The 72,089-nt window shown below is 45.0% G+C and overlaps 3 protein-coding genes and 2 pseudogenes across 3 annotated transcripts; 1 reads left to right on the top strand and 4 right to left on the bottom strand.

Moving 5' to 3' along the window:
- LOC147967003 (protein FAR1-RELATED SEQUENCE 5-like) overlaps positions 1 to 3,750 on the bottom strand; it is a 3,944-nt pseudogene extending 194 nt beyond the window's left edge.
- Positions 3,751 to 11,660: 7,910 nt separating this feature from the next.
- LOC147967002 (uncharacterized) lies at positions 11,661 to 14,579 on the top strand. The gene has a single exon (XM_087531008.1). It carries the CDS (start codon positions 11,661 to 11,663, stop codon positions 14,577 to 14,579), a length of 2,919 nt encoding a protein of 972 aa, XP_087387134.1.
- A 40,297-nt stretch (positions 14,580 to 54,876) lies between these two features.
- Positions 54,877 to 58,666, bottom strand: LOC147967001 (uncharacterized). The gene is made up of 13 exons (XM_087531007.1): positions 58,625 to 58,666; positions 57,592 to 57,726; positions 57,353 to 57,397; positions 57,097 to 57,273; positions 56,882 to 57,007; positions 56,666 to 56,799; positions 56,358 to 56,433; positions 55,977 to 56,281; positions 55,713 to 55,899; positions 55,510 to 55,641; positions 55,202 to 55,443; positions 55,043 to 55,118; positions 54,877 to 54,966 (listed from the first exon to the last, which is right to left on the bottom strand). Exons 1-13 carry the CDS (start codon positions 58,664 to 58,666, stop codon positions 54,877 to 54,879), a joined length of 1,767 nt encoding a protein of 588 aa, XP_087387133.1.
- Positions 58,667 to 59,932: 1,266 nt separating this feature from the next.
- Positions 59,933 to 60,856, bottom strand: LOC147967000 (uncharacterized; annotated as a pseudogene).
- Positions 60,857 to 60,890: 34 nt separating this feature from the next.
- On the bottom strand, positions 60,891 to 65,462 carry LOC147966999 (uncharacterized). The gene is made up of 7 exons (XM_087531006.1): positions 65,027 to 65,462; positions 64,713 to 64,949; positions 64,382 to 64,444; positions 63,372 to 64,286; positions 61,963 to 63,282; positions 61,031 to 61,833; positions 60,891 to 60,938 (listed from the first exon to the last, which is right to left on the bottom strand). The coding sequence occupies exons 1-7, from the start codon at positions 65,460 to 65,462 to the stop codon at positions 60,891 to 60,893; spliced, it is 3,822 nt and encodes a 1,273-aa protein (XP_087387132.1).
- Positions 65,463 to 72,089: the final 6,627 nt, after the last annotated feature.

The following is a 72,089-nucleotide window of genomic DNA, read 5'->3' as shown; positions in this document are numbered from 1 at the left end:
ACGGGGCAGTAGGACCGTCACGATCACCTGTGTAATAATCATATAAAAAGTTTAGTATTTTTGTTATTGTGCAACCAGCACTGATGTTCTGTGCAACCACACAGTACATTTTGTGCAACTAACTGGTTGCTGTGTGCAAGTTAAGTTGAAAAAAACACCTGCAGTAGCACGGCCTGTCATGGTACTTGGATTGTAGTCGCCTATGGGCAGAACATGAAAAACAAGTTAGATTTTTAGCTTGATCCTCAAACTAACACAGCGCACGCAACTAGGCAGCATGTTTCTGTTTAACTGGGCACTATGATATGTGCAACTAAAGTCACTCACCCTAGTTTTTGTTTTGGAGTCGGTGAAGGTACTAACCTGGGTTATGAGCCCCCGGAGTCCTGCCTGTAGGTCCATTGGGAGTAGCACAAAGGGCACTGCTAGTTGGGCCTGGCGGGGGAGGAGGTCTTTGAGGGTTGGCATCGCCTATAGGCAGAACAGGACAAACAAGTCAGTTGTGTTTATCTTTTTGATGCTCGAACTAACACAGCATGCGCAACTAGGTAGCCTGTTCAGTGCAACTGAGCACCATGATGTGTGCAATTGGAGTTACAGACCTAGTTTGATGGGGAGTTGGGGGAAGGTAATTACCTAGACGAGGAGCCCCCTGAGTGTTGCCTGTAGGGCCATTGGGAGGAGCATGCGGGGGAGGAGGTGGCGGAGGATGCCGTGTACAGCCAGGAGGGGGAGGAGGTCCTTGAGGGTTGACATCACATATATGCATAACTGGAAAAATAAGTTAGATGTGTTATCTTGATGCTTGAACTAACACAGCGTGCGCAACTAGGCAGTATGTTCTGTCCAAGTGGCTACCATGGTGTGTGCAACTGGGCACAATGATGTGTGCAACTGAAGTTACACACCTAGTTAGATCAGGAGTTGGGGCAGGTAATTACCTGGATGATGAGCCCCCTGATTGCTGCCTGGAGGTGGAGGAGGTCCTCGAGGGTTGCCATCATCTGATGGCCCCGTTGCAGCAGTCGGTTTTTTCTTTTTCTTGGACTTGTTCAGGTGGCCGATCTCGGTACGTGCTGCACGCATATGCTTGTATACAATAGCTTGTGCTGGATCAGAACCACTCGCAAACTTTGCTAGTTTCCGAAAATCGTATATCATGTTCCTCTCCCTTATCTGCTTCTTTGATTGAGGAGGAATTTCATCCGGTTGCTCATAACCAGTCCCTGGCGCACTAGGTACAGCAGTAGGTGTCCACCATCTTAGCAGGTACCTTTCCGGTATGACATCAACGCCAACATGGGTGAACACCTTGAGGATGTGACAACAGAGGATGCCGTCCTTGTCCATTTTACAACACTCACACAAATAGGAACCCTCCTCCACCCTTGCCTGCACCAAGTAGTTTCGAGAACCATATTTCGCAACAAATTCCTGGTTCGGTCTGAGCTCAAACGCATCAGCACCAACTTGGAATGCATTATAACGTCCAATCAGCTCAAACTCTTCTCTAAACTTGTGGTAAAGGTCTCTAGTATAGGTTTTGTAAGCTTGCTTCTCTATTGGGAAGTTGGACCACAACTCAATCTCAAGGTGTTGTGTCCTGTAATCATTGCAGCCTTCCTTGGCAAGGATGTGGTTATGTATTTTTTCATATTGCTTGACGAAGTTCAACATTGAGTTGTGTGGGTTCACATATCTTTTGAGGACGGTGTTGAACCCCTCACTACGCTGTGTAGACTGGAGGAAGGGAAAGAACCTGTGTTTGAAGTAGCACGGCACCCAAGTTGACCTGTATTCGTACAACTTCTCAAAGTGCGTGTGTGCCATAGCCTCATACTTCATCATTAACCCAGCCCAATTCTGCTCAAACTCGTCTATAGTGAAGCTGAAGTCAACACACTTGTTGAAATCATCAGAGAGTCCTGGATTCCGGCACAGCAACCAACCAACCTTTTCCTGAGCCTTTTTCATGATGTGCCATCGACAACAACGGTGCACGATGGTTGGAAAGATGCTCTGTATTGACTGCCTCATCGCACCATCCTGATCGGTGATGAAGTTGTCAGGAGGTTTGCCATCCATAGCCTCTAGGAATGCTCCAAAGACCCAATCAAAGCTCGATGCCAACTCCTGCCTCACAAACGCGCAACCCAGCATGAAAGATTGGCCATGTCGGTTTATTCCTATGAAGGGCGCGAACGGCATATTGTACAAGTTGGTCATGTAGGTGGTGTCAAACGATATGCAATCGTGGTACGCCTCCGCATAAGCTTTTCGAGCTAAGCCGTCCACCCAAAATATGTTGACAACTCTGTCCTCTTCATCATATTTCACCTTATAGAAGAAGTCTGGATCGGTTTTTTGTATATCCTTGAAGTGCGCAATTGTCTCAATCAGATCACCCTCCTTTGTGTCATCTCTACGGAAACTTGTACAAAGATTTGTTATTGCCTTTGGTCCGAACGGCACCATCATCTCAGATCCATAGAACTCTGCCATTACATGCATCATTCGTCCCGCATAATACAAAAACAAACAGTATATCCTTTTTTTAGTTGCACAAATGCGCACATCCAGCTGCACAGTAATAGGACACGTGTTGGCACAGAAGATAATCACAGGAAATGGACACCTAGCTGCACCTTTTTAAAAACACTTTGCAGTTTTTGCATACAGGACATTGTGTATTTGCACAGTAAAGACAATCTAGTTGCACAAGAAGCACCCAAAGTGATATATAAAAAGCATGGGAAGTTGGACAGCAGTTGCATAGTTAAGCCATTTCAGTTGCACAGTAGTACCATAACAGTTGCACACTGGACTGCCTAGAGGGAAACTTAATTCTTCAAGGGATATAGAAAAACACCACACCTGTAGTCAAGTTGCAGTTATACAAGATGCGCAGAAACTCCTTTTCATCAGGTGAGATGCCTTGGTGGGATCTCAAGTATTTGGACAATGAAGGTTCGTTCACGAGCGAATGATTGTGGTCACGAACAAAGTGCGTCACCTCCCATCGCCCATCTATCAGCTTCACCAACATTTTCGCCTTGCATTCAGTCTGCTTTATTGTCTCGCGTTTGCGCTTCTTCTTCTTCTTACTAGTACCAGCCTCCTCTTCAGCAAATATTGGAGGTTCTTATTCCATCTCCTCATCACTGTTAACAGATGTTGGATCTGGAATAGGGTCCAGGTAAGGAGGAGCCTCAGCTCCTCCATCATCAGCTTTGGGCTTCTTGAACTTGTTGCAGCAAAACTGTTGTTTTATCAATTCATTGGTGCGGTGTGTCCGTCTAGAGGTGTTCATCTTGATAGAGAAACCCATCCGTAGTGCGTAACTGTTGTAGTGATCCTTAGCAATTTGAAGGCTGTCAAACCTCATGCCAACATAGGGTTCCATAGGTTGAGAACCAGCCTCATCCTCTCCTTCTTCTACTTGCACAGCTCCGTCAACAGCCCGAGCTCCTAGCTCAGTCCTGGTTGGACCAGGAACATTTGCCTCGGTTCCTGTTTCATCAAGAGTATGGCTCTCTGACTGCAAAGACACCACTACAGGGGCACCACGGGCTGATGACTGGCCTGCCACATTGTCATGGCCCGTAGGGTTACCATCACGACTTGCCTGCGTGTAGTAAACAGATCGACCATTTTCTGTCCAGTTTCCTTGTTGTATGCTGGGTTGCTGCTGATCCATATCATGAGGAAGCTCATTGAGATCTGGAGGCAACTCATTGAGATCAAGCATTTTTTCCCTTTATTTTTGGATGCTGCCACACACTCCCTGCACATATAAAAAAAGAAGAAATTGATGTCATCAGTTGGTAACCATAGAAAAACTGTGTTTCAAACAACCTAAAAGCAACATGACCATAGCATAATCTTTTATTATAACAGTTATGAATTTTTTTGTTTGCACAGAGTTGTTATGTTAGTTGCACAGTTTGCAGTAAATAACTGGCAAGAGCATGACTTCTTTTTGCTACAGAGTTTTTCTTACCTTTTCCCTTTTTGTTTTGTTGCAATGATCTGTAGGTTTCCGTTTCGCAAGGAGCTCTTTTCAGATTTTTCTGCACATAATTGGATGCTACATTTGAGAAGGGAAATCCAGGTGAAAGAAGAAAGAAGAATTGGAGGACAGATTATAGTTAATATGGTTCTAGATCTGGTATATTTGAACATATTAATATGGTTTGCAATAGGTGTGGGACCAGAATATATGCGTGGGACAAGATTACGTGTGTGAATATGTTAATATGGTTTGTGGCTTCATTAGCCATGGACAAAAGTTCCTATGTTTTTCCTGTTGCACTACAAATTTCTGGTTTTCGCTAGAATAGACGTCTCAATTTCCAGGATTTCCACTTGGCCAGCATACATATTCAGTTGGACATTCAATGCTTTTAGTTGGCTAGAATAGATGTCTCAGCTGGCCAGGTTGCATTTTTTTCAGTTTGTGGCCAACATGCATGTTCAGTTGGACAGTTAATGCATTCAGTTGGCTAGAATAGATGTCTTAGTTGCCTAGAATATATGTCTTAGTTGGTCATCAGTTTTTGGCCAACATGCATGTTTAGTTGGCCAGAAAACATGTTTTTTATTTCCACATATACTACATTTTTTCCAAAGTGTTCACTCAGAAACATGTATTGCCAAATATATGTTTAGTTGGCAGGATACATGTTTAGTTGGCCAGGATACATGTTCAGTTGGCTGGGATGCATGTTCAGTTGCACATTTATGAATTTTTCGTTGCACATGTTCAACAAAGCATTGGGCAGTCAATTTTTTGTTCATTTTGCAAACAATAACTAGAAGTTGGCTTTAATCATGTTTTAATTGGCCAGAGAACTCGTTTTTAGTTGGCTTGTTTTAACACATCCAGGTGGTAGTTTTTGGCATGTTTAACACATCCAGCATGTTTAACATCTCCTGTCCTTAACATCTGGTGTGATGTGCCAGATTCACCTCTTTTTTGAAGCAGATTCTCTATGGATCCATGGAGAAGGGGGAAGTGAAGTGGAGAGGGGGCTTACCTGCTCGATCTTACTGCCTGGTATGGCTCTGACCACCCTGCCCTTTAGATCTGGAAGCAGCTCCTTCTACTTTGGGGCTCCCATGGCGGCTGTGTAGGAGAAGGAAGAAGGGCTGGAGGCGATTGCGTTTGGATCTGTTTCTGGCGTGCAGAAGAAGAAGAAGGCAGCGTCGGTGGGGCTGAGGCGTGGGGGCGAGTGATGGCGTGGATTCTGCAACCTGGGCAGATCCTCCTTCTTTCGCAAGGAAGAAGAAGATAGCCAGGGCGCAGTTTGGCGAGGAGGGTGCACGTGATCCCGCGGGGCATGGTTTGGCGAGGAGGGTGCACGTGATCCCGCGGCCAGCTGGCGGGCGGGGCAGTTGCCTTTTTCGCTTCGACGGGCGGGGACCAGGTGGACCACGTGGGCGAGCGGGGGACTGTTTCCTCTTTCGCTCGAGGGGGGACCAGGTGGTTTCCTTTTTCGGGTGGCCGCTGGCTAGCGATCCCAGGGCGGCCGGCCGCCCACTAGACGCGTCCCATATAAATTGCCCCTTGGGGCGAGTCGACGATACAATTAGCACTGGGGGCGGTTTTGCGCCCAATCGTCGTCCCCAGGCGACGAAATTGACCCATTTTTCGGCCTACTTTCGGCGAATAAAGGGCCTATATGGGCGAGAATAGGCCCATATTCGGCGTGGTTCGCCGTGGCTCGGCGTTGAATTATGAATATAAATATTTTTTATCACATAGTTCATCACAGAAAAATTAAATAGTTCAACAAAATAGTACAACAACAAATAGTTCAGTACAAATTATATAGTTCAACAAACAAAAACTCATATTTCATCACACGTCGCGCCCGTCATCGCCCTTGAGCCTCCATAGGTGCTACACCAGATCATACTGCAGCTGATGATGCACCTGTGGGTCTCAGATCTCCTGATGCATACTGAGGTAGACAGTCCAGGTTGTCGGTAGTTGATGATCAACTTCGACTAGAGGGCCTTGTCTGTAGTATGGTTCAGTGTCAAACACGAGGTCTTCTTGCTCGCTTTCGATGATCGTGTTGTGCAAGATGACACATTAAGTCATGATCTCCCACATTTGATCTTTCGACCAGGTCTGAGCGGGGTACCGGACAACAGAAAATCGAGATTGGAGCACACCAAATGCCCGCTCGACATCCTTCCTGCAAGCCTCCTGAATCTTCGCAAACCAGGCTTTCTTGCCTCCTGCCACAAGGTTTGAGATGGCCTTCACAAATGTCGACCATCTCGGTTAGATGCCATCAGCTAGATAGTACCCCTTGTTGTAGTGCCGCCCATTGATCTCGAAGTTCACCGGAGGAGAATGACCTTCAACAAGCTTGGCAAAGACAGGAGAGCACTGCAGCACGTTGATGTCATTGTGAGTTCCTGGCATACCAAAAAAGGAGTGTCAAATCCAGAGGTCCTGTGTGGCCACCGCCTCAAGTACCATACTGCAACCCCCTTTGGCGCCTTTGTACATCCCCTGCCAAGCAAATGGGCAATTCTTCCATTTCCAATGCGTAAAGTTGATGCTTCCAAGCATCCCAGGAAATCCTCTTACTGTATTCTGTGCTAGGATCCGAGCAGTGTCTTTCGCATTGGGTGTTCTCAAGTATTGCGGTCCAAACACTGCCACCACTGCCCGACAGAACTTGTAGAAACACTCTATGCTGGTGGACTCGGCCATGCGCCCATAGTCGTCGATTGAATCACCGGGAGCTCCGTATGCAAGCATCCTCATCGCTGTCGTGCACTTCTGGATCGAGGTGAATCCAAGTTTGCCGGTGCAATCCATCTTGCACTTGAAGTAGTTGTCGAACTCCCGGATGGAATTCACAATCCTAAGGAAGAGCTTTCGGCTCATCCGATAATGGCGCCGAAATGTTTTGTCGCTGTGAAGTGGAGCATCGGCGAAGTAGTTGGAGTAGAGCATGCAGTAGCCTTCGAGACGATGTCGGTTCTTTGCTTTCACCCGTCCCGGTGCCGAGCCACCTTGCCGCGGCTTTTCATTGCTCGCCAGCAGCTGGGTGAGGGCGGCGAGCACCATGAGATGCTCTTCTTCCTGGACGTCGGCCTTGGCGTCCTCCTCCAGCAGCGCGGCGAGGGCTTCCTCGTCATCCGAGTCCATCACCGAGGCAGGCAAATCACCGAACACCTTGCACCCGGTGGGCGTGCACCCGCCGCTAAACTGCCCCTCCGCGGCCGGAAATGGCCAGCTGCTGTTGGAGGGGCTGCCGCCGCGAACCTCTGCTATTTTTCCGGTGGGGAATGGCTATCTAGCAGTGAAGGGCGCCGGGCGGCGCCGGGATATAGCTAGTGGCGGCCGAGGGCGCGGGGGGTGGAAGGCGAGTCGGGGAAGAAAATCTTGACTTTTCACCTGACGGTGTGGGCCAGCCGCGCTTTTCCCTTGCGCCGGAGCCCCCGATCGCCCCCTGTCGGTGTTAAAACCGATGGATCTCAGGTAGGGGGTCCCGAGCTGTGCGTCTAGGATGGATGGTAACAGGAGGCAAGGGACACGAAGTTTTACCCAGGTTCGAGCCCTCTTGATGGAGGTAAAACCCTACGTCCTTCTTGATTAATATTGATGATATGGGTAGTACAAGAGTAGATCTACCACGAGATCGGAGAGGCTAAACCCTAGAAGCTAGCCTATGGTATGATTGTTGTTCTGTATCTTGTCCTACAGACTAAAACCCTCCGGTTTATATAGACACTGAAGAGGGTTAGGGTTACACAAAGTCGGTTACAATGGTAGCAGATCTACATATCCGTATTGCCAAGCTTGCCTTCCACGCCAAGGAAAGTCCCTTCCGGACACGGGACGAAGTCTTCAATCTTGTATCTTCATAGTCCAGGAGTCCAGCTGAAGGTATAGTCCGGCCATCCGGACACCCCCTAATCCAGGACTCCCTCAGTAGCCCCTGAACCAGGCTTCAATGACGACGAGTCCGGCGCGTAGATTGTCTTCGGCATTGCAAGGCGGGTTCCTCCTCCAAGTACTTCATAGAAGATTTTGAACACAAAGATAGTGTCCGGCTCTGCAAAATAAGTTTCCACATATTGCCATAGAGAGAATAATATTTACACAAATCTAATCTGCTGACGTATTCCGTAGTGTGACATTGCACGACGGCCAAGCCTTTATTCGAATCGTTTCATTGTCCCACCTCAGCGTGTCATGCGAGGCGGTTTCCTTGGCACGTCTCGTCGAAGCAGAGATCGTGTCCCCTTATTCCGGGATTCTCATCAATACGGACGTGGGTAACCCAACCGTGCCATTGATTACGGCGCTTGGAGATAAGCGAGTTTTACCAGGCTGGTGGGACACGTAGCTACGTCCACCCATATAAGGGGATAAGGATCCACCTTTTCACCTACGCCTTCTTCCTCCTCTGCCTATCCATTATCGCGCACTCGAGCTCCAGCGCCCAAATCCGCACTCCCCACCTCAACCTTCTCCAGCCATGTCCGGAGCAGGAGGCAAGTGGATGGTCTCCTCCGTTACGGAGGGATACATCAAAAAACTGAGGAAGGCCGGATACTTATCTAACGACATCGCATACCGGCTTCCCGAAGAGGGGCAGCTCCTCCCGACCCCAAGGCCCCATGAGAGGGTAGTGTTCCTTCCCCACTTCCTCCGCGGACTGGGCTTTCCTATCCACCCATCCGTCCGGGGACTCATGTTCTACTATGGCCTGGATTTCCATGATCTGGCCCCGAACTTCATCCTCAACATCTCGGCGTTTATCATCGTGTGCGAGGCTTTCCTCTGCATCCGCCCCCATTTCGGCCTATGGCTCAAGACTTTCAATGTCAAGTCGAAGGTGGTGCGCGGCAACCAGGCGGAGTGTGGAGGCGCCATGGTGGGCAAGATGCCCAACGTCTTATGGCTCGAGGGCTCCTTTGTGGAGACCCTGAAGGGGTGGCAATCGGGGTGGTTTTACATCACCGAGCCGCGCGACCCTGAGTGGGTCGCAACCCCCGAGTTCCGGTCCGGACCCCCAACGCGGCTCACGTCCTGGAAAGAGATGGGCCTGTCGTGGGGCAGCAAAGGAGAGGTGATTGGACTGCAAACATGCGTCCAAACCCTGGTAGACAAGCAGCTCAAGCTTGTCAATGTAGTTCAGGTTATGCTCATCCGCCGGATCCTCCCATGTCAACAACGGGCCTTCAATCTGTGGGAGTTCAACCCGGCGCAACACCGAACTCTGAGCAGGCTCTTTGACACGACATACGAAGATGCCTGGAAGGTGCTTTTCAAGGGCGCCGAGGCCCCCGCATCCGCTACCGAGGATCGCGGATCCAGCGCGCAGCGTCACGCTAGCACGGTAAGTTGTTTGTACCTTTTACAGGGTATTAGTTTTTCATAGTTTAACTCTATGCGGGATTTAAGCTCCCTTACCTTTGACAGGTTTGGCAGGCGAAGTCCGGACAGATCGACTGTCCGGCTCCTTTGCCCGAAGACCCAGCCGATGCCCGCTTGGCGAAGCTGCTGGAGTACTGCCTGTAGGGCATCCCAAAGAGCACGGCGAGCACGAGGTCGGCAATAGTAAGGGCCACAAGCGTGACAAATGTCACGACGCACACCCAGTAGTAGATGTCTGACGTGATTTCGGCCATTGATCTGCTATGCTTGAAATTGTTGGAATCAGTTTCACGGCTAATTTTCTGTTTTGGTGGGACGAATGACGTCTTCTTCCGTTGTTGTTCGGCCTCGCGGGCAGCCGTCGCTGATAGCGATGGGTTCTCGGGATCGGTGGACGGCCACACATGCATGGTGTCCAACCCCGGCAGGTATCCCGCCATGATCGCCCACTCGCTGGTGTATCTCCCCACCATGGCATCGCTGCCGCCATCTCTCCTTGACACCTCCCGTCAACGCCAAGGCGGGGCCCGCCGCCTCCACTGCCCTCGACGGCATAGTCCGCCCCCTCCTCTCCGTGCACCGTAGAAGGAATCACGGTACTAATTTAATCAAATGATGATAAACGTGTTTGTGTTTGCCGTTGACTTTTGCAGAATATTTCAGTGTACACGATCATCCATGCAATATCTGATTATAGAGTAGCCCGAATCATGTTAGCAATTTCCACCTTTTATGATTTTGAAATCTGGTAAATGGACGTCAAAACTGCATTCCTTAACGGATTTTTTAAAGAAGGGTTGTATATGACGCAACCTTTTATCGATCCTAAAGTTGCTAACAAAGTGTGCAAGCTCCAGCGATCCATCTATGGACTGTTCTTAGATTAAACACATTAGTAAGCTGAGCAACATGATGAACTGAAAAACAAAATTAGACCAGCAAGGCATCAACACATTTATCATGAGAACTCAAAACTAATTAGCCAAAACAAAAGATTAACTGAAAATGAAATTACACCAGCAACACCGTCTATCACACTACTATCTTCATCATTAGGAGCACATTCCTGCTAGTTTAATCTACTCACTCTTAACTCTTTACGTCGGTGCAAAGGTGGAACGCGTCGCACACAGTTGCTAGGTCATTGGCGGCAGCTCCGACCCGCCTACCCCCGCACGACGCGACTAGCTCGTCGTCATCGTCCACGCCACCGGACTGCCTGATGGTGACTTGGAACACCAGCAACCCTTGTCGCATGTCTTCCGCGAGGCTGTCCAGCACGACGCCTGGCACATGCACCCCAGTTCCCCTCGTGACAATCCGCTGGTCCGCCGTCTCCTTCGGCCCGACGCAGAGCCTCTGCTGCACCGTCGGGCTAGCGGCGAGCTTGACACAGCGGTAGGCCACCTCCAGGTACATGCCAGGCGCAATGCACGCATGGGCAAGAACACTGCCGGAGTAGACGCAGAGGGTAAGGTTGAAAGCCGGATTCAGCTCTGGCAGCCGGAGGTCTGTTACCGGATCGAGGCCGGAGACGGAGTCGATGCTGACGGAGTAGCGCACGTCAGGGTCCTCGAGCCCCGAGACGATGAAGCCGCTGATGATGGCCAGAATCGCGAGGATGCACAGTAAGGAGCAGCAGCAGCGGCAGCAGTGTGGCATGGTTTCGACCATCGATCTGATACAACTGGAATCGGTGCCGTGTCATCGCCCCTACTCTGTCAGGCGAGACAGAGTCGAGTACTCAGCGATCACAGAAGGCGGCAAGCAACGGTGGCTGTGGCTGAGTGGAATTCGAGTTGTGGACTGGGTCATGTATTGGGCCATGGGCCACGTGAGTGTAGTGGTAATGTGTGTGGGTCTGGAGCATTATATAAGCTCACCTCACTGTAGGAGTACATCATCGATTGAGATATATATATATATCAAAACAAGAAATATTCTATTTCCCCTTCCTTTCGTGTCCTGTTCTCCTCCCCCCTGAGCTTCTTCTTCCCCAAGCCGCTACCTGCTCCCCCGTTCCCAAATCCTAGGGTTTACCCCAAGGCAAGGACACGACAGTTGGTATCAGATTGCCTTGTCGATCCGTTGTTCCCCGCTTCCTCGAGATCGGACCGTAACATCGACCGATCGGTTGTGCGGCCGCTCCGGTGGCCGCTTGTAAATCCGAGATCGGCGTTGGTCTGGTTCAGAGAGGGTGACGACGGCTCCGTTCAAGCCAAGCGCGCAGACGAGATACTTGGTGGAGGCCATGTCGACGTTTGAGGAATGCGTGCTTCAGGAGCTGACAGCCCTCAAGGCGATGGGGGAGAAGGTGTCGCGCATCGAGGAGATCAGCGCACGGCTCGACGACCTCGACGTGAAATTCTCCGAGCAGGCACAGCGCCTGGATCAGGTACAAACCAAGGTGGACCTCTCGGTCACTTCAATTGGGGAGATCCATCAGGAGCAGGTTCATGTGGCGCGAGTGATCAAGGAGTCTCACAGCACACAGAACGCGGATCTGGATCGGCTGGCGCAACCTGGGTGTTTGGCCGCGTCTCCGACGGCCGCTCAAGCAGGGTCGTGCGCTCCAATTCCACCGCCAATTCGACGACCATTCGACCCGGGCAGAGCACCTCCTTCTCCACGCCCTCCTGATGAGCAGAGTTCCAAGCGGCCGTGGATGCCCAAAATGGAATTTCCCCGTTTCGATGGAGATGGGGTGCGCATGTGGCTGGACAATTGTGAGGTCTATTTCCAGCTCTATCAGATCCGGGACGGATTCAAGCTTATGTCAGCCTCTCTGCATCTGCAAGGCAATGCGGCCCACTGGTATCAGGCGTGCAAGCATACTGACGCTTGTGCAGATTGGCCACGCTTCAGAAAGGCAATTATGCAGGAATTTGATGTTAACGTCCACCGCAATTGCCTCCGTGAGTTACTGCTACTAAGACAGGAAGATACAGTGCAGCAGTACCGTACGTTGTTTAATCAGTTGGTCTATCAAGTGAAACTGTATGATGCAGCTGTTAGTGAAACTATGCTGGTCACCCAATTCATGCTAGGACTGAAGGAAGAAATCCGGTCTGCCGTGGAGTTGCAGTTACCCTCCACTGTCTTAATGGCAGCAGAATATGCGATGGTACAGGAGGCAGTATTGGAACGCCAAAAACTTCAGACAAGCAAAGTTCAGAAGCAGTTCAGCAACACCAAATACTCTGCACCTCGACAGGACCAAGCTTCTCGACCTCAGTTTGCTGCAGGAGAGTTGTGGCGTGCAAAACAACTGAAGGAATTCAGGAGAGCAAATGGATTGTGTTACAGTTGTGGGGAGAAATACGCCCAAGGCCATGTTTGTGCCAATAAACCACCTCTACAACTCAAGGCACTGCAAGCGCAAGAAATTGAGGGGCAGTTATCCGATGAAATCCTCAATGCCATTTCTGCTGAAGAAGCTGTAGAGGAAGTAGCAGCTTACTTGTCTGTTAATGCTATAGCTGGTTCTGAGAATCCAAAAACCATCAGACTTAGAGCCCTAGTGGAAAACAAAGTAATGTTGCTGTTAGTAGATTCTGGCAGTTCTCATACATTCATTGACAGGCAACTAGCAGACAAGTTGAAACACAAAGCAACTGCTCTCAATAAACCTTTACAAGTTAAAGTGGCCAACGGAGAACAATTGCAATGTGACACTGAGATGTCAGGTCTGCAATGGTGGATCAGTGGGCACACCTTCACTTCAGACATGAAAGTACTGGACCTTGGTGGCTATGATGCAATCTTAGGAATGGACTGGCTGGCTAAGTGGGGAGCCATGACTTGCCACTGGGAAGAAAAATGGCTACAGTTTGAGAAACAAGGGCAACAGATCAAGTTACAAGGGGTGGTGGAGAAACAACAAACTGAAATTAAACCCATCTCCATGGAACAAATGCTCAAATGGCAAAAAGGGAACGACATATGGGCTACTGCAGTGTTGTCACCAGCATTACACACTGAAAAATCAGAGCTACCAGAGTGCATTCATAAAACCCTAGCTGACTTTGCTGATGTATTTGATGACCCTCAACAACTACCACCCCACAGGGCATTTGATCATGCCATCTCTCTGCTTCCTGATAGTGCACCAGTTAATGTCAGACCCTATAGATATAATCCTCAACAAAAGGATGAGATTGAAAGACAAATCAATGAGATGTTAGCTTCTGGTTTAATTAAACCAAGTATGTCACCCTTTGCTTCTCCTGTTCTCCTAGTGAGAAAAAAAGATGGAACATGGCGATTCTGTGTGGACTACGGAAGGCTGAATGCATTAACAGTGAAAAACAAGTTTCCTATGCCCGTGGTTGATGAATTGCTGGATGAGCTGGCTGGGGCAAAATGGTTTTCCAAATTGGACCTAAGATCTGGCTACCATCAGATCAGAATGGTGAAGTCAGATGAGGAGAAGACTACATTTAAAACACATCATGGGCAATATCAGTTCAGAGTGATGCCTTTTGGTCTGACAAATGCTCCTGCCACATTTCAGTGTCTGATGAATCTCATTTTTGGCAAGTATGCAAGGAAATTCGTACTGATTTTCATGGACGATATTTTAATATTTAGTGAAACACTGGAAGATCATGTGGAACATTTGAGACAAGTCTTACAAACTTTAAGAACAAATCAGCTTTATGCAAAGATGAGCAAGTGTTGCTTTGCAACTCAGGAAATCAGCTACTTGGGACATGTGATTTCTGACAAGGGTGTGGCCACAGATCCTGAGAAGACTAAAGCCATGGAACAATGGCCTCAGCCTACTTCCTTTACTGAATTGAGGGGGTTTCTGGGGTTAACTAGCTACTACAGGAAGTTTGTTCCCCAGTATGGCATTCTAGCCAAACCTCTGACATCCCTCTTGCAGTTAAAGAATTTCCTTTGGACACCTACAGCTCAACTGGCCTTTGAAAAGCTCAAAACAGCTATGTCTTCCACACCCGTACTAGCACTACCTGACTTCTCTAAATCATTTGCAGTAGAAACAGATGCCTGTGACACTGGAATTGGTGTTGTCCTCACTCAGGAAGGCCACCCAGTGGCATACTACAGCAAAGCTCTAGAAGTCAACAACCAGAAGCTCCCAACTTATGAGAAAGAATTCATGGCAGTAATGATGGCAGTGGATAATGAAGAAAATATGCCCTAGATGCAATAATAAAGTTATTATTTATTTCCTTATAATCATGATAAATGTTTATTATTCATGCTAGACTTGTATTAACCGGAAACATAATACATGTGTGAATACATAGACAAACAAAGTGTCACTAGTATACCTCTACTTGACTAGCTCGTTAATCAAAGATGGTTATGTTTCCTAACCATGAACAATGAGTTGTTATTTGATTAACGAGGTCACATCATTAGTTGAATGATCTGATTGACATGACCCATTCCATTAGCTTAGCACCCGATCGTTTAGTATGTTGCTATTGCTTTCTTCATGACTTATACATGTTCCTATAACTATGAGATTATGCAACTCCCGTTTACCGGAGGAACACTTTGGGTACTACCAAACGTCACAACGTAACTGGGTGATTATAAAGGAGTACTACAGGTGTCTACAAAGGTACATGTTGGGTTGGCGTATTTCGAGATTAGGTTTTGTCACTCTGATTGTCGGAGAGGTATCTCTGGGCCCTCTCGGTAATGCACATCACATAAGCCTTGCAAGCATTGCAACTAATGAGTTAGTTGCGGGATGATGTATTATAGAACGAGTAAAGAGACTTGCCGGTAACGAGATTGAACTAGGTATTGGATACCGACGATCGAATCTCGGGCAAGTAACATACCGATGACAAAGGGAACAACGTATGTTGTTATGCGGTCTGACCGATAAAGATCTTCGTAGAATATGTAGGAGCCAATATGGGCATCCAGGTCCCGCTATTGGTTATTGACCGGAGACATGTCTCGGTCATGTCTACATTGTTCTCGAACCCGTAGGGTCCGCACGCTTAAGGTTACGATGACAATTATATTATGAGTTTATGCATTTTGATGTACCGAAGTTAGTTTGGAGTCCCGGATGTGATCACAGACATGACGAGGAGTCTCTAAATGGTCGAGACATAAAGATTGATATATTGGAAGCCTATGTTTGGATATCGGAAGTGTTCCGGGTGAAATCGGGATTTTACCGGAGTACCGGGAGGTTACCGGAACCCCCCCGGGAACCATATGGGCCTTAGTGGGCTTTAGTGGAAAGGAGAAAGGGGCAGCCCAAGGTGGGCTGCGCGCCTCCCCCCTCCCCTAGTCCTATTAGGACTAGGAGAGGTGGCCGGCCCCCCTCTCTCTCCCCCCCGAGGAATCCTATTCCAACTAGGATTGGGGGGGGGGGATCCTACTCCCGGAGGGAGTAGGACTCTCCTGGCGCGCCCCTTGTGGCCGGCCAGCCTCCCCCCTTTGGTCCTTTATATACTGAGGTAGAGGCACCCTAGAACACACAAGTTGATCCACGTGATCTATTCCTTAGCCGTGTGCGGTGCCCCCAGCCACCATAGTCCTCGATAATACTGTAGCGGAGTTTAGGCGAAGCCCTGCTGCTGTAGTACATCAAGATCGTCACCACGCCGTCGTGCTGACGGAACTCTACCCCGACACTTTGCTGGATCGGAGTCCGGGGATCGTCATCGAGCTGAACGTGTGCTCGAACTCGGAGGTGCCGTAGTTTCGGTGCTTGATCGGTTGGATCGTGAAGACGTACGACTACTTACTCTACGTTGTGTCATCGCTTCCGCAGTCGGTCTGCGTGGGTACGTAGACAGTACTCTCCCCTCTCGTTGCTATGCATCACATGATCTTGCGTGTGCGAGGGAAATTTTTTGAAATTACTACGAAACCCTTTAGTGGCATCCATGTTGGGGAATGTTGCAGAAAACAAACATTTTCCTACGGCTTCACCATGATCCATCTATGAGTTCATCTAGCAACGAGTGATCGGATGCATCTACATACCTTTGTAGATCGCGAGCGGAAGCGTTCAAAGAACGGGGATGAGGTAGTCGAACACGACGTGATCCAAATCACCGAAGATCCTAGCTCCGAACGGACGGTACCTCCGCGTTCAACACACGTACGGTCAGCGTAACGTCTCCTTCTTCTTGATCTAGCAAGGGGAAAGGAGAAGTTGATGAAGATCCAACAGCACGACGGCGTGGTGGTGGATGCAGGGCGTCACAGTAGCAGGGCTTCGCCTATACTACGAGAGAGAGATGTAACAGGGGAGAGGGAGGCGCCAAAGGTTGAGGTCTGATGTCCTCCATCTCCCCCACTATATATAGGGGTGTCTAGGGGGGGAAGCCGGCCCTAGGAGATCCAATCTCCTAGGGGGGCGGCGGCCAAGGGGTGGGGGGCTTGCCCCCCAAGCAAGGGGGCGCCCCCTTTTAGGGTTTCCCCCAAACCCTAGGCGCATGGGCCCTTTTGGGGCTGGTGCCCTTGGCCCATATAGGCCAAGGCGCACCCCCTACAGCCCATGTGGACCCCGGGGCAGGTGGCCCCACCCGGTGGACCCCCGGGACCCTTCCGGTGGTCCCGGTACAATACCGGTGACCCCGAAACTTGTCCCGATGGCCGAAATAGCACTTCCTATATATAATTCTTTACCTCCGGACCATTCCGGAACTCCTCGTGACATCCGGGATCTCATCCGGGACTCCGAACAACATTCGGGTTACTGCATATACATATCTTCACAACCCTAGCGTCACCGAACCTTAAGTGTGTAGACCCTACGGGTTCGGGAGACAGGCAGACATGACCGAGACGACTCTCCGGTCAATAACCAACAGCGGGATCTGGATACTCATGTTGGCTCCCACATGCTCCACGATGATCTCATCGGATGAACCACGATGTCGAGGATTCAAGCAACCCCGTATGCAATTCCCTTTGTCAATCGATATGTTACTTGCCCGAGATTCGATCGTCGGTATCCCAATACCTCGTTCAATCTCGTTACCGGCAAGTCACTTTACTCGTACCGTAATGCATGATCCCGTGACCAGACACTTGGTTACTTTGAGCTCATTATGATGATGCATTACTGAGTGGGCCCAGTGATACCTCTCCGTCATACGGAGTGACAAATCCCAGTCTTGATCCGTGTCAACCCAACAGATACTTTCGAAGATACCCGTAGTCTACCTTTATAGTCACCCAGTTACGTTGTGATGTTTGGTATACCCAAAGCACTCCTACGGTATCCGGGAGTTACACGATCTCATGGTCTAAGGAAAAGATACTTGACATTGGAAAAACTCTAGCAAACGAACTATACGATCTTTATGCTATGTTTAGGATTGGGTCTTGTCCATCACATCATTCTCCTAATGATGTGATCTCGTTATCAATGACATCCAATGTCCATAGTTAGGAAACCATGACTATCTGTTGATCAACGAGCTAGTCAACTAGAGGCTTACTAGGGACATGTTGGTGTCTGTTATTCACACATGTATTACGATTTCCGGATAACACAATTATAGCATGAATAAAGACAATTATCATGAACAAGGAAATATAATAATAATGCTTTTATTATTGCCTCCAGGGCATATTTCCAACAGTCTCCCACTTGCACTAGAGTCAATAATCTAGTTACCTTGTGATGAATCGAACACCCATGGAATTCTGGTGTTGATCATGTTTTGACCTAGGGAGAGGTTTAGTCAACGGATCTGCTACATTCAGGTCCGTATGTACTTTACAAATCTCTATGTCTCCATCTTGAACATTTTCACGAATGGAGTTGAAGCGACGCTTGATGTGCCTTGTCTTCTTGTGAAACCTGGGCTCCTTGGCAAGTGCAATAGCTCCAGTGTTGTCACAAAATAGTTTGATTGGCCCCGACGCATTGGGTATGACTCCTAGGTCGGTGATGAACTCCTTCACCCATATTGCTTCATGTGCTGCCTCCGAGGCTGCCATGTACTCTGCTTCACATGTAGATCCCGCCACGACGCTCTGCTTGCAACTGAACCAGCTTACTGCCCCACCATTCAAAATATACACGTATCCGGTTTGTGACTTAGAGTCATCCAGATCTGTGTCGAAGCTAGCGTCGACGTAACCCTTTACGACGAGCTCTTCGTCACCTCCATAAACGAGAAACATTTCCTTAGTCCTTTTCAGGTACTTCAGGATATTCTTGACCGCTGTCCAGTGTTCCTTGCCGGGATTACTTTGGTACCTTCCTACCAAACTTATGGCAAGGTTTACATCAGGTCTGGTACACAGCATGGCATACATAATAGAACCTATGGCTGAGGCATAAGGGATGACACTCATCTCTTCTATATCTTCTGCCATGGTCGGACATTGAGCTGAGCTCAATTTCATACCTTGCAGCACAGGCAAGAACCCCTTCTTAGACTGATCCATATTGAACTTCTTCAATATCTTATCAAGGTATGTGCTTTGTGAAAGACCTATGAGGCATCTCGATCTATCTCTATAGATCTTGATTCCTAATATATAAGCAGCTTCTCCAAGGTCCTTCATTGAAAAACTCTTATTCAAGTAGGCCTTGATGCTGTCCAAGAGTTCTATATCATTTCCCATCAAAAGTATGTCATCTACATATAATATGAGAAATGCTACAGAGCTCCCACTCACTTTCTTGTAAACGCAGACTTCTCCATAAGTCTGCGTAAACCCAAACGCTTTGATCATCTCATCAAAGCGAATGTTCCAACTCCGAGATGCTTGCACCAACCCATAAATCGAGCGTTGGAGCTTGCACACTTTGTCAGCATTCTTAGGATCGACAAAACCTTCCGGCTGCATCATATACAATTCTTCCTTAAGGAAACCATTAAGGAATGCCGTTTTGACGTCCATTTGCCATATCTCATAATCGTAAAATGCGGCAATTGCTAACATGATTCGGACGGACTTCATCTTTGCTACCGGTGAGAAAGTCTCATCGTAGTCAACCCCTTGAACTTGTCGATAACCCTTAGCGACAAGCCGAGCTTTATAGATGGTCACATTACCATCCGCGTCTGTCTTCTTCTTAAAGATCCATTTATTTTCTATGGCTCGCCGTTCAACGGGCAAGTCAGTCAAAGTCCATACTTCGTTTTCATACATGGATCCTATCTCGGATTTCATGGCTTCTAGCCATTTGTCGGAATCCGGGCCCGCCATCGCTTCTTCATAGTTCGAAGGTTCACCGTTGTCCAACAACATGATTTCCAAGACAGGGTTGCCGTACCACTCTGGTGCGGAACGTGTCCTTGTGGACCTTCGAATTTCAGTAGGAGCTTGATCAGAAGTATCTTGATCATTATCATTAACTTCCTCTCTAGTCGGTGCAGGCACCTCAGGAACATTTTCTTGAGTTGCGCCATTTTCTGGTTCAAGAGGTAATACTTCATCAAGTTCTACTTTCCTCCCACTTACTTCTTTCGAGAGAAACTCTTTCTCTAGAAAGAATCCATTCTTGGCAACAAAGATCTTGCCTTCGGATCTGAGGTAGAAGGTATACCCAACAGTTTCTTTAGGGTATCCTATGAAGATGCATTTTTCCGACTTGGGTTCGAGCTTTTCAGGTTGAAGTTTCTTGACATAAGCATCGCATCCCCAAACTTTTAGAAACGACAGCTTAGGTTTCTTCCCAAACCATAATTCATACGGTGTCGTCTCAACGGATTTCGACGGAGCCCTATTTAAAGTGAATGCGGCAGTCTCTAAAGCATAGCCCCAAAAAGATAGCGGTAAATCGGTAAGAGACATCATAGATTGCACCATATCTAATAAAGTGCGATTACGACGTTCGGACACACCATTACGCTGAGGTGTTCCAGGCGGCGTGAGTTGTGAAACTATTCCACATTTTCTTAAGTGTGTGCCAAATTCGTGACTCAAGTATTCTCCTCCACGATCTGATCGTAGAAACTTGATCTTCCTGTCACGTTGATTCTCAACCTCACTCTGAAATTCCTTGAACTTTTCAAAGGTTTCAGACTTGTGTTTCATTAAGTAGATATACCCATATCTACTCAAGTCATCAGTGAGGGTGAGAACATAACGATAGCCACCGCGAGCCTCAACGCTCATTGGACCGCACACATCAGTATGTATGATTTCCAATAAGTTGGTTGCTCGCTCCATTGTTCCTGAGAACGGAGTCTTGGTCATTTTACCCATGAGGCATGGTTCGCACGTGTCAAATGATTCATAATCAAGAGACTCTAAAAGTCCATCAGCATGGAGCTTCTTCATGCGTTTGACACCTATGTGACCAAGGCGGCAGTGCCACAAATATGTGGGACTATCATTATCAACCTTACATCTTTTGGTACTCACAATATGAATATGTGTAGCGTTACGCTCGAGATTCATTAAGAATAAACCATTCACCATAGGAGCATGACCATAAAACATATCTCATATAAATAGAACAACCATTATTCTCGGATTTAAATGAGTAGCCATCTCGAATTAAACGAGATCCCGATACAATGTTCATGCTCAAAGCTGGCACTAAATAACAATTATTAAGGTTTAAAACTAACCCCGAAGGCAAATATAGAGGTAGCGTGCCGACGGCGATCACATTGACCTTGGAACCATTCCCGACGCGCATCGTCACCTCGTCCTTTGCCAGTCTCTGCTTATTCCGCAGCCCCTGCTTTGAGTTACAAATGTGAGCAACTGCACCGGTATCAAATACCCAGGAGCTACTACGGGTACTAGTAAGGTACACATCAATTACATGTATATCATATATACCTTTTGTTTTGCCGGCCTTCTTGTCTGCTAAGTATTTGGGGCAGTTCCGCTTCCAGTGACCACTTCCCTTGCCATAAAAGCACTCAGTCTCGGGCTTGGGTCCATTCTTTGGCTTCTTCCCAGCAGCTTGCTTGCCGGGCGCGGAAACTCCCTTGCCGTCCTTCTTGAAATTCTTTTTACCCTTGCCCTTCTTGAACTTAGTGGTTTTATTGACCATCAACACTTGATGTTCCTTCTTGACTTCTACCTCTGCTGATTTCAGCATTGCAAATACCTCAGGAATGGTTTTTTCCATCCCCTGCATATTGAAGTTCATCACAAAGCTCTTGTAGCTTGGTGGAAGCGACTGGAGGATTCTGTCAATGACCGCATCATCCGGGAGATTAACTCCCAGCTGAGTCAAGCGGTTATGTAACCCAGACATAGTGAGTATGTGCTCACTGACAGAACTATTTTCCTCCATCTTACAGCTAAAGAATTTGTCGGAGACTTCATATCTCTCGACCCGGGCATGAGCTTGAAAAACCATTTTCAGCTCTTCGAACATCTCATATGCTCCATGTCTCTCAAAACGCTTTTGGAGCCCCGGCTCTAAACTGTAAAGCATGCCGCACTGAACGAGGGAGTAGTCATCAGCACGTGTCTGCCAAGCGTTCATAACGTCTTGGTTCTGTGGGACAGGCGGGTCACCTAGCAGTGCTTGTAGGACATAATCTTTCTTGGCAGCTATGAGGATGATCCTCAGGTTCCGGACCCATTCCGTATAGTTGCTGCCATCGTCTTTTAGCTTGGTTTTCTCTAGGTACGCGTTGAAGTTGAGGACTACGTTGTCCATTTGATCTACAAGACATATTGTAAATATTTTAGACTAAGTTCATGATAATTAAGTTCATCTAATCAAATTATTCAATGAACTCCCACTTAGATAGACATCCCTCTTCTAGTCATCTAAGTATAACATGATCCGAGTCAACTAGGCCGTGTCCGATCATCACGTGAGACGGACTAGTCAACGTCGGTGAACATCTTCATGTTGATCGTATCTTCTATACGACTCATGCTCGACCTTTCGGTCTTCTGTGTTCCGAGGCCATGTCTGTACATGCTAGGCTCGTCAAGTCAACCTAAGTGTTTGCATGTGTAATTCTGTCTTACACCCGTTGTATGTGAACGTTTGGATCAAACACCCGATCATCACGTGGTGCATTGAAACAACGAACTGTCACAATGGTGCACAGTTAGGGGGAACATTTCTTGAAATTATTATGAGGGATCATCTTATTTACTACCGTCGTTCTAAGTAAACAAGATGCAAAACATGATAAACATCACATGCAATCAAATAATAAACGTGACATGATATGGCCAATATCACATAACTCCTTTGATCTCCATCTTGGGGCTCCATGATCATCTTGTCACCGGCTTGACACCATGATCTCCATCATCGTGTCTCCATGAAGTTGCTCGCCAACTATTACTTCTACTAGTATGGCTAACGCGTTTAGCAATAAAGTAAAGTAATTTACATGGCGTTTCTCAATGACACGCAGGTCATACAAAAATAAAGACAACTCCTATGGCTCCCGCCGGTTGTCATACTCATCGACATGCAAGTCGTGATTCCTATTACAATAGCATGAACAACTCATACATCATATATAGATCATTCATCATTCATCACAACTTTGGCCATATCATATCACAAAGCACTTGTTGCAAAAACAAGTTAGACGTCCTCTAATTGTTGTTGCAAGTTTTACGTGGCTGAAATAGGGTTCTAGCAAGAACGTTTTCTTACCTACGTGAAAGCCACAACGTGATTTGTCAACTTCTATTTACCCTTCATAAGGACCCTTTTCATCGAATCCGCTCCAACTAAAGTAGGAGAGACAGACACCCGCCAGCCACCTTATGCAACTAGTGCATGTTAGTCGATGGAACCGGTCTCACGTAAGCATACGTGTAAGGTTGGTCCGGGCCGCTTCATCCCACAATACCGTTGAAGCAAGATAAGACTAGTAGCGGCAAGAAAGTTGACAACATCTATGCCCACAACAAATTGTGTTCTACTCGCGCAAGAAGAACTACGCATAGACCTAGCTCATGATGCCACTGTTGGGGAACGTTGCAGAAAACAAAAATTTTCCTACGGCTTCACCAAGATCCATCTATGAGTTCATCTAGCAACGAGTGATCGGATGCATCTACATACCTTTGTAGATCGCGAGCGGAAGCGTTCAAAGAACGGGGATGAGGTAGTCGAACACGACGTGATCCAAATCACCGGAGATCCTAGCACCGAACGGACGGTACCTCCGCGTTCAACACACGTACGGTCAGCGTAACGTCTCCTTCTTCTTGATCCAGCAAGGGGAAAGGAGAAGTTGATGAAGATCCAACAGCACGACGGCGTGGTGGTGGATGCAGGGCGTCACAGTAGCAGGGCTTCGCCTATACTACGAGAGAGAGATGTAACAGGGGAGAGGGAGGCGCCAAAGGCTGAGGTCTGATGTCCTCCATCTCCCCCACTATATATAGGGGTGTCTAGGGGGGAAGCCGGCCCTAGGAGATCCAATCTCCTAGGGGGGCGGCGGCCAAGGGGTGGGGGGCTTGCCCCCCAAGCAAGGGGGCGCCCCCTTTTAGGGTTTCCCCCAAACCCTAGGCGCATGGGCCCTTTTGGGGCTGGTGCCCTTGGCCCATATAGGCCAAGGCGCACCCCCTACAGCCCATGTGGCCCCCGGGGCAGGTGGCCCCACCCGGTGGACCCCCGGGACCCTTCCGATGGTCCCGGTACAATACCGGTGACCCCGAAACTTGTCCCGATGGCCGAAATAGCACTTCCTATATATAATTCTTTACCTCCGGACCATTCCGGAACTCCTCGTGACGTCCGGGATCTCATCCGGGACTCCGAACAACATTCGGGTTACTGCATATACATATCTTCACAACCCTAGCATCACCGAACCTTAAGTGTGTAGACCCTATGGGTTCGGGAGACATGCAGACATGACCGAGACGACTCTCCGGTCAATAACCAACAGCGGGATCTGGATACCCATGTTGGCTCCCACATGCTCCACGATGATCTCATCGGATGAACCACGATGTCGAGGATTCAAGCAACCCCGTATGCAGTTCCCTTTGTCAATCGATATGTTACTTGCCAGAGATTCGATCGTCGGTATCCCAATACCTCGTTCAATCTCGTTACTGGCAAGTCACTTTACTCGTACCATAATGCATGATCCCGTGACCAGACACTTGGTTACTTTGAGCTCATTATGATGATGCATTACTGAGTGGGCCCAATGATACCTCTCCGTCATACGGAGTGACAAATCCCAGTCTTGATCCGTGTCAACCCAACAGATACTTTCGGAGATACCCGTAGTCTACCTTTATAGTCACCCAGTTACGTTGTGACGTTTGGTATACCCAAAGCACTCCTACGGTATCCGGGAGTTACACGATCTCATGGTCTAAGGAAAAGATACTTGACATTGGAAAAACTCTAGCAAACGAACTATACGATCTTTATGCTATGTTTAGGATTGGGTCTTGTCCATCACATCATTCTCCTAATGATGTGATCTCGTTATCAATGACATCCAATGTCCATAGTTAGGAAACCATGACTATCTGTTGATCAACGAGCTAGTCAACTAGAGGCTTACTAGGGACATGTTGGTGTCTGTTATTCACACATGTATTACGATTTCCGGATAACACAATTATAGCATGAATAAAGACAATTATCATGAACAAGGAAATATAATAATAATGCTTTTATTATTGCCTCCAGGGCATATTTCCAACAATCCAAGCCTAGGTTATTTATGTTGATGTTATATGCACGAGTAGAACACAAATGAGTTGTGGGCGATATAAGTCATACTACCTACCAGCATGTCATACTTTGGTTTGGCGGCATTGTTGGACGAGACGACCCGGACCAACATTACGCGTACGCTTACGCGAGACCGGTTCCCCCGACGTGCTTTGCACATAGGTGGCTTGCGGGCGACTGTCTCTCCAATTTTAGTTGAACCAAGTATGGCTACGCCCGGTCCTTGCGAAGGTTAAAACGGAGTCTATTTGACAAACTATCGTTGTGGTTTTGATGCGTAGGTGAGATTGGTTCTTGCTTAAGCCCGTAGCAGCCACGTAAAACTTGCAACAACAAAGTAGAGGACGTCTAACTTGTTTTTGCAGGGCATGTCGTGATGTGATATGGTCAAGACATGATGCTGAATTTTATTGTATGAGATGATCATGTTTTGTAACCGAGTTATCGGCAACTGGCAGGAGCCTTATGGTTGTCGTTTTAGTGTATGCAATGAAATCGCGATGTAATGCTTTACTTTATTACTAAGCGGTAGTGATAGTCGTGGAAGCATAAGATTGGCGAGACGACAACGATGCTGCGATGGAGATCAAGGTGTCGCGCCGGTGACGATGGTGATCATGACGGTGCTTCGAAGATGGAGATCACAAGCACAAGATGATGATGGCCATATCATATCACTTATATTGATTGCATGTGATGTTTATCCTTTTATGCATCTTATCTTGCTTTGATTGACGGTAGCATTATAAGATGATCTCGCACTAAATTATCAAGAAGTGTTCTCCCTGAGTATGCACCGTTGCCAAAGTTCGTCGTGCCCAGACACCACGTGATGATCGGGTGTGATAAGCTCTACGTCCATCTACAACGGGTGCAAGCCAGTTTTGCACACGCAGAATACTCAGGTTAAACTTGACGAGCCTAGCATATGCAGATATGGCCTCGGAACACGGAGACCGAAAGGTCGAACGTGAATCATATAGTAGATATGATCAACATAACGATGTTCACCATTGAAAACTACTCCATCTCATGTGATGATCGGTTATGGTTTAGTTGATTTGGATCACGTGATCACTTAGAGGATTAGAGGGATGTCTATCTAAGTGGGAGTTCTTAAGTAATTTGATTAATTGAACTTAAACTTATCATGAACTTAGTACCTGATAGTATCTTGCTTGTTTATGTTGATTGTAGATAGATGGCTCGTGCTGTTGTTCCGTTGAATTTTAATGCGTTCCTTGAGAAAGCAAAGTTGAAAGATGATGGTAGCAATTACATGGACTGGGTCCGTAATTTGAGGATTATCCTCATTGCTGCTCAGAAGAATTACGTCCTAGAAGCACCGCTGGGTGCCAGGCCTGCTGCTGGAGCAACACCAGATGTTATGAACGTCTGGCAGAGCAAATCTGATGACTACTCAATAGTTCAGCGTGCCATGCTTTACGGCTTAGAATCGGGACTTCAACGACGTTTTGAACGTCATGGAGCATATGAGATGTTCCAGGAGTTGAAGTTAATATTTCAAGCAAATGCCCGGATTGAGAGATATGAAGTCTCCAATAAGTTCTATAGCTGCAATATGGAGGAGAACAGTTCTGTCAGTGAGCATATACTCAAAATGTCTGGGTATAATAATCACTTGATTCAGATGGGAGTTAATCTTCCAGATGATTGCGTCATTGACAGAATTCTCCAATCACTGCCACCAAGCTACAAGAGCTTCATGATGAACTATAATATGCAAGGGATGAACAAGACTATTCCCGAGCTCTTCGCGATGCTGAAAGCTGCGGAGGTAGAAATCAAGAAGGAGGGGAAAGGAAAGAAGAAGGGGAACTTCAAGAAGAACGGCAAGCAAGTTGATGGTTAACAAGACCACTAGTTTCAAGAAAAAGGGCAAAGGAAAGAAGAAGGGGAACTTCAAGAAGAACGGCAAGCAAGTTGCTGCTCAGGAGAAGAAACCCAAGTCTGGACCTAAGCCTGAAACTGAGTGCTTCTACTACAAGCAGACTGGTCACTGGAAGCGGAACTGCCCCAAGTATTTGGCGGATAAGAAGGATGGCAAGGTGAACAAAGGTATATATGATATACATGTTATTGATGTGTACCTTACTAGAGCTCGCAGTAGCACCTGGGTATTTGATACTGGTTCTGTTGCTAATATTTGCAACTCGAAACAGGGACTACGGAATAAGTGGACACTAGCAAAGGATGAGGTGATGATGCGCGTGGTAAACGGTTCCAAAGTCGATGTGATCGCGGTCGGCACGCTACCTCTACATCTACCTTCGGGATTAATATTAGACCTAAATAATTGTTATTTGGTGCCAGCGTTGAGCATGAACATTATATCTGGATCTTGTTTAATGCGAGACGGTTATTCATTTAAATCAGAGAATAATGGTTGTTCTATTTATATGAGTAATATCTTTTATGGTCATGCACCTTTGAAGAGTGGTCTATTTTTGATGAATCTCGACAGTAGTGATACACATATTCATAATGTTGAAGCCAAAAGATGCAGAGTTGATAATGAAAGTGCAACTTATTTGTGGCACTGTCGTTTAGGTCATATCGGTGTAAAGCGCATGAAGAAACTCCATACTAATGGACTTTTGGAACCACTTGATTATGAATCACTTGGTACTTGCGAACCGTGCCTCATGGGCAAGATGACTAAAACAACGTTCTCCGGTACTATGGAGAGAGCAACAGATTTGTTGGAAATCATACATACCGATGTATGTGGTCCGATGAATATTGAGGCTCGTGGCGGATATCATTATTTTCTCACCTTCACAGATGACTTAAGCAGATATGGATATATCTACTTAATGAAAAATAAGTCTGAAACATTTGAAAAGTTCAAAGAATTTCAGAGTGAAGTGGAAAATCATCGTAACAAGAAAATAAAGTTTCTATGATCTGATCGTGGAGGAGAATATTTGAGTTACGAGTTTGGTGTACATTTGAAAAATTGTGGAATAGTTTCGCAACTCACGTCGCCCGGAACACCACATCGTAATGGTGTGTCCGAACGTCGTAATCATACTTTACTAGATATGGTGCGATCTATGATGTCTCTTACTGATTTACCGCTATCGTTTTGGGGTTATGCTTTAGAGACGGCTGCATTCACATTAAATAGGGCACCATCAAAATCCGTTGAGACGACGACTTATGAACTATGGTTTGGCAAGAAACCAAAGTTGTCGTTTCTTAAAGTTTGGGGCTGCGATGCTTATGTGAAATACTTCAACCTGATAAGCTCGAACCCAAATCGGAGAAATGTGTCTTCATAGGATACCCAAAGGAAACTGTTGGGTACACCTTCTATCACAGATCCGAAGGCAAGACATTCGTTGCTAAGAATGGATCCTTTCTAGATAAGGAGTTTCTCTCGAAAGAAGTGAGTGGGAGGAAAGTAGAACTTGACGAGGTCACTGTACCTGCTCCCTTATTGGAAAATAGTACATCACAGAAAACTGTTTCTGCGACATCTATACCAATTAGTGAGGAAGCTAATGATGTTGATCATGAAACTTCAGGTCAAGATTCTACCGAACCTCGTAGATCGACCAGAGCGAGATCCGCGCCAGAGTGGTACGGTAATCCTGTTCTGGAAGTCATGCTACTAGATCATGATGAACCTACGAACTATGAAGAAGCGATGGTGAGCCCAGATTCCGCAAAGTGGCTTGAAGCCATGAAATCTGAGATGGGATCCATGTATGAGAACAAAGTATGGACTTTGGTTGACTTGCCCGATGATCGGCAAGCAATTGAGAATAAATGGATCTTCAAGAAGAAGACTGACGTTGATGGTAATGTTACTGTCTACAAAGCTCGACTTGTCGCAAAAGGTTTTCGACAAGTTCAAGGGGTTGACTACGATGAGACCTTCTCACCCGTAGCGATGCTTAAGTCTGTCCGAATCATGTTAGCAATAGCCGCATTTTATGATTATGAAATTTGGCAGATGGATGTCAAAACTGCATTCCTGAATGGATTTCTGGAAGAAGAGTTGTATATGATGCAACCGGAAGGTTTTGTCGATCCAAAGGGAGCTAACAAAGTGTGCAAACTCCAGCGATCTATTTATGGACTGGTGCAAGCCTCTCGGAGTTGGAATAAACGCTTTGATAGTGTGATCAAAGCATTTGGATTTATACAGACTTTCGGAGAAGCCTGTATTTACAAGAAAGTGAGTGGGAGCTCGATAGCATTTCTGATATTATATGTGGATGACATATTACTGATTGGAAATGATATAGAATTTCTGGATAGCATAAAGCGATACTTGAATAAGAGTTTTTCAATGAAAGACCTCGGTGAAGCTGCTTACATATTAGGCATAAAAATCTATAGAGATAGATCAAGACGCTTAATTGGACTTTCACAAAGCACATACCTTGACAAGATTTTGAAGAAGTTCAAAATGGATCAAGCAAAGAAAGGGTTCTTGCCTGTGTTACAAGGTGTAAAGTTGAGTCAGACTCAATGCCCGACCACTGCAGAAGATAGAAAGAATATGAAAGATGTTCCCTATGCATCAGCAATAGGATCTATCATGTATGCAATGCTGTGTACCAGACCTGATGTGTGCCTTGCTATAAGTCTAGCAGGGAGGTACCAAAGTAATCCAGGAGTGGATCACTGGACAGCGGTCAAGAATATCCTGAAATACCTGAAAAGGACTAAGGATATGTTTCTCGTATATGGAGGTGACAAAGAGCTCATCGTAAAAGGTTACGTTGATGCAAGCTTTGACACTGATCCGGACAATTCTAAATCGCAGACCGGATACGTGTTTACATTAAACGGTGGAGCTGTCAGTTGGTGCAGTTCTAAACAAAGCGTCGTAGCGGGATCTACATGTGAAGCGGAGTACATAGCTGCTTCGGAAGCAGCAAACGAAGGAGTCTGGATGAAGGAGTTCATATCCGATCTAGGTGTCATACCTAGTGCATCGGGTCCAATGAAAATCTTTTGTGACAATACTGGTGCAATTGCCTTGGCAAAGGAATCCAGATTTCACAAGAGAACCAAGCACATCAAGAGACGCTTCAATTCCATCCGGGATCTAGTCCAGGTGGGAGACATAGAGATTTGCAAGATACATACGGATCTGAATGTTGCAGACCCATTGACTAAGCCTCTTCCACGAGCAAAACATGATCAGCACCAAGGCTCCATGGGTGTTAGAATCATTACAGTGTAATCTAGATTATTGAATCTAGTGCAAGTGGGAGACTGAAGGAAATATGCCCTAGAGGCAATAATAAAGTTATTATTTATTTCCTTATAATCATGATAAATGTTTATTATTCATGCTAGAATTGTATTAACCGGAAACATAATACATGTGTGAATACATAGACAAACAAAGTGTCACTAGTATACCTCTACTTGACTAGCTCGTTAATCAAAGATGGTTATGTTTCCTAACCATGAACAATGAGTTGTTATTTGATTAACGAGGTCACATCATTAGTTGAATTATCTGATTGACATGACCCATTCCATTAGCTTAGCACCCGATCGTTTAGTATGTTGCTATTGCTTTCTTCATGACTTATACATGTTCCTATAACTATGAGATTATGCAACTCCCGTTTACCGGAGGAACACTTTGGGTACTACCAAACGTCACAACGTAACTGGGTGATTATAAAGGAGTACTACAGGTGTCTACAAAGGTACATGTTGGGTTGGTGTATTTCGAGATTAGGTTTTGTCACTCCGATTGTCGGAGAGGTATCTCTGGGCCCTCTCGGTAATGCACATCACATAAGCCTTGCAAGCATTGCAACTAATGAGTTAGTTGCGGGATGATGTATTACAGAACGAGTAAAGAGACTTGCCGGTAACGAGATTGAACTAGGTATTGGATACCGACGATCGAATCTCGGGCAAGTAACATACCGATGACAAAGGGAACAACGTATGTTGTTATGCGGTCTGACCGATAAAGATCTTCGTAGAATATGTAGGAGCCAATATGGGCATCCAGGTCCCGCTATTGGTTATTGACCGGAGACATGTCTCGGTCATGTCTACATTGTTCTCGAACCCGTAGGGTCCGCATGCTTAAGGTTACGATGACAATTATATTATGAGTTTATGCATTTTGATGTACCGAAGTTAGTTCGGAGTCCCGGATGTGATCACGGACATGACGAGGAGTCTCGAAATGGTCGAGACATAAAGATTTATATATTGGAAGCCTATGTTTGGATATCGGAAGTGTTCCGGGTGAAATCGGGATTTTACCGGAGTACCGGGAGGTTACCGGAACCCCCCCGGGAACCATATGGGCCTTAGTGGGCTTTAGTGGAAAGGAGAAAGGGGCAGCCCAAGGTGGGCTGCGCGCCTCCCCCCTCCCCTAGTCCTATTAGGACTAGGAGAGGTGGCCGGCCCCCTCTCTCTCTCTCCCCCCCCCCCCCGAGGAATCCTATTCCAACTAGGATTGGGGGGGGGGGGGGAATCCTACTCCCGGAGGGAGTAGGACTCTCCTGGCGCGCCCCTTGTGGCCGGCCAGCCTCCCCCCTTTGGTCCTTTATATACTGAGGTAGAGGCACCCTAGAACACACAAGTTGATCCACGTGATCTATTCCTTAGCCGTGTGCGGTGCCCCCAGCCACCATAGTCCTCGATAATACTGTAGCGGAGTTTAGGCGAAGCCCTGCTGCTGTAGTACATCAAGATCATCACCACGCCGTCGTGCTGACGGAACTCTACCCCGACACTTTGCTGGATCGGAGTCCGGGGGTCGTCATCGAGCTGAACGTGTGCTCGAACTCGGAGGTGCCGTAGTTTCGGTGCTTGATCGGTTGGATCGTGAAGACGTACGACTACTTCCTCTACGTTGTGTCATCGCTTCCGCAGTCGGTCTGCGTGGGTACGTAGACAATACTCTCCCCTCTCGTTGCTATGCATCACATGATCTTGCGTGTGCGTAGGAATTTTTTTGAAATTACTACGAAACCCTTCAGATAAATGGAGATCGTACCTTAGCAGAGGGCCATTTGTGATCAAAACAGATCACAAAAGTTTATGCAACTTGGAAGATCAAGTGCTACACACTGACTTGCAGAAAAAGGCCATGGCAAAGCTAGCTGGGTTACAATTCAAATTCCAGTATAAAAAGGGCTCAGAAAACAAAGCAGCTGATGCCTTGTCTAGAGTTGGACATGTTTTTGCTGTTCAAGCAGTCTCTACTGCTCAGCCTGTCTGGATACAAGAGGTGGTGAACTCTTATGCAGTAGACACCAGAGCACAGGAGTTACTGACCAAACTTGCCATTTCCCCTGAAGCTGAACCAGGATTTGCCCTGTCACAAGGTCTCATCAGATTTCAGGGTAGAATTTGGATTGGAGCTAATTCTGGCCTGCACACCAAACTCATTGAGGCATTTCATGCATCTCCTATAGGGGGGCACAGTGGGATTCAAGCTACTTATCAGAGAGTGAAGAAATTGTTTCATTGGAATGGCATCAAGCAAGATGTGCTGAATTTTGTGCAACAATGTCAAATTTGTCAACAGGCCAAGCATGAACATTGCAAATACCCAGGGTTACTTAATCCTCTGCCTATTCCAGCTAGAGCCTGGGAAGATGTGACTATGGACTTTGTGGAAGGACTTCCTAAGTCAAATGGGTTCAGTGTGATCATGGTAGTGGTGGACAGATATTCCAAGTATAGCCACTTTATTCCTCTCAAACATCCATACTCAGCTGCAACAGTTGCTCAAGTATTCATGCAAAATATAGTCAAACTTCACAGTATGCCAATAACCATCACTTCTGACAGAGACACTATATTCACTAGCAATTTTTGGAAAGAATTGCTGACCATTTGGGGCCCTAAACTACAGATGTCAACTGCTAGACACCCTTAGACTGACGGGCAAACCGAAAGAGTGAACCAGTGTTTGGAAATGTACATCAGATGTGATGTTCATGACTCCCCAACCAAATGGCATAATTGGTTGGCATTAGCAGAACTTTGGTACAACACCACTTATCACTCTTATCTCGGCTGCACACCCTTCAAGGCTTTGTATGGTCAAGATCCTCATATGGGACAGTTTCTTAGACTTCCTGAAGATGCATCTCCTGATGTACAACAGTGGCTTCAGGAAAGGCAGGCCTATGCTGAACACCTTAAACATCATTTACAAAGAGCTTAGCAGAAGTGCAAAGTAGAGGCTAACAAACATCGTTCTCCTCGAGAGTTTGTAGTAGGGGAAGATGTCTTCTTGAAACTACAACCATATGGTCAACTCTCATTACTCAACAGACCATGTCCCAAGCTCGCTTTCAAGTATTTTGGTCCGTTCAAGATACTGGAAAAGATTGGCCCATCCGCATATAAATTGGAGTTGCCCCCGGATGCCCAGATTCACAATGTCTTTCATGTCTCTCAGTTGAAGCAGCACGTTCCTGACCACACTCCAGTGTTCCAGTCCCTTTCATGCCGCGGTCGATTTTCACTTCTAGAGGGACGGGCGACGGAGTCCTCTCTGGCGTCGTCTTCTTCCATTGATGTTCCGCCGCCGGGGTGTCCAAGCCCGGTAGATATCCCACCATGATCCGCCGGCGAGCTTGATCGATTAGCCCGCTCTTGCTTTGCAGCTATGCCTGGGCAGATTGATTGTATTGGCTAGATATACACGATCGAGAAGAAGAGGTTTATATTGTATTTATAGATAGATGGTTCGGTCGCTAGCCTGTGCTTTTTATACCAAAAGAAAAAAGACGCGTGAGCTTCCATGCATACTACGCGCTTGTACGTACGCGTAGTGTTCGAACTTGCCCGAATTTGTTTCTTGTTTGTCTTGTTTCCCTTGGCGCGCTTCAATCTACCATGTACGTAAGCACAGACCAAGTCGGGTCTCCTCATGCTCGGAACTTGCTCTCTCGTTTCTCCCACCTTAAACTTTTCTTTTCTCAAAAAGGAAGATGACCCTGACCTCTGCATATTATTGGGTTTTTATCATATATGCCACTGGGTATGTGAGTATGTCCCACAACTCACTTTTGCCACTAGGAATTTTAACTGCTCAAAATGCCATCGCTTCACTGGACGCATTGTAAAAAATGCCACCGGATATCATTATTATCACCAAAAATCTCGTTTACCATGTTATAATGACCAAAATAACTATGGACCAACATGTGAGCTATCTCTCTATCTCACTACAATAAAGTGTAGGCCCCCCTAGCTTGATCCCAATAGCGTTTTTATTATTCTCTAAAATTATTCGCTTGCTTACTCTTTACAAGTGGAGCCACACTTATCATTGTGAGATAGAGCTGACATGTGGGTCTAAATGTATTTTTATTATATAATTTGGTCAACGGGTTTGACCTTTCAATAACAATGTCTAATGGTATTTTTAGCAAATATCTAATGAAATGATGGCATTTTTGAGATATCTAATGGCATTTTTAAGCAAGCTTCTCGTGGAACGATGGCATTTTTGAGCAGTTGTAACTTCTAATAGCAAAACTGAGCAGTGAGACACAACTAGTGGCATAAATGATAAAAGCCCTATTATGAATTATTCACCAAGACATTACAAAGTAATAAATCAATAAGTGTGAAGCCACCATCTTGGCATCGCTACTCCTATCAACTTGACGAAGGGGTGCAGATTGCTGGAGTCGTATAGAGACAACACACCAAAACTCAACATCTAAAGCCGGAGGGCCCAACCAAGCCGCTAGCCGGGACTGGGGCACACACTGGTCTGGCACACTCTCAATGGGCATCTCACGTGCCTGTTGCCACCGTCTTCCACTAATCCATCTTCAGAGCAGATACCGACGCATCAATCTTGCCATGTCTACCGTCGATGCCACCATGGCGCCAGACAACGCCTCCTCCCTACGCGCATCCATCATCACACATCCATTGCCGAGACCCTACTGTGCAACGCCGCTGGGACTCCACATCATCGATGCGTCACATAAAACACTGCTGGAATCGTCCACTGGTCCCTCAAGCCAATGGACGCCTCCAAGAATGACTGCCCCAAGGGGGAACGACGCAAGAGCACCGCCGTCATCTAATTTACTGATCTAGAGTTTCCCCTAGAGGTAGCAGATAGGGGTCTAGAGCTTCTCCATGGTGATGCCTTCAAGAAGGGGACGATGGAGAAGAACGCCGCCATCATCGGCCTTTGGGGATTACCCCCCTGAATCCATGCGCAACCATATGAATAGTAAATTTGAAACAAATACTAAAAAAATGTAAGTAATTCTAAATTTTGGGGGTATTAAACTTAGCGGATCATTCTACTCATGCGTGGAGTTTCAAGAAAAAAATGACACCGGTGGCATTCTAAGTGAAGAAAATACAATCAGGATTCATCAAGCCGTGTTTTTAATATAGCTTTGATTTTGTCATTTTTTTTCCAGAGTACCATTGATATCATTTCTTCGTGAAACTTCATATGCGAATATACAGATCGACTATGTATGTTACAAAAGAAAAAAGAAATTTCTTGTTACATTCTAATTTTTTTTCAATGTTTTAAATAGCGGGCTATGGAAAATAGCGGCAGGCCTCCAAATCAGCTATAGCAGGCTATAGCGGGCTATTTGTGAAGGCGACCATTTAGCAGCACCCTATTCGTGCTATAGCCGGCTATTTAAAACTATGATTTTTTTTCTTAATCATATAACATTGGGGGAGCTCGGCATAGAACAAACAAAATCAGTGCTCCAAAATAAAAAAAATTGAACCTTACTCAAAGCTTCTACTCTTTGTTTGTCCAGAATTATTCTGATGTACTATCATCATTAAATTTTGCAGGCACATAGAAACTTGCTGTTCTTTCATGTAAAAAAACTCTATTTTTTATTTTGCTTGCTATTTTTATTTGTTTTACTGTTCATCCACAGGAGAAGATGAGCTCGAGCACTGAAACACCGTCCTCTGGCAAATGATTCTTTACTAGTATTTGGATATGCAAATTTCGTCGAGCAGATAGCAAATGAAGTGCATCACACTTCGCAAGGTGGTGTCGTAAAGTATTTCGGATCAGTGTCTGATTGAAGTTCTCCTTTGGCGACTTCCCTGGCGTCTTCAGCATCCTTGAGTTTCTTGCTGGTTTTGTCACGGGTCTGACTTATGGTGTGTTGCTGAACTTTGTTCATCCCGCCCTGTCCTGTAATATATTTTTCGACAAATATATGAGTTGGGAGTCTGCTTTACCCGCCTGTTAAGCTGATGTGCTCTCAGGCGGTGTTTGCCCAATTTGCTTTCACTAATGCATTTATTCAATCGATTCACACTTTATATAGTAGAGCAGAGCAGCTATGAAATATGTGGCTGACAGGTTGAGACTTCAAACACGGTAAAAGACTCTTAACTAGAACTTATAAAATGCACTTCAAACTAAAGGATTACATGAGGAGAAGTTAATACTCAAATCTAGAAACAGTTCTTAGCACGTCTTCACGGTTGATCTTGAGTGCATAGGCCCTAATCTCGTCCATGTTAAACTCGAGGAGGGTTCATCCTGGTATGATGATAGGACCGGTAAGTACCCCCACAGACCGGACACGTCTCGTCCAAATTGCATCTAGCACCGACGTCTCCGATCCGCCTAACCCCACATGATGCCACAAGTGTGTTGCCGTCGTGACCACCGGACCTCCTGACCATGACATCAAACGCCTCCACGCCGCTCTGTAAATCCGCTGCAAGGCTGTCCATCAGGAACCCCGGCAAACGCACACCAGTGCCTTTCGCGATAACAAGCTCGTCCCTCGACCTCCTCGGTCCGACGCAGAGCCGTTGCGGCGCGGCGGCACTGGTGGCAAGCGGAACACAGCGGTATGAGACCTGCACGTCTGTGCCCGTGCCCATGCACGCGCGGCGACCCGGGCTGGCCGAGGCGAGGCGGAGCGTGAGGTTAAACTGCGGGTCCAACGCGAGGTCCTTGGACGGCGTGAGGTTGAGGCCAGACACGGAGTCGATGATGATGGAGTACTTCCTGTAGGGCATCCCAAAGAGCATGGCGAGCTCGATGCCGGCAACGAAGAGGGCCACGAGCGTGACAACGGTCACGACGCACACCGAGCAGGGGTTGTCTGACATGCTTTCGGCAATCGATCTGCTATGCTTAGAATCAGTTCCGTGGCTGGTTTTCTGTTTTGGCGGGACGAGCGATGCCTTCTTCCATTGCTGTTCGGCCGCCCCAGCTGGTGCTGCTGACGGCGGCGGGTTCTCAGGATCGGTGGACGGCCACACCTGAATGGTGTCCAAACCCGGCAGGTATCCCACCATGATCGCTCAAGCCGGTGTAGCTAGCTTGTTATGTACTGTACTATGGTCGGATCGATTGTATTGGTTGAGTGTGCACGATCGAGAAGAAGAGCTTCTAATTTATAGATTGAATCGGTCGCTTGTGCTTTCCAAAAGAAAATGTTGAGTTTCCATATTTCGGGCTCGTACGTACGCGTACGTACTCACTCCGACGGAGGCCAGGAAGCGTTTGGTTACTGCGTCTACCCGATGGAAGATGGTAGCGCGGGATATTTTCAACCGGTTTGGATATCGGTCATGTAATAGGATAGACATGTAGTGCTCCTATTGTGTTTGCCAGCCGGTTATGGCTTTGGGTTTTAGCTCTTTCGAATTTTTTGTTTATTTTCGCACCTCCATACTTGGCGACTTTGTTACTGGATTATAATTTTAATAATATGAGCTGTATGCATCTTTCTGATGCAGAGACTGGGGTAAACCCCTTTTCGAAAAAAAAACCGCGTACGTGTGTGTTGGGTGTTGTTTCGGTTAATATTCTCTTGTTTCCGTTCGCACGCTTCATCAATCTCTACTCCTAATGGAGCAGTTGATAGTCTCCGCCGGTCAATTTTCGTCCTACCTTCGCTGGTTTTTTTCGTCCTAAAAAAATCTACGAAATTTCGTAGATTAACCAGGGACAACTATGACTAGCGAACAAAAAATCGGACGACGCCCTAGCCTCCCTCGCATGAAAAAAACCCTCCTCTCGATCCACCCCTGGCGCTGCTCCCATCTCTCGCTCCGCCGCCGCCGCCGCCGCCACTGCTTCCCTCCCGCTCAGCCACCTCCACCACTCCCACCATTCTCCCCATTGTCGGATCCGCTTGCTCGTGGATCTGCGCCCTTGCCGTCTCTTCTTTTCTTCACCGATTCCAGGAGGAGATCGAAGTGGGAGGTAGACGAGCAGGAGCGCCGCGTCCGCGACAGCGATGAACGACGACCCAGGTAACGCTATCTCCCTGCCCTCGTCCCAACCCATCTTCTCCCCGTAGCCTGTACTCAGGGGCGGAGCCAGCTATATGGCGAGGTTTGGCAGGTGCCATACCTAAAATTTGGCAAAAATACTACGTATATATACTATACTTGTCTGAAGATTTGAGCTGAGTTCAGTTTCGTTAGTTGGGAGGAGGAGAACACTCTCAGAGGCGCGTCGAATTGCCCATGGCCCAATTATCCTCCCAGCAGCCCACCTAGCTGCATGTTAGCCCAGCTCCAGTCCTTTTCCAAAAAAAAAGCCCAGCTCCAGCCTCTAGTAGTCCAGTTACGCTACAAATCGAGCCCGCTGATGGAAATCACGCAGAGACACAACCGCAATTACGGAATCTAGCTCTCGGTTACGGGGATTCCGGCGGCGACCATGCTCGGCGAACGCGGCGGCGGCGGGTGGCACTGCAGGGAATTAGGTGGCGAGTGACACAGCCGCGGCGCAGACCCAAAAGCGACGAGCTTAATGCCTCTATGTGCCAACAACGGCGAGGCCGGAGCAATGACGTCAGGTCAGGATCCTGGCCGTATTGGTTCTAAAATTTCGTACTTCTTGTGTCCATTTTTTCAGTCCATACACTAGTAAACATCAATTCTTTTTTATAAATTCGATTAGTTGTTTTTTTAGGGGAATTGATCTATGAAGTAAGTTGTGTTAAAAAAGGAATCTACTATGTACTCCCTCCGTCCCATAATGTAAGACGTTTTTTCACACTGGGACGGAGGGAGTAGTAACTAGAGAGACTAATAAGCAATTTTAGAAAAAAATGGAAGAAAGCTTCAAAGAGCACTAATTCAACACCGACAAACGTTTATGTTTTGCAGTGAACGATTTGTGAACCTTTATATTTTCGATTTTCATTCTAGACTTTGAATACCCATTAAATGTGGCACTCCGCACAGCTACTCTCCAAACTCGCGAGCCTGCATAGCTTCGTGTGATTCTTTCCTGGTTCCGACCTGCCGTCCCTAGCCGGCTAAGTGCCAGAAGATCGAGTAAGGCATCGATCAGAGAGCAACCGTGTGAGGTTGGAAGTGCCGGGCCGGGCATGGCAGTGGCCACGGGCGGGCGAGGCAGAGCACGAGCGGCACATAGTTATATTGTACATTGGTCTTTACCTCGTGAAATCCGCCACACCTATAAATTATTCCTGCCTTCGCCACTGCCTGTACTCACGCGCCCCCAGGTTCTCCTCTCCCATGGCAGGGACACCAACTGGTGGCGCAACGGACAGCGGGAGATCGGCTGGTGGCAACGGATGGCAGGAGGCCGCAGGACCGTGCGAGGAGCAGGTAGCCGGAGGATGTCGCCGGTGGAAATCTAGCAATTGGCGGTGGCATAGAGGGCTTATGGTTTGATGTTGGTCTTTTTACCTATAGCACTTAATTTCATGTATAGGTTGTGCTGATCCTAAGATTGCCAAAAACTGCTTCGTAAAACTCACACAGGTCTGCTTTTTATTGTGATTATGCAAATTGCTCGAAACCTGAGTTGTCCTATTTTGTTGATGAAGGAATTGAAATCTGAAGACATGGTGATTTTTACCCAATGGGTTCTGCCCTTGAGCACGAAGAGCTTTTGAACTCTGAGGTAATCTTTTGTAATGTGAGCCACGATTTTGTTGCTTCTCCAATAGTAGGTGTGGTTTGTCAACCACTATTTTACACACATTTGTCCAGTTCAACTTTTTTACCATTTGCAGTGCCCGGTGCGAGTGTACATGTATCACGCTATGTTTTATTCCATTAAATCATGTAGGGAAAATGCATTGTAAGTTTGGATAATTTCATTGTAGCAAAATTGGTTGAGCCCACCCCAAAATATTCATGTTTGCATCAGATACAATTTCCAGTAGATAAAATGATTCGTAAAGAATGGTGGGGCATGGTATTTGGCGTGTACGACAATACTGTTACAGTCAATTTTATTTTTAGAAATGTATGATGATAGGTTTCCATGTTTTATTTCCAGGTTCAGGTTTGTCAAATCTACAATAACAGGATAATTCCTGTTAGACATGTTATTCTACTGGTACATGTCATATAACGAAATTCTTGTATTTTGGAAGGAGAAAACATTGAGTGGAGCAATTATGCAATTCAAGTGGCATGGTCATCAAAGGTTTTGTTTTTTCTTAATCGTGACATGTGTTAATATTGTGCAAATCAGAATATCATTTTTTAGGTGTGCAAATAAAATTAACCTGAATAAAGTATTTTAAACTTAGTGAGCATAATAGTGTTTTGTAGTGTGAGGATAATAAGGTGAAGTGAGGCTGCTGCTTGCCGGTGGCTCGCCGGCCATCCGAGAGCTGGAATTGCGGCCCCACGCGAGGGAAAGATCAGCGTTGCTGCAACCATGGCAGGACACCCACCATGCGCGTACCATACAGGCAGCATCAGCCTCACTTCACCTTGGATGACATGACGATTATGAAATATTCAGTCATCCCCCTTGGGTCTACCTGTTGGACACTTGGACCTACTCATGTGTTTGAGGTAATGCTTGAATAAAATAGCTATGCAAATTTTTATTTCTTTTCAGATGAATGAGGAGATTTGGTAATGCTTAAAGAAAAGATCTACTCTATGGTTGTTTCTCTGCAGATGATTGTGCAGAAAAGCTGAAAAACGGGATAAAATTCTATGTGAGAGATGACCGCTAAAGGTACTTAATTTTGGTAGCTAATGTTGTGTGCAGATTTCTTTCTACAAGATGTGGGTGTAAATTCTTATTGTTGCAATGATGCAGTAGCAGTGGCGCAAGGTCGACAATTTTTTACTTCCATATATTCAGTCCTTGCATGCATTTTCTGAGTATGTTCACGATTAGTATGCAGGTTATTTGTTTCCCCAGTATGGACCGCGACATAGGGAAAGATTAGCATTGCTGCAACCATGGCAAGACACCCACCATGCGTGCACCTTACAAGTTGCAGCAGCTTCACTTGGTTGTCAATGACATATCGAGTATAAAATAGATAGCTAGCTGCAAGCATTGCTCCTCCCCGCCCGACAGAACAAACTTTTGCAACATGCCCTTTTCTCCTCTGCCCCATTCCAGCCATCCCTCCATCTACCTGTTGGACTTGCTCACCTTGTGTTTGGGGTAATGCCTAATGAAAATAGATAGCGATGATTATTTCTTTTCACATGATTGTGGTGATTTAAAATCTAAGAATATATCCTTTGGTGCTGAATTTAGGATACAGTGCATGCCATATTATTAAATCCCATACAGCAGAGTCTTAGGTATTTTATTTTCTGACCAAATTATGATTTTTACTGCAAAATCAAATTATGAATGCTTAATCTAAGGTATTTCTTACTCTGTTTGATCTAGGTTTCTATCAATTATTACCTGCCTTTTGAATTTTATTTTGTGGGGATTTTTCTTTTGAGTTATGTTGAGGTGAATGTAGCTGCTGGTCATACTTTAACCACATGTCAATTGCAGGAGTGCGACGCCACCATCCTGTGCTACAAACCATACCAAGAATGGCGGGTTATGGATAGAGTTCATTTGATCCATCTGATAAAAATACCTATTGGGGAATAAGCATGAAAAGTAATCAACCACTCTTTCCGCAGTGGAGTTCGGGTATGCCTGCTCCTCTATTTATTTGACTATCGTTAGATTGGTTCATCCTGGTATGACATGTTAATGAAGGTGTTGTTTCATTCCTCATTTATACGATCTGGATACCTTTCAATTGATTAGTTCTTCTTTTGGATTACTCTATATTAACTAGTAAATTACACGTGCTTTGCACGTTAGTCCACAATAAAGCCGGATAATAGCGTAAGGTTAACCGATAACTAATTAGGTGAGTGCAACTTGTGTTTTTTTGGGGGGAAAGTATAATTTATGTTTAAAATTGAAACAATTGTTGTCATTTGAAATATTAAAGAAATGACTCAAGTTTCTAATCCAGATTCTTTTGTATTTTTTTTGCACGTGATTGAGTTAATTTTATTTATTTGTTGGGTTATTATTGAGTCAAGTTAATGTTATATGGTGCAAATGGGGCACCCCTAATTTCTTTCTTTATTTCATTTGACGATGGAATAAGCTGTTTGACATTACTTTTTCAGTTTAAATTACTTATGTTGATCACCCGTGCATGTATTTAATTTTTTTAATGCGCTATATTGGTCTATGGGCCGAAATTAGTGACAAAATTCGGCCTTGAACTGAAGGGGCTACTCGGTGATTATTAAGAAGGCGCCATTTTTACACTATTTGACCATTCACAACCTATTTGACTATAGGATCGAGTAGGGTGTTTCGGTGCCCAGGCTCATCTGCATCCGGTTAGAAAAAATTCATAAAAAAATTCAAAACAAATTCAAAAAATTCTAATTTTTTTGTGTGGTAGAAAATTTGGTGTGTGAGACCCGCTCCAAATTTCAAGTCATTTGGACATCTGAGCATTTTTAAGCAAAAAAGACAAATTGGATCAAAACAGTACATGAACAGTAAACATTTTTACAGACCCCCAATTTTTTTTTGCTGAGAGCTGCTCATATATCCAAATGACTTGAAAATTGGAACGGGTCTCACGCAACAAATTGTCTACGACACAATTTTTTTTTGGAATGTTTCTAGTATTTGTTTTGAATTTTTTCGTTAGCGCGGGTGCAGAGATGGATTTTCGTATAGGATCTTCTTTCTTTTGCTAGGAGTCATCCCGATGTTTCTCATCTCATGGTAGTTCTGGGTTTCTAGTACTGCTACAGGTAATTAACCCTCCATAATCTGTCATCAGATGATCCCGGTGTGATGTCTCTGTAGCACCTGCGCGAGCAGCAACAGAAACCGGGGTGAACAACGATAATACCACCAACTATGTTCCTACAATACTCTGCCTCGGAGACTTACGAATGCGTAGGATTTTATGGCAGCCAGTATGCGGCGGCCAGCGGGAGACCAGCAAAAGCAGCGAGGGAAAACGTCGGCGACTGCGCACGGAGTAGTGCGAGCTAGGCAGCCATCTGATGCGAGGAAGAGGGCGAGCAGCTAGGCGTTACACTTACACCGGCGTTCCTCCTGGTGCGGAGCCGGCGCCGGCCATGGCTTATAGTCAGATCCAATAGTGGCCGTCAGGTCGACGCAAGCTCTGCTCCATCAACCCATGATGGTTCTCGAACACCCGAGACCGTGGGAGATAGTACCGGAACTGCCACGCGGCTAGATCCAGATCAACATAAAAGTTGATCCAACGGTTAGGGACGCTGGGATTTGCCAATTCTCAACCGTTGGATACCTATAAAATCAACGGCTAGCATTTGAACTTATTCATACACTATATAGGGGTATAGATTAATTCCCTATGTGTATCTTTATTATGTTCCTCAAGACTGAGTAAGAAAATTATTTTGTTGATATTAGTTTCAAGGGAACATGGTACCCTACAACACAGGAAGATTACTGAAAATCAGTTCAAAATCTAATCAAGTCTAATCTTCTCTGTTGTCTGTACTGCAGCCGTGATGATCAGAAGTTTAGGACCACACTGTAGTCAAGAAAAAGGAATGATCTTCGTAAGCTACACCCTTTCGATCCCAATCTTACCTTTTTTAAATTAGTTTTGTTAGTGCTTCCATTACTTTCTGTTAAAATATGCTTAATGGGCTAGAGACTGTATATTTTCAGAAAGTTATAGTGTGTGGTATGTTTGTTGAACTTGTGATGACGGTTCTTCAGGCAGGACTTTCGTCCCTATATTTTAACTTTGAACATCATTATATTAGACAAATGGTGTGTTTACTGAATTATCGTTGTTTAATTTTTGAAGTTATGCCTTTCGTAATATTGCATTGTAGATAGACAAAAAGATATAGGTATTAAATTTTGTGGCTCTAGCATAAATGTTTATCACCACGGTGACATTTATTTTTCAATTTAGATAAGAAAAAAGAGATAAGTATTGAACAGAGAGTAGAGAGGATAAGAGCATTGTAGTTCAGCGTGGTTCATGCCAAAGACTGATACATTTAATTTCTTAGGATAGTGCAAATTCATTGATGATGCAGCGGAAGTAACGCAAGTTCTGCTAGAATTTCTCTCACATAACATGGATAGAGGTGAGTTTTGCATAATCCATCTCAGTAACAAGCTTGCATTGAGTTATTCTTTTCAAGAAGCTTACCATGCACAACTACAGGATACTTGTAGTTCTCAGTGGCAATTGATAGCTACATTCTTCAATGGGAGACCTAGCATGCCTTGAGTACAACAATACATGATCTTCTGGCAACAAACTGTTCATGATTGACGCATAATATGTCCTCTGTCCGTGTTTTAATTATTTATATTAATATTTCTGGTTATCACTGCAGGAGTTGAAATGGATTTGATGAGGGAAGTCTGCAATGCAGACTGTGTTAAGTGTACCCGCTCCAGATTTCATCGACAGTAAATGGTCCACTGCTATTGGCAGGTGCCTTCTTGCACTCTTCTGACCCAGATTTGGCATGTTTTTCATTTTCTACTATCATCGCGTAGTTGCACAAAAATACGTAAGAGCATGGCTCAAAACCCACAGAGAGGCACAACTTTGAAATGGTTTTATTTAAACAATGAAACAATGTTATTTGACTGAAAATCTGTAGTATATTTTGATTATGGTGAAATGTATACACCAAGAAAACATAACTCTCTTCAGTTGAATTTTAAATTCATGTTGTGGAAATCAAATCCATTTCAAATTCCATGATTTCGGCTAGAATGATTAATGCTACGCCGCTGCTGATGCCGAAGGTTGTGACACTTTTTTAATGATAGTGCAAATTGATTGATGATGCAGCGCAAGTAGTACAAGTTCATCATGTCCACTGCCCATCCATGAATTGTTTTACGATTGTTTTTCCCGTTGCAATACACGGGCACATTGTAGGAGTAATATGTATGCGCTGGTGGGTGCTGGAGGTTCCCTGCAATACCCGAGGATCCGATGGCGAGCCGTAGGTCGGGGAAGTCGTCGGCATACATATAAGGAGATGGAGGTGGAGGTGGCGGTGGAGGGAGACGGGCATTCACTACTCGTCGGAGGGCGAGGGCATGGAGGACAACCAGCACGACGATTACCACGCCTTCCTCCCGTCGAATCACTCAAGCACGACGTCCTGGTCCTCTCTATCCATTGGCCCCCTCCAACATCTACCACGATGACCACATCTTGTTTGCGTAGCAGCAGCGGCGGCCATCCATGATCTTCTTTTGTGCCGACCTGCTAGAAACAGGTACATGCGCCGGCCTCCATGGCAAGGTAGTGCAGTTAGATGTTGCAATGGATCCGTTCGTTTGAGATCATCTAATTTGTTTTCTCGTTTTTCATCAGGTTGGGCTATAGACAACTAGAGATTGGTCACCTGTCTAGCAGCTCATTTCTGAAAACAAAGACCAGGTCTATGTGTTCAAAATCATGAAGGAGGATGTCAAAGTGTTTCTGCAGCGCATCAGGTCTATGTTTTCCATTGCCCTGGACTTGCGTGTAATAGTACATAGAGTTTAGTCTGATTCTAAAGAAATATATGGCTATCTGATTTTAAAGAACAAGAGAAGAAAATATAGATATGCATCTTCACGTGTGTGCATTAAATTCGTTTTGATTCTGTTAATTTTTTTTGTTGCAGGCGGAAGAAAAAGCAACATGAAGTTCCCGTCTACATCAAACTGCTTTCACTTATATGCTGCCGAATTTGTTCCATCTATAGGACTGTACATGGAGATTATCTATAAGGGTTATGTCCCGTACAAGGAGATTATCTTATAGGACAGGCATATCAGCCCCCATTCAGACATAGCAGATATTCAACAGAAGAAGTTCCTCCACTGCTACTGGCCAAACTCTAAGCAAAAAGACCTTCCACTTTCCTTGCTAATGGTGAGCAACTCAAAGATGGCTACAAGGTTACACTTAATATTTACTCTCTGAATAACATATTATTTATTTGACCAATACATGTATAAATGCCTTGAGAGAACATGTATATATAGCTGCATATATGTTATATCTGAACAATGGCAGATTTGACCATTAATTACATGTATATACTTGCTAGGAGAGAACGTGTATAGCTTTCAGTTATACTTTTCGATCATTAAGCTGTTACTTTCTCATCTTATTTCTAGGTAGAAACATTATTGGTGTTCTTTAGCTTAATTTTGAAACATGAACACCATCATGTCTTCATCGCTGAAAGTGACATTCTTTCCCATTAATCTGTGCACTTGAAAATTATTCAAATATATATTTCCACTTGGTAGTTTTCATATGTCCAATGGTCTGACGGGTGTGCATTTTCAAGAGAGTTAGCAAACCTTTTTCCAGTCATCTGGTCCATGTAGATACCAAGTGCTATTTGAAATGAAAATGCAGTTGGCTGCCAATTTTATCTTGCGTGTATGACTGAATTATTTTGTCCTGTTAGTTTTATGTCTATATATGCAGTCTGGTCAGTATATGGATATTTTATTAAGTGGAGAAGTTTGGTACTCTGAGTAAGCACTCGATTCCTTGTTAGGTCCTGCTAGATTGATCTTTAAGGGATCATTTTAGTCCGTTCTTCGACCAAACACATTAAAACGGGCAGGAAATGATTCTTTTCCGATCCACCTCGATCTCCTTCCGGATCCATTCCTGATTCTCTACTCCTAATGTATGACTTGGTAGCCTCGCCTCCATGTTTTTTTCGTCTGTTTTTTTGTCTCACCTCTCATTGGTTTTTATCTCTTTATTTACAAAAAATATGGGAGCCCATACATAGTTCGTTCGCTCGACCCTCTCGCACGACCTCTCACTCACACCGATTTCTTGCCAACTTTCAAAAAAAGTATGTCAAGCATCAACCACACCGATTTGTATCCAAAGAAAGCACACCTTTCGGATCTGGTTTTTACTACCGATTTTTCTTGCCATACAGTAGGAGGCTATATCCCACCTAATCAATATCTTCCGACCAAAATTTCTTGCGCCCATACATCGATTCCAGAAATCTCGGATCTCACTTATTTTATTGATCTGATTCTGAAGCCCACCTCTTTCTTGCGGCGGAGAGGCGCCATACTTAACGCAGGTGATGGCAAAGTATCTCAAGTTTGCATGCCAATGATATTTATCGGACTCGAAAGACAATGCATCCATTCAAATTGGGTATCGCTTCTACATGGCATTCGGTGTAACCTGCCAAATATCTCTCAGGCATAACTGATTATTATTTTTAAGTATGGACCCAAATAATTTACCCATGACATGTTCTTGAAATTAATTTATTCTACTGATTATTCAGAACATGAGTGTTAGATTTTGTAGTCCAAAAAGATGATAATGAAGTTGAGAGAAGAGAGTATGCCTACGATCTATGAACATGATGTGTGACAAGAGATGGTATGACTTCTTCAGAGAACCATCTTGATCCTTCTTTTATCTTCATATATGGCCAAGCATTGATATATTGTGGTGCGGAAGGTCACGAGCGCTAGAGATTGTGGCACTGTTTAGAGGGTTGGGCGGCGGTAGAGGCGGCAACTCGGGTAGAGGGAGGTAGTAGTGTGCGACAACATTTGCTGACTGTTGATGGCGGTGGCAAGTGGTTTCGTAGGTAGAGGTGGGCGGGTCAATAGAGTCGACGGAGAAAAAAGTATGAAGAGGGAGGAAGAAGAGTAGTAGAAGCAGTGGGTGTTGGCGGCGGAGGAGAGGCAAGGGGTTAGCGGTCTCGAGTGCAGGGTGCAGCAGGTCGTGGGCACTAAAGATGGTGGTAAATTTTAGAGGGACGACTGGCGTCAGCGTTGACAAAGGTGGTGACTTGAGCAAGTGGCGACGTGTGGCAACACTCGCCGGCTGTAGGGTGGCGGTGGCATGTGCTTAGGCAGGGAGAGGCAGGCGGGTCGACAGAGTGTCTAATAAAAAAATCTGCGACTACGGGACGAAGACGAAGAACTAAAGGCGGGTCATCGTTGGATGAGAAGGGGCAGGGGATTAACGGATTTGAAGGTAGGGTACATGATATCTCAGGTGGCGGAGATGGTGGTAGTGTTTAGAGGGATGCCGACACATCATGTTACAGCATTTCGTTTGCGCCATCCATCCGGAGCAATCACGAAAAATAGAAGAAATTGGTGGAACTATGTTAGAAAGATCTATTTGGGTGAAGAGATGAGGAATAATGTAGTTCATGACAGTCACTTTCATCGTCTACGTATTGTCAGCCTTGTCGGCATAGGAACACATAAAGTGAGGGGTGCATGGGGTGAGAGAATGAGAGGGCTGGTTGTGGTGAGAGAGTAGCTGAGCTACTGAGGTCAAAATAAGGCTGGGCAAGTAAGCTAAAAAAACTGCATAGGCAACATTCCTGATTATGAGATAATTTCTTAAGTGCATCAAGTAAATTTTAATTTGTAACGTATTTTTAGTTAGATAATTTCTCTATATGTATACATCGTCAAATTGCTATTTTAATCAATTTACATTGCCAGTGAAGTGGACATCAATTATTACCCAATTATGCCCAGCTATCTTTTCTCTAAATATGAAATTTAACATGCATTATGTTTATGTAACTTCAGCAAAATATTTCAAAAGCCCGTGGCAACGCACGGGCATTCTACTAGTCTACCATGTAAGTACGCATAGACGGTTCCCTCAAAAAAAAAAAAGCACGCACAGACGGACGAAGTCTGAGTTCCTGGTGCCCGAACTCGCTCTCTCGTTTCTCGCCACCTAAAACTTTCTTTGTATAAGAACCTTGTTATTTCAGTATTCAGTGACGGAAGGGAAGGTGTACCCCGGTCCAAGCACAAGACGAATCAAAAAATTTGGGCACCGCTCAATTATATAATCCGAAATTTGGTTTTTTTTGCGGGTGCGAAATTTGGTTATTTTGATTTGCATTCGGCCAAAGGACCAAAATATATTTTTTAAGTCAAACCAATGTTTGTGCAGTTTTTTTTCTTTTCAAGAAAGACTTTTGTTCTACTAGCAAATATGTCTGTGCGTTGCAACGAGAGAGAAACAGTATCACGCATTTCTAATAAGCATGGCTCCACTATTTCAGCAACATAAAATTTTAATAATACTATATACCTCAATTTATTGGGTCAGCTTCAAACCGATTAATTTCTTTTTTTGTGATAAATTGGTTAATTCTTTTAAAAATAATTAATAGGTTACTTTTCCTTTAAATACAAATGATCATCTTTTATGATGCTTGAATTGGATGATGAACTTCAAAAGGTGGCCTCATCTCTCATTGTTCCTAAAGTCTACCCCTTTGCTAGTCTCATGAAGATGAGATCTTTGAATAATCGACATAGTACCTCGCGATTGATTTTGAACAATAACAATTGGGTAAATAAGATATGATGCTCTTGTTTACATTAATCTCTCAAGAATTCCGGCAATCCTTTCCAAGTCTGTTCACTCTCTCTCTCTCTCTCTCTCTCTCCCCGCTATTAATTCTTAAGGTGGCTTATTCATTTGAACTCGTATACGTATATAAATTGGTGTTATTGTGTGTAAAGACGCAAGGTGGTACTATATTTTAAATAATAAAACGTCTTTCTACAAAGAAAGGGTAGGTTAGTTGAACAATCTAATGTTATCCGGCCGCAGGTCACCAACTCGATCCTCACTGACGCATCAATTTTTGCCCGACTGCAATGTAGGTCTCGTTCGACGGCCCAAGCTAACCCATGTGAAGAAAATCCTAACTGCGGACCAGGCCCAGAATTGGCCCATGTGCGGAATAGAGCATCCACATATTTGTTTGTACATATTAGCTAAATCTGTTCTTTAGCACAATATATAGCTAGCCGAGTTGGTTACGGTCGCAGTACAGGGAGGTTGGAACGTTGGATTGTCTAGTGAGAGGTTGGATGAGGGACGAAAAAATAACTGACGTACAAAAGGACCTGATGACGAAAAAAATAGAGAAACAATCCTCCCTTTAATATTAGGTAGAGTATAGAGTATTAGCTAAATCTGTTCTTTAGTACAATAGATAGCTAGCCGAGTTGGTTACGGTCGCAGTACATGAAAGGAGATCAGGAGTTCGACCCCTAGTGTGCTCCCCTTTTATTATTTTCTATTTCTAACGTTGGATTGTCTAGTGCGAGGTTGGATGACGGACGAAAAAAATAACGGCCGTACAAAAGGACCTGATGATGAAAAAAAGTGAAGAAACAATCCTTCCTTTAATATTAGGTAGAGAGGTAGAGATTTATCATGTGTTATGGCAGTATAAAAAACACCTGAAGTAACAAAAAACAAATCTAGATCTGTAAATCAGCATCAACTAGTTGAATGCCCGTGCGTTGCCACGGGCACACAAAATATGAAGTATATGATGTGAAAAGATTACTCGACAAAGTGATAGCATGGACTTGGATATTTTAAATGAGGTTGAAAAAAATAACGGCCGTACAAAAGGACCTGATGATGAAAAAAAGTGAAGAAACAATCCTTCCTTTAATATTAGGTAGAGAGGTAGAGATTCATCATGTGTTATGGCAGTATAAAAAACACCTGAAGTAACAAAAAACAAATCTAGATCTGTAAATCAGCATCAACTAGTTGAATGCCCGTGCGTTGCCACGGGCACACAAAATATGAAGTATATGATGTGAAAAGATTACTCGACAAAGTGATAGCATGGACTTGGATATTTTAAATGAGTGCTTTTTATAGAATATATTTTGACAAAAAAACAATGTCATAGGTAATTCAAAATCTATGAACATGGACAAACTTGCATTTAAATGTAGATAATAACTAAATCATCCGTGAAATTAGCACATCCCTTAAAACACCATAGACACAAACAAATATGACGAAACAGTCACCTACATAGTACATACAAACCAAGTACGTGATAACTACACTTACAAATTGAAACACACAATCATGCGTAATAGGCATAACCAATGTCTACTATCTCTACTACATGCGCCGAGCTTTCTTTGTATACATCCTGTGTCGGGGATCCTTTGTAGACAACTTGCTTGCTAGGAAACCCCACCTCCACTCAATAAATTGCTGAACAAACTTCATATCAATCAACCCACCTATTATTTTCTGGCGAATATCTGCAAAAATATATATTATAAATGTTGCATTTAATAATATTTAAAATTTGTCTACATATGTTAATAACAATCGTAAGTAATTGATTTTTAGTTAATAAAAGTCATAACTACTCACCATCAAGTGCGCGTGCTGCAGTATGATCCGGGTTGAATGCAAGGGTGGTGTAATTTGAAGTTTCCAGATTTCCTATTGCCAAGATAAAAAATATATTTAGGTTGACATAACAATACACTTCCTTAGAATATGCAATACATGTATTGGTATAGATGCTTCAATTACCGTATTTGCAATCCTTACGAAGCATAGTGGCAAGGACAATAGATTTATTGCCTTCAGTTGTTGACCACCTATATGAGTTCTGAATCAAGTTGCCACCCCAAATCCCAACAACTATAAGTTTGCCCCTACAATGTGGAATTTTTTAAAATGGTAACCATGTCAAGGACTTTTTGAACTAATTTCGATTATTCGGTATAAAAGAGTTGGAACTATTATGTACCAAGTACACATACCACATATCCATGAAGGTGACCTCTCTATATATTTCAGCACCTGGGTATCCCCCAATGCGTTCATGTCCATCATAATGAACGACTATGCCAATTATGTCTGTGTCAATTATCATTAGTCAAAATTATATACCAAGATTATCTCCATGTTAGTAAGTATTATATGCTTGAATGCATACCTACGAAAGTGTTTCTTGGACACCTCTGAACTTCTTGGAACGGCATCAAATGCTTGGGATATGTTGGAAATTGAAGTGAGAGAGACTCAACAAATGTCCTTGCGCTGAAGGAACACTCATATGTGTGTTGAATGTATCTACACTCCAGTTCTTCAAAGTTAGGCCGCATAGTAACACCATGAATGATGTACTTACGACCCATGTGCAATGTAATATTGAATCTATTCACTAAATCTTTTCCGGCAACTATAGCCTCGATTTTGGCACCCTTAGAATTGTTTTAGGAAATGTTAGATGATGATAAAACAAATGTCTATTTTAGCAATCTAACATGCTTGAGACTTACAGTTTTGTCCATAAGAATGAAGTGAAGCTTATCACCACTCGGATTAACCGGGAATTTGACATCTACCCTCACGCAGATGCTACAAGTCCTGAATGTATCAGAATATTCGATGTCGTCGAAGTCTATGAATCTATAACAAATAGCTTAAATTAGCTAACAGGGTTTTCCTTTTCTTTCAAATATGAGAAAGCATGTTAAACTTACCTAGGCTCAACTGGTTTTTTGTGAAGTTTGCAAATGTCCGCTGACGTCTAAGGTTAATTGGCGCCATCTAATACAGTTTAACAAAATATGTCACATTTAAATTTGGAAGCAACAGAGTGGCAATAAGGATAGATACAAATCAATAAAATTCTAACACACATGCATAGTACCTCTAAAGTTTGCAATCGATGCCTATTGTTATTGACTTGTATGATAGCAAAATCTGTCAATTGCTGAAGTATATGGACTTTTTGAAATAGATGCCAATCATGCCATCCGATACAACAAGAACACAAAGAAATAGAAAAGCAATGGCAGACCACGAAATCTATAGTCATTTTTTTTCATACCCAGAAGAAGAACCTGCTGGATTTTCGAATGCCGCCTCCAACTTTCTTCTATAAAACAACAGTAGAGCTTGAACCAGATTTCCTGGGAGCAAAGGACATGTGAAAACAAATGTTTTTAGAGAGGCCAATAACTGGACCAACAATAACTTGGAAAAGGAAAATTCATCAAAGTTGTACAACAGGACTACTAATATATATGTGGCCTGCAGCTGCCAAAGTAAAAAGAACATCTTTGAGAAGTGAAAATTGCTCTTTGAGAAGTGAAAATTGTTCTTTTGTCGCTAGATTCGGCCATGGCGACGAGTGCTCTCCCACCATTTCACTTGCAGCTAATAAAGCTTAGCAGGAAGAATCAATGAATAATTGTTAAGGTATGCACATGCTGGCTCTCAGATTAATTTTTTTAATGGCAGAATTTATGTATGCATAGTATGAATATAACGACTGAACCACGGGCATTCAGGTAGTATAATATTTAAAAGAAAACTGCTATCAAGAAATGAAGCAACGTTGGTTCAAGCCTCTAAGATGCAAGGATTTACTGGGAGAAGCATAGATTGCTAAAGGAAGGAGCTGAGCTCCATATCTCTCTCATGCATTATTTGTTTCCATTACATCCAAAGAAACTGATTGGCGGGAATGTATGTTACCTTGTTGTGTGGCAGGTAACTTCTCTGTTCAGACCTGGCCTGTATGTGGAATGTCGCAGGTGACCGTGGATGATAAAAAGCGGCAGTTGCAGCAGAGCTGGATGCGCGTCGTGACCGGAATGCGGCGAGTCTGGCCTGGTCCACGCGCCGCCGAGTCGGAGCAGCGCCACACGCGGTGTCGCGTGCACCCAGCCGAATCACGTCGACCACCACCGCCCCTTCACCACGCACCGAGGGCAGGCACGAAGCCGTCGTCCGCTCCACTGCCGCCGCTGATGCCGGCGCGAGGTGAAGACGGCAGCGGTGGCCCGATGAGTAAAAAGGAAGAGAGAATGAGGGAGAACTCAAGACAAGGGAGGTTTGCACCTTTTTATCATGCGGGGTGGGGAGATAACTGCCATAGCTCCACCATCGACGATCTCCACGATCACATAACAACGCTGACCGGCGGTTGCCAGTTTCGAGCTGACCGTCAGTTGCCATGGAGGAAATCGGGGGAGGGGGGGTGGGCGGGGAAAGAGGGGCCGCGGCGGAGGGGAAGCAGATCGGCCTGCGGCGGCGGACGGGGAAGCAGACCGGGACGCGTATCGCCATGCGGCGGCGGACGGGCTTGGTCTCTCGTCCGGCGGACGGGCTTTTTTTAATCGGTTCGCAGGCCGAGCCTTTTTTTAGAGGTGCTACACACGACAAAAATTACACGATAGCTGGACGACGATGGAATCCAGCCGCACACGACTGAGAACAGCAGTAGTAACTGGATTTGCTTGTCGTGCACAGGTCGGGCACAAGTATCATGCGTGAAGCTGTTTCGTTTTTCCTTTGCATTTTGCGGGCGATTTGTAGGCTAAGTGCATATATTCCCCAAGACTTTTTTTTCAAAGAGTAAATATTGTGTCGGAGAGTTTTATAACAGAGGGAAAAAAAATTACATGCCTTTGCATATATTTGTTACCATCCCAGAGAGCATAAAATTGAAAATAAGATAATGAGTGCATCTGTATTCGGACGAAGCTTAACCTTTTCCCCCTCCAATACATATTGCATCGCAAAAGCTTATAAATAAATAGCCACAACATATGGCAAATACGGAAAACAAATCCATGGAGATGAACAAATAAATTCTGATAAAAAAACTATAGTCTGACCACCGATGCGTAGAGATCAAGTCCAGTTTATTATCTCTTATTAACTTCCTACTTGAGGCACTTGAGAATTTCTCATACATCATACGGGATGTTGTCTTCAGCTTCATTCGCATGATACTCGAGCAAGTGTATCAACAAATTCTTTCTCAACTCATAACCATCCTGCATGTGCAATGTATGATGTTAGCATGCAATTTCGCTTCAAACTTTTTATGAACGTGTAATATAGAATACCCACCGTGCAAATTGGACGAACAAATTTGTTACCATGCCATGAGAGCATAAAATTGAAAACAAAATAACCAGATTCATTCCTGTAGATGAATACACTATCATTATCTTGGGAGGTTATGACAATAAATATAAAATGTGCATATTGATTTTCAGAGTAACTTACCGGTCTACGCTCGTCGGAACATCAATTGGTGATTTACGTGGCCAGAAAAATGTATCAGACTTCCAACCCGGTTGTGCTAATTCGAGTGCATCATTCAGGTAGAATGCAACCCTCTGAAATTTTAATGCATATCTCTCTGAAGATAAGGACGGAATAAGTGGGTCCAAAATAGATACTTGACGGGCATGTTTGTTGATTGCGAACAAGATGAAGTGGCCGAGGAATGCATGAGGAAGCAATATCTACAAGCAACACTCATTTAGAATAAATGTTAATCACGACTACCATATAAAATAGACCAAACTTACCCAATTGCATGATGAGATGGTGTGGTCTATCTCAGTCGAGCTACGAAGCAATGATGCTAGCGTCTGAATATCTGGCTGTACCCGTGAATCTAAATCTCGTGCGGAAGCGAGGGCAGCTTCAATCACGGCCGTCTGGGTAAAAAATGGTTAAGGAACATGATGGTGACAATGATAATAATAATTTGTGATGTGCAGTAACTTACACAAAATTGTAGATCCATAAAGCGCACAGGAGGATCTCTTGTCAGTAAGGCCTCGTCATTTGCAAGTATACGTATAGCCATGTTGAAACAATCAATGTCCAACGGCTGGTCCCTGCGGAGTATACCTTGGATCCTTCTAAGACTTAATCCTATCAGATGTGGTTTAGAACTTCGCACCCACTCCTTCCTGTAGATAAAAGTTAATAATTGTAACATTGTAATAGTGTATATTGAAACTTTATACTTCTTAGACATGCTCCTTACTCCAAGGAAGTAGCATCATTAATTGACATGATGTGGTGGCATAGTTCATCAACTAAATCTTGCGGGTCCGCGGCCATGATGGGGTTCCGAAGGGGGCTTTTGTCTTCGGCTCCATCATGTGAATCTTGCCGCTTACGCTTTCGGTCCTCCAAAAACTCAACATCAGAATCAGATACATTTTCTTCATTGTCAGATACATTTTCTTCATTGTCAGCCCGATAATATATTGGACTTCCTTTTAACTTATTAAGTTCTGTCTCCAACAATATGACAGCTAATTTTCGTCGAAATTCTTTCATGTCCTTCTACATATAGTAATTAAAAATAATTTGTTAAAAAGCACCATTGAGATGAAATCTGCTATTATGAAAAAAGAGATACCTGAGTGAAATTATCAGACAAAATATCTCCAGTCCAATACTCCATGCAATTTAACATAAACAATCCACATGACGCGCTACAATATCAAAATATTTCCTTAGGCTTTCATCTCAATATAAATAAAGTATTTAAACAAGTAATAATGTTCATTGTACATGTCTCCATTTATTGTCCAATGTATATCTATTACCTCAATGTTTTGGCTAACAAATAAGACCATATTTTTGCATCAATAATGTTTTCACAAGACTATTCTATCATAAATTTCTCTATAATTCAGTTCAGATTATGAGATGTGTTCATCATACCTATCTGTTTGGATTGGCTTTTGGAACTTGTCTACGACTGTCCAATTCATAATATCGAGGTCCTGCCACCTATCACCTCTCTTAAACTCCGGCATATCACATGCGATTTTTAAATGCTTGTCAAGTCCTTGTAACTATTAAATGGAAAATTGTCACTACATATTAGAGCAAAGAGAATGTAATGTATAGAGGAAAACACAAGAAGCAGACATTTACCGTCATAGTGAGGTCACTGCGGCCCATTCCAACTCCAAGCAAGTCCAGTACCTGTATCTCTCGTTTCTTCGCATTGATTACTGATAGATACCAGTGGCATTTTCTGATGTTAACTGGAAGGAATACCTGAAGTAATAAATATTATATATCACGTAACCACTTTCAGGTAAAAAGATGTGCTTCATATATTATAAGTGTAGTGAGTTAAGACTGACCATGTCATGCTCCAGAAAAGTATTCACTCGTTTTACAATGTGGCGATGTGTTGCCGGGTCTATCTTATCTTTCTTAAACAGGGAAGACACAAACGTGCTTGCTATGTGTACCTTTCCATCCGCTCTATTTTGCAGATGCTCCTGGGCACTTATGCAGTATATGTATGCATTTATTACCTATAATTTCAAAGATATAATACATTTAAATTTTGAGACACTGATGTTTAATTACGAGAGTTTGTGTGGTTTGACTTACATCATCATGCAAAAACACATCATCATGCGTAAGGCATCTCATCTCAGCGTTCGTTAATAATGCATCACTGATGTGCACCAATTTCGTTTTTTCATGTAAGGACATGATTGATTTAATAATGGAAATATCGTCCGCTGTGCAAATATAATCTGTCATGGGACAACATGAAGCCAAATTAGTTACATATAAAAAAGGTCAATGAAATGATAAGGCTGATAATCACTGTGAAAGTAAATACCTTGTGGTGTAATATTTGTATTTGCTCTTCTTGGTTTGTTATGACGCGAATTTGCTATTATTTCTATCTGCACATCGATCTTGTTGATAGGTTCTTTTTCATGGTTAACAATATCCATATCTGTCAGCGGCACATTCTGCATAGTGAAATATATGAATTAAATATAGTTCTGCCATATTATTTTTAGGAATAGTATAATAATTCATATGCAACATGCAAAATAAAAGATTAAAAAGACAGACATCTAAGAAATTTGATAGCAGTGACAGACTGTCTAAATACCTTAGTTCTATTCCTTCCGTTCTTAAATATCTCGGTTCAAACATCGACTACATACGAAGCGAAATGAGTAATTCTACACTCTAAAGTATGTCTTATACATCTGTATGTAATCTTTTATTAAAATATCTATAAAAAATTATACTTCGTATTTAGGAACCAAGGAAGTGCAGCTGTGACTCTCAGTCTCACTCTCTCCTCACCGCTCTCACTTTCTCCTCGCCGCTTATCCCTTTTCCCTTCAGCTACCACCTACCCAGCTCCCCTGTGCAGCCGCCGGCACGTCATGGGGCGCATCCGCACGGCGCGCGACGGTGCGAGGCACCAATCCCTGGCCCAACCTCCCATGCCCCCGCCTCCGAACCATTCTTATGGCCTGGCTGCGCCCTCGCGAGCATCCCACACCCACTCCCATCACTCCCTGGTGTCCGGCGAGATCCGCCAGGCAGGGCTCTCGCGGACGCGCGCGCAGTCTGGGCGGCGGCATCCACCACGCAGCGCCCCCTGCCCCGCGTCCCCCTGCCCCCCCCCCCCCCCACGGCGACACGCTGGTCGGAATCTTCTGCTGGCAACGCCCGGCGACCGGCGCGCGCCGTGCAGCCCGAGGAGACCCTGAGCAAGCCGTGCTCGCCCGGATGGGCGGAGTACGAGCAGGAGTGGATTCCGTGGTGCACCACGACGTCGACGGCTTCTCTTCGCCACCGAGCTCTGCTCCCCTCCCTGTGCATCAGGATGAAGGTGCTCACGAATCTTACCTTGTCACGGTCGACTCCCCTTTCTCCCTCCGCGTTCTGCATTGGTAGGTCTGTTGGATTGGCACCGCCGGTGAAGCAAAAAACTGGAGGTAGATTGAATCTCTCCTATATATATAAGGCTAGCTAGATGTGTAGTATCGGTATACGGTTAGGATAAGGTTGTTTATTTAGTGAGATGAGGATTAAACCTTTCTTGGGGTTGTTTGGATTGGATACGGACTTTTTGCCAATTCTGTTTCCCATAAACTCGTTTAAAGGGCTAACCACATGAAATTTGTTAGCGTACCCAAAATTATAGTTTTTTTAGGAACAGAATTAGTAAAACTTGGTTTTAGTAGAACAGGCAAAGAACTGTGGTCAAGGATGCTAGCTTCCTCTTCCTGGAGATTCGATCTGCCAATCCTGACCAAATTTCGAATTGTACAGACCCACAATGCATTTAAACAAAGCCAAACACAATGTCAGAATCATACAGATTTATGCAAGGTAACCTGACATAAAAGTCAGTACTCTACAATGGTGACAGTCATACTAATGTACCATTTGTAAAAATCGAATGCAAAGCTTGGTCTGCATCTTTTGGCAAATAGCTTAAGGTTGATGTTTCTAATCCTGTACATGGTACTTTGGAATCACCTTCTTCATTGAATTTTGAGGCTTGAAATTGATATTTAAGAACGTGTTAGAAATTAAGGACAGCTGCGTGCTAAATCTTATCACAGAGGTATAGAAAAAAGCAGATCAACGGATTATGTTCCTAGACTTCATATCGAAGTATCTGTCGCCTAGAAAAAATCATCCTTTAATAGTTGAGATAGTAGAGATATGAGGAGATCACTGATGGCTTCACTCAGCTTGGGTTCTTCATTAATTATCAGATACATAGTTCCTTGTCCATGTATTTCTAACAAGAGATTCTATGCAATTGAAGTTTAAGTCAGTTTTTATATTGCTATATATGAGATTAGATGCCACAGGTTTTGATCATATTAAAGAACATATGCATCAGAAAGAAATACGACACCTTAGTATTTTTGTTCTTCTTTAGCAAGTCACTATTGAAACATCTTCCTCCTGCATCCGTTTGAAATTTCACGCTGTCTCTTGTTATTTCCAGCTTAAACAGGTACAGGACGGGTAGATGTCGCGAAAGGAATACTCATGGTTTCTGAAGACTGACTATGCCTGAGTACTACACAGCAACAAACTCAGGTTAGTGTGCATTAATAAAATCTACAATAGTTATGTGGTTGTAATGCAGAAATGAACATACTTTACCTTGACTTGCTATAATTTGATCCGGTGACTTCATGTGCTAAGGACTTCCTTGTACACTATGTTCTTCATGGTCGTTAATAAGGGCTCAAATCTTTTTCGCTTCTTTGAATTCTTGCTTTCTTCCTTACCCTTGCCCTTACCCTTGCCATTGTCCTTGATAGCGAGAATCTTAATGTTCCTCTTCGCTGTGGCTCTAGACAATGCGACGTAGAGCTGACCGTGAGAGAAAACCGGGTCCGGTAGGTACACCCCAACAATTGGGATGGTCTGCCCTTGCGCCTTGTTGATTGTCATGGCAAAGCTGAGCCTAATAGGGAACTGCTTCCTCTTGAACTTGAAAGGGAATATATCGTCATCGGATGGGCAGAGAGGTATCCGAGGAAGGAACACCCTCCTACCAGCATGTTGTCCTAGCACGATTTCTGCATCAATGGCGTTCCTCTAAAAACCCCGGACCACAAGCCTTGTGCCGTTACACAACCCATTAGCTGGATCAATGTTTCTCAACAGTATAACAGGGCAATTTATCTTTAGTTTGAGTGCATGCGGAGGCAGCCCGTTGGGAGTCAGGTTATTAAGGAATTCGGGGGCATAGTAGCCGTGTGGATCATCCTCTGCACTATCAAAACTGTGGTAGATCTTCTCTTCGCCCTGGAAGCACTCTATCATGCGCGTATTTATCTTATCAACGTTGTCGTTCTTGGTGGAGAGGATCGCTCGAGATGTCATGTAATTTGGATCAGCCATGTTGTCGTCCAGAGCAGGAAATACATGGTCGATTAGCTTCTCTAGGTCAGCGCCGTCTCCTGTTGGCGGCACACAAATATCTTCGGGGAGCCTTATGTTGCCTTCCTCGTCAGTTTCCTCGGTCCCGTTACCTACCCGTAGCAAGTAATCTGCGAACCACGGGTCGTTATGCGCCCTCATGTTGGTGACGAGCCTTAGCTGGCGCATGCCGTTCCAAAGGTACGAACTCCGCAGGGTCGCATCAATTATCTGACCCCGTGACCCCTTCCTGACGACCGGAAGCACCTGCCTGAAGTCCCCACCAAACACAACTATCTTTCCCCCGAATGGTCGGTCCCGTCGTCCCATGATGTCCCGCATGCTATTGTCTAGTGCCTCAACCGCTTGCCACTTCGTCATGGTGGCCTCGTTCCATAGGATGAGTGAAGCCATGTGCAGGAGCTTGGCCGTCCCACTTTGCTTCGTGAAGCTGCACGACCCCCCATCTTCAATGTTGAGTGGGATCTTGAACCTCGAGTGGGCTGTCCTTCCTCCAGGCATGATGGAAGCCGCGACGCCTGACGTCGCTGTAGCTAGCGCGATCTTGCCCTCGCCTCGAACCTTTGCGAGAAGTGACCTGTATAGGAAGGTCTTCCCGGTGCCTCCCGGGCCATCGACAAAGAATACACCACCATCACCAGCATCAACTGCTGCCAGTATCTCATCGTATGCAAGCCTCTGCTCAGGGTTTAGCGAGGACGCCAAATCAGCGTCGTTCACGTCAACCTCGATGGCGGACTCCTCGGTGACTTCTCTGGCCTCACCTCCAGTAGTGTCATAGGTCTGGTCGATGTCCGGAAGAGGGAACAACGCTATGTCTTTGCCCATGGACTGTAGCATGCCCCTGATGTCAAGCAACACCATCTGCTCCACTGCTTTTGAGCACGCGTGTGTTCGACGGTAGTCATCAGACATCGCGTCTAGGTGCCTATCCCATAGACCACGCACGTCACCTGGCTCGCAGAATACCAAGATAGTTGCAAAGAGCCTCCTGAGTGAGGCTGGCATTGCAAACTGTGTTGACTCTGTAAGACACTCGTCAAGTGTGTTGTCGGCCTCAATGAGGCCCAATCTCTCGGCAGCCTCACGGAAGCTATCACATAGCACTCCGTCCACGGTCCGCAGGTCCTCGAAGGATGTCTTGCCTGGTACGTGGTTAAGCAGCACTCGCAGAAAGTACCGCTCCCCCTCGGCTGGATGGGCTGACACGATTCGACCTACTTGGTGTTGCTTTTCTCTCCGCTTCCAGTATTTCTGTCTCTGTCATGTGAAACTTCCCGGAAAGTCCTTGTACAGGATATCCCGAGCCCACACGTGCTGCTGATTAGCGAGGAAATACTCTGTCAGCATTGACTTAGATGCAGTATCACGGGCGACGACATCGGTCAGGTCCTCTCCTGCTTTGAACGTGACACTATTCATATTAGGGAGATGAAGCGGCAACTGTAGGACCGACGGGAAACTCTCAGAAAGGTTGAAGCCGAATATCCTCCACATCGCCTCCGGTGGAGTAACCCATCTCGCATCAACGTACCTTTTAATCTCGTCTACAACCCCGTTGCTGTCAGGCTGGTCAATGCTGAATGAAGCTCGATCGTGACCCTTGTATACATATTTGTAAAGGTACTTGACGGCCTTGATGCTGGAGCACACCTCGACATTTATGTGGCAGTTGAACATCCGCAACAAATAAGGGTTGTAAGGCACGACCCATCTGTTATCCAGCATTTGACGGCGGACCTTAGCCTGACGACCATCGTCCCTCCGTCGATAAACCGGGTATGAATCCTTCCCCTGTAAGGTGTTCTGGTTGAACGGTCGTGGGTACTTGCTCTTGCACTTCAAGTCTTGCATGCACACATTTTTGGGATTAAGATTGCCACATGGGCCGTGCATCATATGCTTCACGACCATGGCATAGAGCTCTGGATACTTATGCCTGTCCGGGAGCTCTGCAGATATGATGCGGTCATACTGCTGTGGCACCACGAGTTTATAATTTGAATTCATGATCAGCAGGAAGTGTGCATGGGGGAGGCCCCTCTTCTGGAACTCGACGACATACACATGCGCTACCACAACACCAAGGACGTGCTTTTTGAACAACATCTCTTTCATGGTCTCCAGCTTGGCCCTGAACACGCGTGCAACAAGATCTGGTCGGTCCTGGGGTGTCTGGCCAGGAAGCAGCTCATTCAGTATCTCCTCCCAGCTAGGATTGCATGTTATAGTCAAAAAGATGTCAGGCTTCCCATATGTCTGCACCAGTGCCATGGCGTCCATCTGCCTCCGCTTCATGTCTCGGTTGCTTCCTTGATGCGTCCCTGGCAGCACGATCCTCTTCCCAACAGCACTCGCTCGCATCTCCCCAACCGCGATGCTATCCACAAGGCCTTGGTATAGATCGGCACGTATCTCTCTCTGGTGGTCCCTGATCCACTTCAGCCTACATCCCTCAATCTTGATGAACATGTCGACACCCCACTGCTGAAACAGGCGTGCTCCGTGTAGTATGGGGTTGAATATCGCAGGGCGCGTCTGTAGCCGGTAACAGTAGTAGTCCCTGACAGAGACACACAACCGGTTGTTCCCCTCTGTGGAAAGACATGAAAGAAGAAGGTTAGGTACCATATGGAAGGATAGAGAACTTTTTCTGGCATATAAGCATACCAACCAGGCGCACCTGAATCGTTATCACGGTTTCCTCTTGGTTGTTGTGCAACCTCCCAAGGGACATTGTGCTTAGGGATATTTGGATGCCAACCAAGCTCCCCCCTTGGAAAAAAGAGGGGATACGAGAGCGGGTCATAACAGCCATCTGTGGCATGTATACTATACTTCTCGTTGTTGTCCCCATAGAGTGTAATGCTGCGGTTGAACCTGTTTGCTAGATCGCTTCCCTCGACCCAAATCGCAGCCACCTCGGATGACATGGGTCTATTATATCTTCGTTGGTCTAGCTTCTGGTCAATGTTGAGGTCTATCCGGTACTCCTCGAGGTTTTCCTTGTGGGCACCCAAACTCCTAAACTGTTGGGAGTAGGGGTTTTCCCTGAGGACGTCCACTAACTTGCTAACAACGTGCTGGTCCAATTGCTTGGTGGCCTCCTTTCGATGGCTTAAGCTGGGATCGTCATCGTAGAAGTACAACTGCAGATGTTCAGGGCGAGATCTTGGACCGAACGAGTGCACCCTGTGGTACATAGTGCCATGTGCCCGAAACGTGTACACCCCGGACTTCATGTTTGTGTAGTTGTTGTCTAGGCTGACGCCAAGGGTAGTGAAGGCAAAGTGCCCGTTGAAGAACCGAATGCTCTCCCGGAAATGCCGAGAGTCTGCATCCGCGCTAGACCATAACCTCATCAGCTCTGGGATAGGCTCGGGTTCAGCTAGCTCAATCTCCCCGTTCCGACAGCAGAAGCCGTCAGTCTCGTACTGGAACTTCTTGGCCTTGCAATGCTCGCAGTTTGCAGCGTGCTTCAGGATGTGTGTGTTGTCTGGGATGTTCGAGTAGACATAGTCGAAAGGATCTAGGTCGATAGATCCTGTGTTGGAGGATTCTACGGGCTCATCGAGGTCCGTGCTATCAGTGTCGGATGCTGCAAGCATTGTGGAGATATAACAAGTCACGATGGGATGCACATCATAAACCAATAATATAGAGGGATGAGTAGCGAAAGGCGCCTCGGAGTACCTTCACCGGCAAATAGGTAGTACTCATCATCCATGATGCCGCTAAGGAAGGCATCCATGTCAGCTGTAACATTGTTGAGCCGATAAGTAATGGTTTTTATTGTGAGTGCACACCAGGAGGGGAGTAAACATGAGAGGGTTACCATTGGTTTCGATGGTGTACGATGGCATGCTTGATGAAGGGGAGGAAGCCAGTGAAGCAACTCCTGTGGGCGGTGCTTCTGAGCTTGTTGCTGCTCTGTTCACATCTAAGGTACTTGCATCTAGGCCTGGAGGCCTCCGCTTTTTTTGAAAGCTTGCATTACGACGATCTAGCAAAGCTGACTTCTCACCTTCTGGTATGCTTTTCCCGCGCGTTGTTCGTTTTAAGGCACTCCCTTGAATGTTCTTTGCTGTAATACTTTGTTTGTGAGCTCGCTCCCGAGCCCTACGCTGTGCTCCGCTCTCCTGCCTCTGCTCCCGGCCTTGATTCTGCTGGTCGTCTATTTGGTGATCATTGGTTTGCTGCGAGGGATTTATGAGTTCGCTCGGGGCATCATTATCATCCAGGGTACGACTAAGGTACTCGCCTGCACCGTTGTGGAGCCGTTAAATACTGGTCCAATGCACATGTACAGAACAAGTAGAGTAAAGATGGAAGGATTACCTTCTGATTCAAAGTTGTTCCCAGCCTTACTCGCAAACCGGGGGGCAGGGGCAGGAGCTGAAGCTTCGGATTCTCTGAATGCCAACGCATGAGTGCTCGACATCAGGTTGGGTGTAGCTAAGGTACCTGCATCAGGGCGGGGCATTGCGATGGATTCAGCGCAAGGGGTGTTGCGCCTAGCCGCGAGTCTCTTCTTGCGCTGAGCTAGCATGTTCTGCTTCTCCTTAGGTGATTTGTTTTGCAGACGTGTTCTTCGGCGGGTGTTTGTCTGTTGGTTGTCATGGACTGACATATTTTGGTAGGCCGCTCTTCTAAGGGTGTTACTCTGTTGCTTCTCCTCTGGTGTCATTCGTCGCCTGGCTTCTCTTTGACGGGCAGTCCTCTCCTCCTCTGTTTTTTTCCTAGCTTCTCTGCGACGTGCATTGATTTCCTCCATCTGTTCAGGTGTTAATCTATTTCGCCGTGCCATATATTGGTCTCGCCTTTTCTGTTTTCTATCTGATTTAATGATATCATTTGAAGCAATGTGCTCGGGGATAGTGTCTTCAGTGTCGAGTCCAAGTGCTATGTCTGAACCAATATTATGATCAATGCTTCTGTCTGTTCCTCGAAGTGATGCATGGTGATCATAGTAAGTGCCTTCACGAGAATGATTTCCTGAAGAACCATTTTGTTTAACAAATGTATAAATGCAAACTGAAAAAAAGTCGTGTGTAAGGGCGATACCGATTGATGTTTCCACATGCGGCACTGGCTGAAAGGCCTTGAGATTGCCGGCTATAGGAATCATCATAGGCAGTTGTGTGGGCACATTGTCATCATCATCGGAAGACGAAACACTGTAGTTAGTAGTGCCTGTTTGTTCGCGTATGAAAAAACCAGATGGTGGTCGGTGTGTATTGGTGAGTTGTGATCTGGGTGTCCTCTCATATTCGACAACTGATAAGATTAATGTAAGTTATGTTGTGAAGCTTATTGAGTACCTTATGTGCAGACATGTGATTGGCATACACATACCTTGTTTTCCTTTATCATAGAGATGCTCTCTGTCCTGTGACATCTTTCTGTCCTATAGAAGCTTAAATAAACCTGCAGTTGAATTACAAAAATGATATGACCTTTGGTGACTCATTTAACAGGCTTTTAGGTCTCACTTGTTCATTTTCATAGACATGTTCTTCGCATATGGTTTTCTTCCAAAGTAAAATGATTGTACTATTATGTGTTGACGGCTGAAGTTTGTATATTTCAGTTTATAAAGTGCCAGATTTTGTAGAAGTTCAACAGAGTAAAAGAGGGCTCAGACATGGCGACAAGAATGAAGGTGGAGAGGAAGGAGTGGAGAGAAAGATGTCTGTCTCCACGTGGTGCAAAAAAGACTATACAGGATTCTGGAATATAAAGGATTCTGGAGGTGAGCTTAAATGAAAGTATTTCCTTCTATCACTATTCCTGTCGCGAGGCATGTTTGTTCCCATGATGTAAAACTAAACATGGTCTTGGTTACCTAATCTTATACTGCAATTTCAACACATGTTCTTCTTACTAAAATGAACCTGCAGTCTTTTTGCATTACGGAACCGTGCGAACAGAAGTCTGAGTACTAACATTATGAAGTTTTGAACAGGAGTCTAGGAAGGCAAACCTAGGGCGGATATCCGTCCTTTTGCCGTCAGAGAGGAAGAAGACGGTAGGCGGGCTCAGGAGATGAGGCAGCAAGAGCCGTCGAGCGAGGCGATCAGCAGAGGTCTGCAGCTCCCACAGCTCGCGTTTCTGTTTTGGCGGCGAGCTCGTACGCCAGGAAGAACTGGCGTCTCGATGGAGGTCGGCCAGGAAGAACTGGCGTTCGTCGGGTCGAAGAAGTTTGATTTTTGGTTGATGGACCTCGTCCTCGTTCGTGGGTTGTGGAGCAGCTCGTACGCCAGGAAGAACTGGCGTCTCGATGGAGGTCGGCCAGGAAGAACTGGCGTTCGTCGGGTCGAAGAAGTTTGATTTTTGGTTGATGGACCTTGTCCTCGTTCGTGGGTTGTGGAGCTGTTTTTTTATTGACTGGGCGCGATCGTGGGGTTCCATGGACTTGTCGTTCGTGTGTAGAACTGTGGACCTCGTACGTGGGCTGAGTGAGTTGGTGATTTTTCGTACGTGGGCTGAGTGAGTTGGTGATTTTTCGTACGTGGGCTGAGTTGGTGGGCTGCTGCGTGCGCGTGGGAGTTCGGGCGACGAAGGGAGGGGGGATCGATCGAGGTCGAACCATCACGACGTTCGATCCCCCTTTAATAGTAGAGATGATTACAAACACTAAAGCAAGCCACATTACCTTCACACCAGAACAACAACTGCTGCCAACTAAAAGATGTATAAATTAGAAGCATCCAAGTTGTAAATACATGAACAAAGATTGGATCCACGGAGATCCATCAAAGACCAATGACGATCGAATCCTCGAGATCTACCAAAGACACACATGCACATGCCCTCCGACAATGCTAGATGCAACGAGGACTTTATTCCATCTTCAGGGAATTGCTGCCACCTCGCCTTCCTAAGAAGAACATAAACCCTAAGACCTCAAAAAACACCGTTGAAAAATATTAATGTGCAGGTATTGCAGTGATTGAAATATTTTAACTAAAATTAATTTATGAGAGTTTTCATAGTAAGAGCCAACTGAGTCAATCAAATGAGGCAGAAACGCACTCCTAAATCAAGGTTAATTAAGTTGGCTCAGACGCACTACACCCAATGATTCAAAATGCTTGTCCTCTGACCTAGGGTTGAGAGACAACATCGTGACTTAGAATATGTTTATTTCCAAAACATTATTGTCCTAGCGATCTTTTTCCTATCGAGAGTATGCAAATTGCATGCCATAGCTTCACAAAATGCAGAGGTTAGTTACAACAAAAGACAATTGGCTATCCCCACAATCCAGTGAAGACATACTCTAACTCCAACTCCTATACATCCACACTACTCACGTAAATACTGCACACTCCTAGCTCCCGCAACCGACCAAAACAATAGCTCCTGGAATATGCGTGACATCAGCTCCTATTCGTTAACCATGTCTAATCTACCAAAGACTCGTTTTGTTTCCATATTACAACAGATCAGCATGACCAAGGAGCAGCTATAAGTCAACTTTTGCCCTTCGAAAACACTGGAACCAGACTTTAAAAATGTAGCAGGAACCCTAAGGCCACCAGACACGAGGTGGACCAGCGGCGGCATTGAGGGCAGTCAGTCGCAGTAATGAAAATAGTTTGACACAAAGATAAACATTTGGCACTACTAAAATTTCCCAATTTAAGAGAATATTTTTCAAAGTGAGAGCCAAGTGACTCATACAAATTAGTCGGAAAGCACACACCTAAATCCAGGATAATTAAGTTACTCGGCCAGGCTGCACCCTGAAAGATAATGAGCGATCTCTTGAACTCCCTCAATGAGGAGCGGGTCGTATATATTGAGATCGGGGCAAGCCTGCCTTGGCATACAAGGAAAGAGTTACAGGAGTTGGAGAAGGATACGAGAAGGGAAAGTCGGTTGAGATTATACACGTTTTCTCTAACACCCTCCTTTAATCTCAACTATCCTAAATTAAGATTATTCTTGAACTCTTCAAATGGTCTTGCTGAAAGTGCCTTTGTGAAGCCATCTGCTACTTGGTCCTTGGAGGGAATAAATCGTATCTCAAGTTTCTTTGCAGCAACTCTTTCTCGCACAAAGTGGAAGTCAATCTCTATGTGTTTTGTCCTCGCATGAAACACTGGATTTGCAGACAAATACGTTGCTCCCAAATTATCACACCATAAGCACGAGATACGATTTTTCTTCACCCCCAACTCATTAAGAAGTGACTCAACCCAAATAATTTCAGCAGTTGCATTTGCCAAGGACTTGTATTCTGCTTCTATGCTTGAACGTGACACAGTGGCTTGCTTTCTAGCACTTCAGGAAATAAGATTAGATCCAAAGAATACTGCAAAACCTCCAGTTGATCTTCTATCATCACTGCAGTCTGCCCAGTCAGCATCAGAGAATGCACTAATAAGAGAGGAATTAGACCATTTGAAATGAAGTCCTATTCCAATAGTATGTTTCACATATCTCACAATTCTCTTGACAGCTGCCCAATGTGCAGATGTGGGTGCATGTAGGTATTGGCAGACCTTATTAACAGCAAACAAAATATCTGGACGTGTGAGAGTTAGATATTGCAATGCTCCCACAGTACTCCTATACCTTGTGCTCTCCTCCTCTTGAAGTGGCTCACCTTCATATGCAGAAAGCTTTTCTGAGGAAGATAAAGGTGTGGGCACTGGCTTACAATTCTTCATTCCCATGCGAGACAGAAGCCCGTTTACATTTTTTTCCTGATTTAACACAATGCCATCTTGAGTTTTCTTGACTTCAATGCCTAGGAAAAAATGCAAGTCACCTAGATCCTTCAAGGAAAACTTTGAGCTCAAATCATGTAACAAAGCATCAGTAGCATTTTGTGAAGAACTTGCAACTATGATATCATCCACATATATGAGCACAAAAATGAATACTCCTGCCTTGTTATAAATGAACAAGGACGTATCAGCCTTGGAAGCAATAAAGCCAAGATATTTCAATTGTAAGCTCAGTCTGGAATACCATGCTCTGGGTGCTTGCTTTAAACCATAGAGTGCCTTATCAAGCTTGCAAACATAATGTGGTAATTTCTTACTCTCATACCCAGGTGGCTGTCTCATAAACACTTCCTCTTCTAGAACACCATGCAGAAACGCGTTCTGTACATCTAGCTGCCTTAGGCTCCATCCTCTGGACACAACAATAGCCAACACAAGTCTGATAGTTGCAGCTTTCACAACGGGACTAAATGTGTCCTCATAGTCAATGCCATAACGTTGCTTAAAGCCTTTTGCAACTAGACGTGCCTTATACCTGTCAATGGAGCCATCTGCCCTTTTTTTAATTCTATACACCCATTTACAGTCAATGATATTTTTACCTCTCTAGTTTGGTACAAGATGCCAGGTTTTGTTCCTCATGAGTGTAGAATATTCCTCATCCATCGGCTTTTTCCACTTAGGATCATCAAGTGCACTATTCAATGTTGTTGGTTCTCCTGAAATACACAACATCCCATATGGTATAGTTCCATCTTTTCTTATTTTAGGGTTTCGTATACCTTTCTGTAGCCGAGTCATAACTCGTGAAGAAATTTCTGGCTGAACCACTGGAATGCTTGCCATAGAGGATCCGGGCGAACCTGCACCCGCTGACACAGCAGGCGAATCTGTCGCCATATGCGCAGGAGATCCTGCGGCCATCGGTGTGACCGCTGCGCCTGCCGACACACGGGTGTCACCCGATCGACCTGGCACAGGGGATCCGCTGCCTGACCGCACCTGGGCGCGCGCGCATGACGAGGGGGATCCGGCCACGCTGCTGGTCCCGTCTGTAGGCGATGTGGACGCGCGGGAGTGGCCCTCCCTGGAATCTGGAGTGGAGCCGGCTGGAGCGCGATCCGATGACGATCTCCCTACGCGATCCGAGGCCTGCGCATGCACAGGAGTGCCAGACGCCGCCGAATCTCCTTCGTTATCCGTGCCGGGTTCGTCCTCTTCCTCAGCATGCAATATTGGATCAAATTGAGCCATATCTTCGAAATTTTGATCATTTTGAGCACCGTTTTCTCCAGAAATCTGCACAGGCATAAGAGAAGAACCATTACCAGCAAAAACATCATCACATTGATTAGTACAATTGTTGTCGCCCCCATGATCAAAGGACCGAAGATGTGGAGGAACAAGGAGGATTTCTTTACGGAGAAGTGCACCGGCATTTGGATGAAGAGATGCAAAGGGAAACACAGACTCATCAAAGACAACATCTCTGGATATGTAGACCCGACCAGTGGGAACATCAAGGCATTTGACCCCTTTATGCATGGGGCTATAACCTAAGAAGACACATTTTTTTGAGCGGAAAGCGAGTTTACGTGTGTTGTAGGGTCGAAGATTGGGCCAACATGCACAACCAAAGATGCGAAGAGATGTGTAGTTAGGTGTGACACCTAGGAGTCGTGTAATGGGTGTTTCAAATTTGATGACTTTGCTTGGAAGCAAGTTCATAAGATATGTGGCAGTTAAAAAGGCTTCATCCCAAAATTTGAGTGGCATGGACGCATTTGCTAATAATGCAAGTCCCATATCAACTATGTGACGGTGCTTTCTTTTGGCAGACCCGTTTTGTTGGTGAGCATGAGGACAAGAGACATGATGGGATATGCCAAGTTTTTGGAAGAAAGAGTTCAACTTTTCATACTCACCACCCCAGTCACTTTGCATAGCAATGATCTTGGAGTTCAGTTTGCGTTCAACAAGATTTTGGAAATTAATAAAAACTTGGAATACATTAGATCTTTTCTTCAGTAAATAAATCCAAGTAAATTTACTATAGTCATCAATAAAGCTTACATAATAGGAAAATCTACCAACTGAAGTAGGAGCTGGCCTCCATACATCTGAAAAGATAAGTTGTAGTGGGGCAGTAGACGCACTAGTAGAAATAGGGTAAGGTAATTGATGACTTTTTGCTTGTTGACACGTATCACAAACTGACTCAACACTAGGCTCATAAGCAAGTTTATTTTTGCTAAGAACATATTTAACTATGACTGAAGATGGATGACCCAAGCGACTATGCCACCTTGAGGATGAAAGCTTGGTGACAATATTTGCTTGTTTATTGGACCATGAAGATGATGATGATGATATGAGTGGGTAGAGGCCTCCCACGCACCGTCCTCTAAGAATGATTCTCCTTGTTCTCAAGTCCTTAACCAAGAAAAAATAAGGATAGAACTCTATAAGGACATTGTTATCAAGAGTGAATCGATGAACGGAAATAAGATTTTTTGATGTTTGAGGAACATGCAAGACATTTGTCAGATGTAATTTTTTCACAAGGTTTTCAACAATTGAACTACCAATGTGTGTGATATCCATACCAGAACCGCTTGCCGTGCGAATTTGGTCGCCTCCATTATACTTCTCCCGCATCGTCA

Source organism: Triticum urartu, chromosome 6A, assembly GCF_056163025.1.
Source record: "Triticum urartu cultivar PI428250 chromosome 6A, HENAU_Tu73, whole genome shotgun sequence".
In the NCBI taxonomy this organism is placed as follows: Eukaryota; Viridiplantae; Streptophyta; class Magnoliopsida; order Poales; family Poaceae; genus Triticum; species Triticum urartu.
This window is presented reverse-complemented; position numbering and strand designations above follow the sequence as displayed.

Excerpts from the sequence above, each read along its gene's own strand:
- LOC147967002 (XM_087531008.1), top strand. The coding sequence starts at position 11,661 with ATGTCGACGTTTGAGGAATGCGTGCTTCAGGAGCTGACAGCCCTCAAG.
- LOC147967001 (XM_087531007.1), bottom strand. The coding sequence starts at position 58,666 with ATGCAGAACGCGGAGGGAGAAAGGGGAGTCGACCGTGACAAG. Across the intron at positions 57,008-57,096 it reads CTTTTCTGGAGCATGACATG|GTATTCCTTCCAGTTAACAT; the intron begins GTCAGTCTTAAC and ends TTATTACTTCAG. Across the intron at positions 56,282-56,357 it reads TGTCTGATAATTTCACTCAG|AAGGACATGAAAGAATTTCG; the intron begins GTATCTCTTTTT and ends TACTATATGTAG.
- LOC147966999 (XM_087531006.1), bottom strand. The coding sequence starts at position 65,462 with ATGGAGGAAATCAATGCACGTCGCAGAGAAGCTAGGAAAAAAACAGAG. Across the intron at positions 63,283-63,371 it reads AAACCGTGATAACGATTCAG|AGGGGAACAACCGGTTGTGT; the intron begins GTGCGCCTGGTT and ends GTCTTTCCACAG. Across the intron at positions 61,834-61,962 it reads GTACAAGGACTTTCCGGGAA|GCAAGACATCCTTCGAGGAC; the intron begins GTTTCACATGAC and ends ACCACGTACCAG.